Source organism: Perna viridis, chromosome 13, assembly GCF_037379345.1.
Source record: "Perna viridis isolate PV_CMFRI_1.1 ecotype Kerala chromosome 13, ASM3737934v1, whole genome shotgun sequence".
Classification (NCBI taxonomy): Eukaryota; Metazoa; Mollusca; class Bivalvia; order Mytilida; family Mytilidae; genus Perna; species Perna viridis.
The window spans coordinates 34239247-34299870 of NC_142457.1; the positions used below are offsets into that span (position 1 = coordinate 34239247).

The 60624-nt window shown below is 33.5% G+C and overlaps 1 long non-coding RNA gene across 12 annotated transcripts; it reads left to right on the top strand.

The window, feature by feature from the left end:
- Positions 1–20029: 20029 nt before the first annotated feature.
- Positions 20030–46119, top strand: LOC148600576 (uncharacterized). 12 transcript variants are annotated; one of them, XR_015918263.1, is made up of 6 exons: positions 20053–20203; positions 20762–20829; positions 35573–35675; positions 40656–40793; positions 41509–41811; positions 43545–45471. It is a non-coding gene; the product is annotated as an uncharacterized LOC148600576 (long non-coding RNA). The 12 variants fall into 12 exon arrangements; XR_015918265.1 differs by having other exon boundaries at positions 20054–20203; positions 20762–20800; XR_015918262.1 differs by lacking the exon at positions 35573–35675 and having other exon boundaries at positions 20030–20203; positions 20762–21550.
- The last annotated feature ends 14505 nt before the right edge of the window (positions 46120–60624 follow it).

A 60624-nucleotide genomic window follows, 5' to 3' on the forward strand; every position in this document is an offset into this window, starting at 1 on the left:
CGTGCAGGTCCGGGTGTTAAAAGAATAGGCCTGCAACAGCGCTAAGCTTGTCGTATAAGGCGACTAAATGGTGCTCAGAAACCTAGCCGGGGGCTAGGTGCTCTGCCCACAGAGCAACTGGGATGTGTGCCCCAGGTGGTGGAATGGGGTACCCCTGGCGTGTTACATGCTGGGGTTGTCAGGCTATAATACGGAAAAGCTGACTGCAAACCATAGTGGTGCACCGTGTTTGGAAAGATGCCACGTTCCTCGCACGTTAAAGAACCCTGCTGTGGTATTCGATAGGAGTAGGAAGCTTTGCACTCCGCCACAGGAGGCTAAATTGCCCGACCTTACCCATCCCCCCTTTTTCCAGTGGCAATCAAAATTTGTCGACCCTATCATCCTTGTGACCCATCCTTTCTTTTTTTCATTTCATGTTCATTTTATCATCCATTTCATGTTCATCGTCTGAATATAGCTGAAATATTGCTGCTGGGACGTTAAACCCCAACAAACAATAAACAAAAACAAATTTTCGAGTTTTTAAAGGATGATTAGTGTTATATAGAATTAAAAGTCGATTTTGCGCGTACAATTTTGTTTTGTTTTGTTTTTTTTTATATTTGCTGTGAAAATTAATACTGTTTTACACTAGTGTGAAAGAACTTTAATTCGTAGATACAAATTTTCGTGAATTAGGGAAGAAACACAAATTTGTGGATTCTTGAATTCGTGGTCTTGTGGTTTTCAGTATACACTTCAACGGAAACTTTCTTTTCTTTGGAACCAAATTTCATGGTTTGGCCTACCCACGAAAAACCACGAAAATTGGTACCCCACGAACAGTAGTACTCTCATAGTATTTCATAACTGGTAGTTGTAGGATATGGTGTGTCTTTTCTTTCTAATTTATTGTTTACACCATCAAAGTTAATACAGTTTTACACTATTACATAACTGGTAGTTGAAGGATATGGTGTGTCTTTTCTCTCTGATTTATTGATGCATGTATTGTGTGTCTTTTCTCTCTGGTTTATTGATACATGTATTGTGTGTCTTTTCTCTCTGGTTTATTGATATATGTATGGTGTGTCTTTTCTCTCTGGTTTATTGATACATGTATGGTATGTCTTTTCTCTCTGATTTATTGTTTATGTCTTACCTTTTACTTTACACCCACATCAATCATTTTAACTGCAAATTCAAGATTTTGTACAGTTATTCCATATTTCCATTTAAAAAAAAAAAAATTATAAAAACTTTATGTAATTTGAAATGGGTATTTGGGAGAAATTCACTATAAAACTCGACGGCCACCCACATTTTCTAGAACTGTAAAAAATGGGCGATGAACTGTTTAGTATTATATTTGAAGAGGGGTCCCCCATAGGACTTTTTTTTGGTCACTTTGAAATTTTGTTACATTGACATTAAACACATTTTCAGACATTTTTTTCCATAGAATTAGTCGCTGATGAATGGCACGTGAAGGGGACATCTAGTCACGTGATTTAATCAACCTGACATGATTCTGAGAGATGTCGACATGTGGGATCAAAAGGATTTTCCCACTTCTCACACATCTTTTACACGAATGAAGGAGTTTCTTGTTACCATATCTTCCGAAATGATCGCTTTGATAGGTACACGATTCCGCTTGAAGTGCTCCACAAATTGGATAACGGCTATCTTTTTTTTTCGATGCATGCCCCACGGTGGTCCCTAGAGTACGATATTTTTCATCTGAAAAGAAATTGCTCCAAGTTTTCAGGCCCTTTCAGATGGCGCCTGGGTCTTCTGAATGAAAGGCTTTGATTTCCCCGATAGGAATTTCGCCTAAATATAGCAAATTTAATAGATGTATTTGTCTTTCTTTGACGAATTTCTCCTCGACATTATGTTAAATGTAAATTTAACCCACCACCCAAATCAATTGTACACCAAACTGTATGTCATTGAAACTTACAGATTTATGTTTTGCAAATTTATGTGGCCATGACCTATCATACTTTTGCAAATCTGGCCTATCCTGAAAAAGTTTTTTTTTTAGTTTTTTTCATATGTTTTATAAAATGTCATTCCTTGATCTCGGTCTCTTCTGGTCCTATGACTCGGAGTGATCACAATCGTTGTTGCTTTCGGAGGTTTTAACCAGGATTGCCTTCTCTAATTTTCACGCTAGTCAATTTAGTTAAAAATTTTACCAGCACGTAACGGAGGAATGTCATCATTTTAAAAGTGTTTATCCCTAGATATTTTCGAGTTTTCCGTAGCAAGCTCATCATAAATCATTTTGAGTAAAGGGTTTCGTTTTCGGCAGACCTGACTTTAAAACATGCAGGCCTCCCTCTTGACGAGTTTCTTATGCGTCAAAGTTTGATCTGCGGATTTTTCACTACTGAAAGAGATTTTGTAGTTAAGGATAAAGATTCAAAATGTTTGGGAACCCGTCTTCGCCGTTTTCGTCAATAATCACCTCTGAATCTGACATTTAGTAAGAAAAAAAATGACGACATACTGGTGCAAATCGAAAACAATAGTAAATCTACCCCAAGTAACGGGGTGTTTGATGGAGTAACGCTTCTTGAGGAACATTTAGATATTCACGTCACCTGTACCGAGCGTTTACACTAAAACTTAATGTTTCTCATTTCCAAATTTTCCAATAGGTTCTTTCAAGGATCTTCATTCACTCTATCATTTCACTGTCCCGACGTAAAAAGAGTAAAACCCATTGATATCAAACACAATGATATATTCTATATATTGGAAATAATTTTGACTAAATCAAAATCAACTCAATAGGTTTTATCTAAACTTCTTCCTAGTATCTAAATCCGTAACTTCTCACTAGTATCTAAACCCGTAACTTCTCACTAGTATTAACCGTTATTAGAAACTTCTCACTGAGTATTAACCCTTAACAGAAACTTCTCACTGAGTATTAACCCTTAATAGAAACTTCTCACTGAGTATAAACCCTTAATAGAAACTTCTCACTGAGTATTAACCCTTAACAGAAACTTCTCACTGAGTATTAACCCTTAATAGAAACTTCTCACTGAGTATTAACCCTTAACAGAAACTTCTCACTGAGTATTAACCCTTAATAGAAACTTCTCACTGAGTATAAACCCTTAATAGAAACTTCTCACTGAGTATTAACCCTTAACAGAAACTTCTCACTGAGTATAAACCCTTAATAGAAACTTCTCACTGAGTATAAACCCTTAATGGAAACTTCTCAATGAGTATAAACCCTTAATAGAAACTTCTCACTGAGTATAAACCCTTAATAGAAACTTCTCACTGAGTATTAACCCCTAACAGAAACTTCTTACTGAGTATTAACCCTTAACAGAAACTTCTCACTGAGTATTAACACTTAATAAAAACTTCTCACTAGTATAAACCCTTAATAGAAACTTTTCACTGAGTATTAACCCCTAACAGAAACTTCTCACTGAGTATTAACCCTTAACAAAAACTTCTCACTGAGTATAAACCCTTAATAGAAACTTCTCACTGAGTATTAACCCTTAACAGAAACTTCTCCCTGAGTATAAACCATTAATAGAAACTTCTCACTGAGTATAAACCCTTAATAGAAACTTCTCACTGAGTATAAACCCTTAACAGAAACTTCTCACTGAGTATTAACCCTTAATAGAAACTTCTCACTGAGTATAAACCCTTAATAGAAACTTCTCACTGAGTATTAACCCCTAACAGAAACTTCTCACTGAGTATTAACCCTTAACAGAAACTTCTCACTGAGTATTAACACTTAATAAAAACTTCTCACTAGTATAAACCCTTAATAGAAACTTCTCACTGAGTATAAACCCTTAATAGAAACTTCTCACTGAGTATAAACCCTTAATAGAAACTTCTCACTGAGTATTAAACCTTAATAGAAACTTCTCACTGAGTATAAACCCTTAATAGAAACTTCTCACTGAGTATTAACCCTCAATAGAAACTTCTCACTGAGTATAAACCCTTAATAGAAATTCTCACTAGTATTAACCCTTAACAGAAACTTCTCACTGAGTATTAACCCTTAATAGAAACTTCTCACTGAGTATAAACCCTTAATAGAAATTTCTCACTAGTGTTAACCCTTAATAGAAACTTCTCACTGAGTATTAACCCTTAACAGAGACTTCTCACTGAGTATCAACCCTTAATAGAAACTTCTCACTAGTATTAACCCTTAATAGAAACTTCTCACTGAGTATTAACCCTTAATAGAAACTTCTCACTGAGTATAAACCCTTAATAGAAACTTCTCACTAGTATTAACCCTTAATAGAAACTTCTCACTGAGTATAAACCCGTAATAGAAACTTCTCACTAGTATTAACTCTTAATAGAAACTTCTCACTGAGTATTAACCCTTAATAGAAACTTCTCACTAGTATTAACCCTTAATAGAAACTTCTCACTGAGTATTAACCCTTAATAGAAACTTCTCACAGAGTATAAACCCGTAATAGAAACTTCTCACTAGTATTAGCCCTTAACAGAAACTTCTCACTGAGTATTAACCCTTAATAGAAACTTCTCACTGAGTATTAACCCTTAATAGAACTTTCTCACTAGTATTAACCCTTAATAAAAACTTCTCACTAGTATAAACCTCAACAGAAACTTCTCACTGAGTATTAACCCTTATTAGAAACTTACCACTGAGTATTTAACCCTTAACAGAAACTTCTCACTGAGTATTAACCCTTAACAGAAACTTCTCACTGAGTATTAACCCTTAATAGAAACTCCTCACTGAGTATTAACCCTTAACAGAAACTTCTCACTGAGTATTAACCCTTAATAGAAACTCCTCACTGAGTATATACTCTTCATAGAAACTCCTCTCTGAATATAAACCCTTAATAGAAACTCCCCACTGAATATAAACCCTTAATAGAAACTTCTCACCGAGTATTTAAACCCTTAATAGAAACTTCCCACTGAATAGAAACCCTTAAAAAAACTTCTCACTGAGTATAAACCCTTAATAGAAACTTCTCACTGAGAATAAACCCTTCATAGAAACTTATCACTGAGTATAAACCCTTTATAGAATATTCTCACTGAGTATAAACCCTTAATAGAATATTCTCACTGAATATAAACCCTTAATAGAAAGTTCTCACTGAGTATAAACCCTTGATATAAACTTTTCACTGAGTATAAACCCTTTGTAGAAACTTTTCACTGAGTATAAACCCTTAATAAAATATTCTCACTGAGTATAACCCTTAATAGAAACTTCTCATTGAGTATTAACCCTTAATAGAAACTTCCCACTGAGTATAAACCCGTAATAGAAACTTCTCACTGAGTATTAACCCTTAATAGAAATTTCCCACTGAGTATAAACCCTTAATAGAAACTTCTCACCGAGTATTTAAACCCTTAATAGAAACTTTCCACTGAGTATAAACCCTTAATAGAAACTCCCCACTGAGTATAAACCCTTAAAAAAAGGTCTCACTGAGTATTAACCCTTAATAGAAATTTCCCACTGAGTATAAACCCTTAATAGAAACTTCCCACTGAGTATGCTCAATGAGTTATTCAACAGAACATTTATTGAAACAAAAGTATCATATGCAACTCTTTTTTAACTTAACCCTTATAAGATACAATTAACTTGATGGTACTTAGACGATGAATAGAGGCTACTTGACGAGCGAACGGAAGTACCGATAGGGATCGTCTGTTTTGTTATGTGGAATGACTACAATTACAGTATAAATAATGCAGGTTTCCGAACGAAAGTACCGATAGGGATCGTCTGTTTTGTTATGTAGAATGACTACAATGACAGTATAAATAATGCACAAACTAAGGTTTAACTCATTTATATTTATGATTAAAATAAATGGATGCCTTTACATACGGGGCCTTTTATTTATGACACAATTAACATTAATGATTTCATACGTACCTTTTCGTTCGGTTATGAAGAAACACGTATCGCTGGTATTATGACAAGGTGGGAGGGGGGTAACTTTTAAAATGTGATTTTTTTTTTCTAAAAGCTTCACATCATTTAAACATAATAAGACACATTAAAAAGTACTGAATAATATTTTGCTATAGAATTGAATATTGAATATTGAATTTAAGATATAGACTTCGTTGCCGTGACTTGTCTCAAGCATATTGCGCAAGCATATTTAAGTCATTCTCGCTCAGGATGTAATGCGCATTTTAAACGTTAATAACTGATGGTTTTGACAGGGGTATGTCGTAAAATTTTGTCTTAGTATGGTGATCAAGTGCATGTATACCACCCTCCACTGCAATCAATATGTGTTATGTTATACTGAATACTGAATATCATTAAGTTCGTCATCAGATAAATTAGGAAACGGTCAATGATTTCCATTCATAAATATCTAATAGTTACTGGAATCTTGAGAAAGATACAGAAAGGACAATCTTCAGCAGTGATGAGCGTGAATTCATTGACCAACAACGAACAATTTAACATAACGAAGTACTCCTACTTCGCTTAATAATTTTGTTTGTATGTACCTTCCCCGAGGCTCGAGGGATGTGGAATTCGTGAAAAATTAAGATTTTATGCAAATAAAATTATTCTTTCCAATTTTGGGGAAATGGGGTGTTCGCCCGGCATGCCCCTCCTTTGATCCGCGCCTGAATGCAATACCTCACACGTGGTGTTTTTAGACTCAATAATCTGCATGGATATGTATATTCAGATACATGACTTTTGTATGATAATCATAACTTTATTATACACTAAGGTACTAGTATTGAAAATATGATTAGCGTGCTAAAATTACGTGCATTTTTGATTTAGTTACATGTATGCAGACACTTTGCATTCAGAAAGATCGAGGTTTTAAAACAGGAATTTTGAATTATTTTAGGACAACATGTAAATTGTACATGCAGGCAGATAAGAATTTAGACTAATAAACATGTAAATGTGGTACTTGTAGGAAAGTAGCAACTGTAAATGAAACTTGTATATAAAGAAAAAAATTAAGTGAAAAAGCGTTGTGAAATCAAATGACATAACATAAAATAGTTTTTTTGCTTTTGAAAACGTCATTGGACATTCATTTTATTTTAGGAAGATCTAGCTAGTTGCGCATTTATTAGTCGTTCTTTAAATTATAATTTGTGTTGTTTGAACATACAGGAACAATATCAGTACCATAGTTCAGTTCCAATCTTATTGTTGAAATATATACATTAGGCACACATTAATTTAAATACAATATTCCAAGTCTCGAGATATGATGTGGAGCGATTGACTTGTTATTAAACGTTTAAAAAGTGACACAAGTTAGTTGACTTTTAGTGCATTGTTTTTCTGCACAGTCATTAAAAGGGATGATATATCCCGTGCTTCATAAAATTGTGCTTTCTTCCAAATTTTAACATAACCAATTAACTACAATTTTTTTCTTCAAAATATGACACTTACTAATATCCTTAACATTAAAGTTTTAAAAATTATATCGCAGTTGTGGAACCTGAAGGGGGTTTGGGTTTGGACCCCCCTTTTTCTTGAAAAATGCTAATTTCATGCAAAATTACGACAAAAACGAGTTATTAATATATGCTTGTAATTTGTATCCTACTTTTTATCCGATCCGCCCTCCTTTTGTTATCTTTGGACCCGCCTTTGCTGTCGCATTTATCTACTTATAGGAAGTACTTCACAGAGATGGAGATTCAAAATATTGTGTTGATATATCGTAGATCACCAAAAAAGATATGAACTTTGAAATAAATATGAATTGTTCCACGATTTTCATCTGTACTAATTATAAATAATTTCTCCTGTCCTTCACGGTCTGTCGCCTTAGATAATATTAGGGTGAGTTTCGTTAAGTTACATTCGTTCACGGCGAGTTCCGTCAAATTATTGGAAAGCTTTAACGCATGACTCTCGCCAAAAGATCATTACTAAATACTATTTTTCTTTAGAAGTATCACTCAATATAACGTAATACATTTTATATGACAATTTAGACAATGTCGATCGCTTTGCGAGACTTTCGTCTAAGCTCCGTGACCGCAGGATCGAAAAGAGAACGAATTAATGATGATTGAGTTTTTTTACGGTCTTGACTATGCTTATGGATCTCCACGACCGCCCCTTCTGGGGAGTCTGTTGGTAGATATATGTTAATAGTTGGCGGTAGAGGGACCCTGCTTTCAGAATACCTGACCAAAGAACTCTGTCACAGTATGTCCTACTAGCGGGTAGGCTTCTGTGTTGACATTCTGGCCTACTCCAAGACCCCACGTGGGTCCGAGAGCATTCCACCACGTGAACGTGTAGAGTGTGCAGAACGAATTGAGCGAGTAAGGATTTTTGTTAACGTTCTTGACTACCCTATCAGGTCTTGCAACTTGCGGAATTGAAACGGCTTTAATATGTCCAAATCACATGACTTAACCATATGAGATCAGTTAATTAACGTCAAAGGGTTGTTTACAGTTTATCGACTATACCAATGTATTGAAAATAGTGGGTTTACCCCCCTGCCAAATAACCTAGTCCAAATTATCGTGTGCAAACAATACAATACTAAATATATACCAACTGAAATACAAATGCACATACTTGAACAGTGGCATCGAATCAACCATGTACATCATAATGTTTCCTGTATTTACCTTAAAATCGTAAATTATTCTTTTCAATGACAGCATAAAGATTGAAATGTATATAAATCTCTCGTGATGATCAATTTAAGTGTTTACTTAACAGATTAAAGGCATTCAACTGATGTATTTTGCTGATAAAAGCGTCATATAATTTGTCTAAATTTGATCGGTATTATTGAATGTCACTGGGTATTTGGTCTATATAGTTATCTTATGTGTTGTGTGTCTGGTTTGTGGAGTCATGTTCATAGAGTTTGTTTAATTATTTCATTCATGCATATTATTCATATAATCATTCATGGTCATAAATCATATATATCTGGACAAGACTATAATACTAGAGACCTTTTCATTCATATACAGATATACGGAACGGACTATACTATACTATATATGACAGTTATTTACTACGTTTACGCTTCGCGCGTTTAACCTGTTGCATTATGTACTATTTAAAGAAATATTACTACTAAATTATGTTTGGTCCAGATTCAGTGTCACAAATAAAGACAAATTACTAGCTATGTAGAAATTATTATTCTAATTCATGATATTTTATAGTAATTCGAATACAGTTTTATCAGTAACATTTTGGATAAATTTTCGGATAAATTCACACTAGATAAAGATTTTACATTTTATAATGGAAAGTTTAGTCAAGTACATTTATACTTTTGAATCTAAGTTCCGAATATTTTGAGCATAGATTTCAGGTTTTGTTCCTGGAGAAAATATAGTATTTTATACTTAGATCTATGTGTTATTAATGAATTGTATTTATTTACAATTGATGATTATTGTTTTTCAGAATATAATAAAATATTAAAAGTTGGACGGCTCATTTTCTTATAGCAGTGGCCATATTTTTCTAGATTAGTTCGTGGGGTGAATTTCACTGCGACATTTGGAGGTTCCACCGAGATGGTCCAACGACATACAACGTTTCCTTAAATTTTGCTGTACTTGCAGTATACCAGTTTTATATTCCAGTCGTAACATCGTAAAATGTTCCGGAACGACTAATATGACAACGACGATTTCGCTTCCGTTATAAACAGGATTTGCGAATCTGAGGAGCCAGTAACGGGCTATAGTGGTGTATTACTACGATGTGTCAATGTAATTATGTTCGACTGAGGACGATTACAAATTTGTGACAAAGGTATACAAGAATTTAAATGGTTTTCGTAATGAGCATACCTTATATAACATATATTTTCATTTCGTTCATTTGAAATGTGTGTTTATGTGGAAAAGTAATATTTCCGACAACATATTTATTATCAAAAGTATATTGATATCTGTGAAGGTGTGATAAGTGTTCATTTACAACTGAACCGTTATCGACCAATTATACATATAGGAAAGTGACAACGTTCTGTCTCATTGATACATAAATCAGTTTTATTACATTCATCTTCATTTTTTGCCAATGACAGATAGAGTTATCTCCCATTGACTCATGCATGTGTATTGCACGTTACAACCAGGATGATTTTGGAAAAAGAGAAATTAAAGTAAGATATCTTGAAGATTGATACCTTATCCAAGGGTCAAAATTGTGTTTGAGGCTACACAGGTTACCAGGCAAAATTAGCATTTTTTTTATCCTCATGGATTACATTGACAGGCATACTTGTTGAACTCTTCTCGGGAACGAAATTTGTTGATTACAAAAATTAAATAAAACTAGAAAAATAAATTAAGGAAAGCTCACTTAATGATATCTAGCTCCACTCTATTAAAACCATAAGATCCTTTAGATTGACAGAAAGGAAGTGCACGATGATGTAATAAACAATTTGTAAATTTCCATTTAAATCCATTCAACTCCATTCTACAAATTGGAAAGAATTAAATTCGATATTAAATCTGATACATGTATATTACTCCTTTTAAAGTGTTTTGGCTTAATATTCAGTTATTTATTTAAATTTATTGTCAAATGAACCTAAAATACCAGATATGGTTCAGTTGGGCTAATGATTCAGATTTTTAAAAAAAAATACCAATATTTTAGTCTTCATTTAAGATCACGTTAATGACGTCATAGAATTATCTTACGTGAAAATGCGAGGTAAGAGTGCATGTATAGCCCATGGCGATATACTTCGCGGTCATAAGCGATCTTTTCTCGACCGTCGCCTCATGAGAGGTATGTATGTACGACACATTGACAATATTTAGACTAGCTGTCGTTTAATTTCACAAGAAAACTTTTACTGTTACGAGTTTTTTTTTTTTCAACATATTCGGGTTATTAATTTCTGATGAACTAACACAGGTATTACATATCAATGGGCGAATTACAGAATAATGCATGTATCAGTAGAAAGGTGTGAGAAGATTTATAGAAATTGGATGTCGGTCGTAGAAAGTGGAAAAGCATGGATTTGAAGTCATTCAAATATCCATTCATCAACGATACCCAAGATATGCACAAAAAATATTTTCTTTCTTGGAATTTGTTATAGTTTTAACGCATATATTAGTTCTAGTTGGTTTAATTCTTCGTTTGTAAAAAAAATCAGTAAACTTCATATTTCAGTAAATTTAATCATATCGAGAAATAAGCTTTAAATTCCCTTTAAACATCCTAGCCCCCTTTTCCACTAAAAATGGTACAATGCTTATAGTTAGTTTTAGATATGATATACAGATTCTTTTGCAAGAACACGAAATATATATTGTACAAGCACTTGTTGTACTAAAACCCTATATTGAACGAGCCAATATAGATATTCAGTGCAATTTGAACGATGACAAAATTGTCGAGTTTATCTTATTTTATTACAAAATTATATATTTAGTTCCATGATGTACCTTTTGGAGGTTCGACCAGCCATACAAATTGGTTTAACAGCCTATTCACTGGAAAATATCTGTACTATGTAAGGAACATTGTTGCTAACTGTACTATGTAAGGAACATTGTTGCTAACTGTACTATGTAAGGAACATTGTTGCTATCTGTACTATGTAAGGAACATTGTTGCTAACTTCATTTCTCTGGTTTATCCTTGATTCTTGACTTTTTTACTATTTGATATCTTCATTGTCGATTTATGACTTTTAGTTCGGTAAATTTGTTATTACTTTTATTCAGCTAACTCACAAAAGTCGTAAGTAACTCTTGTTTCTACTTTTCTTCTTTTTTGCTCTCTTTTGTGTTGTCATTTTGTTCGACTGTTCTTTTCTTCAATTGAAATACTTTTCTTCTGTATTTTGTAATGAACACGGAGAAAATTAAGTCTACGAACTATTAAACTAAAACATATAATGACGAGTAACTTTCTGGATAGATTAAGTGTACATTCCATTTATGCAATTCGGCAAAATCTGATGGACAATTTGAAGGGTCATGCGGTCTTCTTTTTTTCAAATGTAAGTGTAATTTAAACCAAGAGAGACTATATCCCCGCATCATTTTCAACATGGAGTGACCCCTGTTTTAACGGGTAAACCTTGTAAACACTGGACTTACAGACTTAAAGATAACGTGCTACTTCATCTTCATTCAACTATTTGTAACAGACTCGGTTAATAAAGATAACCATTCAGGTTCTTGTTTTTATTCAGCATACATATATAACATAGTTCTGAAACAATAAATATGACGAAATTAAATTTAAAGACAATCATTAAGGTGATTCACGTAGTATTCGATTGCTTGATCACAATTACAATGAGTAATCAATCACAATAAGTAATATAATAAAGAACCCAATACACACCACAATAGAATGTTCTTAAGTTCAAAAGGTCACATGTACTTTTAACTTAACAAACAGTTATAAAAAATATGCAAAACTACTTGTAATCTAACATTCACTATAGTTCAATATTTGATTAATGTGTATATATATATATATAATTTTGGTAAAAATGATAAAGGACAAATGAAACATATTCCTTTAAAATAATACAATAATCAATATTGTAGCAATAAAAACAAATGACGTCAGAATTCGAATACACATTCAAGGAAAGTTATCTTGGATATTTCCTGAACAGTTAAAGAAAATACATATACAAATAGCTAGCGATTATCATTTGTGGAATGAGCTATATTATGCTCGAGTGAACCAGACAATCAGTTTAGTTAAAACATCTCAGCATATCTGAAACCAATACACAATAGGTCAATACTTGTTCCCGTGAAATCTGAAACCAATACACAATAGGTCAATACTTGTTCCCGCGAAATCAATAATCAACTATACAAGTATTATAATCAATATCTGTGTCGATTCGACGATATGTTATGATTCACATCGGTTACTCAAGCAAATACACTATGTAAAATGAAATAGATTTATTGTGCAACTACCTTGTGCATTATTTGCACCGCACATATGCACATTTGGTACTTCACAATTACAGAATCAAAAGGATCAGAAAACACCTGAATGTGTTATAAAAACGTAGCGGTAATATGTAAATATGAAATGATCTTACATGTAACACTCATACTCCGCTCTTGTTAACATTCGAGGATCGTGCAAATAGAAATCTGCGTAGAAATAAATAAAATGTCCCTTATTCCGTTAATCATACAATTAGAGTGTTAAAAAAAGTGAAAATAACTTACAAGGTCATTATGTCTGTAATGGGTTTTAACTGTTCATCAATTCATGAAAATAAAAACTGGCAAGAATTGTAGAATACAACTTGTATCAATCACATCGACCCCGAGCACCACTCTCAATTTAAAACCAAAAATTGCGCAAAATCATGACGGAATTTCCAATAACCAATCAAAACCAAAGATCAGTAATTACGTGTACTTTTCAAAATAGTCTATTTCAAATAAGGCTTTACTAATGCTTTATTTTATTAATTTACCAAATACAACAATATAAGAATTTTACAATACAAAGTAAATACACATATAACATAATATATGGGTAAAATTCGACACTACTACATATTTGAGGCTGACCTCTTAAAATTTTATAGCTATGTGTCTCTGGTGTACGTCGAGATAGGGGGCATGACCTAACCCAGTGAGAGTATACTCATCTCCGCTCTACTGATACACTGTTATCTGTTCACCTTTAATTCTCGATTTTATAGTAACTGTCCACTTAAAAAAAATTGATTTCATTGATACATGTTTTTGTCTTTGGTGTTAATCATTGATTCGATAAATTGTGTGTTTTTTCATAGGTCCGTCCCTATGAATCCGACCCTGTCAAAGACTGATTTATAAATAGTATCATGATAACTGTACGATTCGGACTGATACTGAGATCAATGATTTATATTTAATTTGTATCACTAAGTACACACTGTCAAAGAAGAAACGTCTTTATAAGGAAACGTTTCCAGACATGTTCAATCATTATAGCAGAATATCTCCGTTGAAAGACAGTAAGCTAGCACAATGTTATGAATCTCAATGTCAAGCTCAGACCAATGAGGAACGTTTTCCAAAATATCATTGATATCGATCGGATAGAATTTGCTCAACAGCAATTTGAAAAAAAGGCTGAAATCGCAATTATTTGTCATGTATTCATGACGTCGCCAAAGTATTTGACGCTGATAACGTCGTTTTGTTGAGGCTTTGTGGCAACGTCAGCAACGTTCAAAATTTGAAATTGGCACCAAAAGGGTTAAATTCTATTCATTTGTGATATATATTTTAGGATATGTAGACACGTTTTGAGGTTGACATAGATTTAGTTTATTGTATTGTACTTATGATGTTAAGCTAAAGACACGGCATAATCATTATATAATTATGAAAGGATTATTTAGGTTCGTTTCGACAAGGTAAGTCAGTTGTTACTATTGGTTTTAACGCCATTTCTCGCACATGCCCCTTAGGATGAATTTATAAATTTTATAGTTTTGATCGCGAGGATTACCGAGCTATTCAAACTATAAAATTTATTTCCCGAGAGTGAGAAATTTTATAATCAACAAGCTTTGAGTGAAGATTATGCTTCTCTAATGCCCTAAAAACGTCAAAAATACCCAAAAATGAAATGTGCGCGAAACGTTATGATTCCGATTGGTAGAAGACATGCTGACGTCACACAAACGCAAACATTCCAACCAAAAGAAACCAGACGATTTCAAAGGTTTTTTCACTTCAAATCTTCCCGTGTCCCTTCATTATTTTTATTTAAGGTAAGAAAACACCAAAATTATCTCATTTAACTGAAATATAACTACAATGGCAATCGATTTCTAAGCCAGTCGATCCCTGAGAACAAAAAAGTCAATAGTGACGAGAACACCGGTCAAGCGGTATGAAAAATGAAGCAAAATTAGAGAATGATGCTTTTTGTTGCCATAAGTATACAGAACCAAGTCGATAAGATAACCATAAACGCTCCCTTCGGGAGCTTGTTAGAATAATCGAGGTTAGGTAAAATACCCTGTTCGAGGTAATGGACAAAACAGTCATGTGATCTAGTAATATGAACAGGCCATATAAAAGCAAGTGATTAGCATTGACATTTTTCATTCCTACGTAGATGTACTTACAAGACAGTTTGAGTGGGGAAACGCTCCTAAGCCCGTGTGGGGTCTGGGAGTAGGCCTGAGCGTCTACACAGCAGTCCAGCCGCTAGTAGGACATACTCTGACAGAGTTCTTCGGTCTGATATCCAGAAGGCTGGGCTCCGGTCGCCACCAACACTAGTTGGTTCCCCTAACCCACTAACATAAACCTTGAGAGACCTGTATTTGGTATTCAAGGTCGTTAAAACGCCCGTCATCATTTACAATTGTCACTTTCGCTTAGACCGTCGAACGGTAAATTCGTACTTGCTTAAACTATTGAAAGCATAAAATCGTAGATTTAAAAAAGTTTACATTAGATTGGGCTTTATGAACTGCTGCATGGTTTGCCGAGACCTCAAAACACACTACTGCAGTGCGTGTTGCTGGTCACAACATTCCATGTAGTCGGTGGCAATAGCTAGATTTGCAAAACTGTTACAAAGGTTTTCGGCGACCACATTTCACACTACCGCAGTGTGACTTGCTGGTCATACCATTCCTTGTAATAGTTATTGCTGTTGTGACAAGTCATAGGGTTATGTAATAGGTACAGCGGTTAGCAGCGACCTCTTATCGCACTACAGCAGTGTGACTTGCATGCTGGTCATACAATACCGTATTTCATAATCTAGTTTATTTTGAAATATGTTGTATTTTGGTTGTCACGTTTGTTATTTGGAAAATCATTTAATAATATTGGCTGAACCAGGGGGAAGGCCTCCCTTAGAAAATTGTTATTTTAAAAAATTGTTAAAAATTTTTTCAAGGTACCCTCAGAATGCAGGATTTGAGGTTTAATATTACAAAATTTTCTTGGTGGGGGGGGGGGGGGCATGCCACTAGCAAAATCAGATCACTACGTGAGCCTTTCCGGTATTCTTGTCAAGAAATTTGTTTGTTCTCCCCTTACCTAAAACTCTGGATCCTCCACTGAATAAAATTAACTTCACTGTTCTTAAGAAATGCAGGTATACTGGTACGAACCTAGGGTATATATCGTATGTGTATATATAAGCGACTTCGTGCGATACACGTAACACATTGTTGAAACGGCTGCGAATTACATTTTCATACACATTAAGCATATATTTCATAAAATGTTTGAAAGTTGAAAATGGCAAAATATTAATTCAAGTTATTTAACGTCACCACAAGGATCCTCTAACTGAAGTCTACACTACATGTATTATAAATAAAAGTACTTCCTTCAATAAAAGATGTCTTAATTTTTTTCGGCTGTTGACGTGAACACGTGTGCAACAGTCCTGTCATTTATAGCTATAATGAAATCTATCTAACCCCTAATACTATATAACATGTCTAAACGAAACCCTGAATAATCCAAGATGCATGTCTATACAAAACCCTTAATAATCCAAAACCTACCTTAACAAAACCCTGAGAGATCATCTCAACCGTATCTCAACATATCTAAACCGTGAATAAACCAGAAACTTGTCAATACCACGAATAATTCTAAAACATGTTAAAACCAATCTCGAGTAATCTAAATAGATGTCTAAACTGAACACTGAATATTAAAAAACATGCCTTGACCGAACCCTGAATATTCTAAAACATGCCTTGACCGAACCCTGAATATTCTAAAACATGCTTTGACCAAAACCTGAATAAACCAAACACCTATCTATACTCTATAAACAAACTTGAATAATCTAAAAGCCTATCAACATCATGACACGTATCATCCTAAAAATACATGTATGTCAAAACCAAAACATGCATTATCACAGAACCTGTCTCAACCAATTCCTGGATAATTCAAAACCCTGTCTTAAAAGAGCCCTGATACATTTCAAAAACTTGTCTAAACCAAACTCTGAATAATACCAAAACCTGACTAAACGTTCCTTGAGTATTCCAAGCAATAATATCAATTTAAATGTTGTTTTGGACCTTGAATGATTCAAAACCTGTCTAAACCAAACCCTGAATGATACAAAACGTGTCTAAACCAGGCATTGTAAAGGTTTCCCTTTATTAATTTAAATGTATTTTTTACCTTGGTAAACGGACACTTGTCTGAACAGATCAAATTTTAAAGTGGGAAAGGGGTTCAGACAGGTACCTATTAATTTGTTCGTTAATACATTTTTAACAATAAAGCACGAATTTGCACTCACTGTAGTGCTAGTTACGTGTACATGTCTACCCTAGTCATACAGGTAACTGTAGTTACGTGTACATGTCTACCCTAGTCATACAGGTAACTGTAGTTATGTGTACATGTTAACACTAGTCATACAGGTAACTGTAGTTACGTGTACATGTTTACCCTAGTCATACAAGTAAATGTAGTTGATGTAGGACATCAATAAGAAGACGCCATTTTAAATTTCGGACTTTTTATATGAAATCTTGATTTTTTACAAAATCTACTTCTTGAATTATTTTTGCATCAGTTTTTTTTCGGCAATTAATATTATCTACAAATCATCTTAACCTGTAATCCTGCAGAGGTTATGATGTTGAAATTACATTATAAATAAAACGAGAGCAAATGCCCCTTTCAAACAATTTTCAAAGGTTGAAAATCATATATATATATTATACAATTTACATGTATCTCTGTACTCTGCACATGTGTATAGGTCATCATAAAAGATAAAAGATATTTTGGTATTTCTGAACATTCAATTGAATTATAAATATCCGAGTATCATACATCGTCTGGTAATACACATTTGCCAAGTCCAAACAAAACGACTGGTTCCGAAAACAAGATTTAAGCTAGAGAAATCAAGTCCACCTTCACTGAAAACTCAACTGCTAAATATAAATTAACATCTCTGTGTATTTTTTATTGACGGAAACTGACTGACACAGCTCAGTGTATTCTCTATTGACATAAACTGACAGTGACACAACTCTGTGTATTCTCTATTGACAGAAACTGATTCAACTCTGTGTATTCTCTTCTGACAAAAACTGACACCGCTCGGTGATTCTCTATTGACAGAAACTGCATTGAGTTCTGTAACAGTGGCGGATATAGAGAAATAAATCTAAAAAGGGGACCAAGGGGGCATATAATACAAACACTGCATTGAGTTCTCTAACAGTGGCGGATATAGTGAAATAAATCCAAAAGGGGACCAAGGGGGCATATAATACAAACACTACATTGAGTTCTCTAACAGTGGCAGATATAGTGAAATAAATCCAAAAGGGGGACCAATGGTGCATATAATACAAACACTGCATTGAATTCTCTAACAGTGGTGGATATAGAGAAATAAATCAAAAAAGGGGACCAAGGAGGCATGTAATCCTGTCAATTTTTTAAGCGGCTTGGATATGTATGGATTGAGACCCAATTTCTGAAAACATTTCGCTCTAAACCCTCCATACAAGTTTTCAAGAAAAGTTGTCAAATTCACCTGTGAGAAAAAAGAAGAGAAAAAGGAAGAAACCGTGCAACAAAACAAAAGCGAAAATAAAACAAAACAAAAAAGCAAGAGGTCCCCAACACTTCGTCTTCGGGGACTTAAATATTACATAAATTCATCCCACATGTCCTTGGGACCATCAATTTACTTTTATTCACAAAATATTATTAAATCATTTTGGGTCAATATTTGAGTTGCTATGCGTATTCTCAGACAAGTCCTCTGGCTATTTAATGCTGTTAATGCTATGTTCAGTTTTTCGTCTCCCTCCTTCTCGAAAAAACTTGGCATAGTATAATATACAATTACGGCCCTCTTAGAAGGTGAATATCCAAAATTGTCAATCCGATCAAGTTGATTGTTGGGGTTTAACGTCCGAGCAGCAATATTTCAGCTATATTCAGACGAGTCAACCCAAACAAGGGTGATTTCCCAGAGGACTTTAGCCCGAGGGGAATAACCGTAGCGAGGTTTGTGAGGTTAACAATTTTAGATATTCACCGAATTAGAGTGCCTTAATTGTTTCTTTATACCGAACAAACAAAGGACTGACAAAAAAATGCATGGTTTCAAATGTGCAAGGCCATCCTTAAAAAATGGTTTGTTTGCTGTGTAGTGACTGAAAATTTTGAAAGTTATTTTCCTGCTCTTGTATTTTGGGGAGTTATTCACCGGTGTATAATAGGGTTATTTAATGATGGCATGAATTTTTTTGGGGTTATTCAACCTTTCTTCCAATTAAAACAAAAAATATCAAAATTAATCACATGATTATATTTCATCCAAAAGAATTAATCCTTTGTTATGAAAGGTATAATGAACAGCATTAAATAGCAAGTGTCTGAGAATACACATAACAACTCAAATATGGACACAGAACGATTTAATAATATTTTTGTGATAAAAAATCCCGGTTCCAAGGGCCTGTGAGTAATTCCCATATGCTAGGGGGTGTAAGGTAGCGACTGTAGCATGAGAACTCCCTCATATCAAATTTCTTTCATACCATTATAGACTTGTATTCAAGGCCGTAGCTAGGGGGTGCCAGGGGCGGATTCAGGCGGGGGCATGGCGGGCGTGCGGCCCCCCTAAAATTTGCAAAGCATTAGTTGAGAGAGGAAGATTTAGGCGGTTTTAGGTTGAAACTTTAATTTCTCGCTAATTTTACCACAAAAGATATCTACATTACACCCAATCTAGAAAAATATTTCAAAAATTTAACCTAAAAAATTGAATTTGCGCCCCCTTATCCAAAATCCTGGATCTACCCTTGTGTGCAACGGGTGCGATCGCACCGCCCCTTTTGAAAAAAAACCTTGATTACATCTTAGCCTGTAATTAAAGAGAAATCATACCAGACAATCAAGTAAATTGCTTATCAGTGATCAGTTCCCATCCACCATTCAGAAAAGTTGGCTACGGCCATGATATTTAAAAGGTAGCTAGTGAAAAATGATTATCTTTCATCTTTTTCCATTTAACAAAGATTTAACAATGTTGAAAATACCACTGAAAGGTCAACCAGCCGTATTTGCTACCAGGAAGGAAAAAAGATAACAACAGAGCGTTTTCCAAAGAAGTTAATTTGGTACTTATTGGGAATATCACCGGGACAATACTAGACAGAAAAGAGTAAGATCTATTTTCCATTTAGATTCTACTTCACATGGTACTACTTCAGTTCTTTGTACTATCCACTACGATCCATAATCGAATATATTTGATAAATTACTGTTAAAATTGTGTCAAGGTTTTTGTGTTGATTAGTCTTTGACTATCAAACAATTGCTATCGCTTAGAGTTAGATATAATTTTTTTTTTATTTCTTAATGTAACTTGTCTTGTATAACCATTTCCTTATATACCCGTGCAGTCATTACACTGGTTACGATAACGTAACCCTCCATCCATATACGTTCTCGTGAGGGTAACTATTCCGGCTCATTACTTGCATTATCAGTAATAAGGACTTCGCGGGATATTTTCATAAAAAAAAACAAAAAACAAAAAAAAAAAACGGCAGCTAGTTAATTTTTAACCCAACATTTACAATTATTTATCTATCTTGTCATCATATAACATGGACTGAATTTTCGAGATAGGTTCAGCCTCGTATTGGATTTTCCAAATATGGTCTTCATTTCCTTATATGGAATATTACGTTAAAATTTAAACATTGTGTACATGTAGTAAATCAAAGAAGGAGATCGCAGTAAAGGAGGTGAAACGGTAATATGAACTGAATATATCACTGACAGGTGAAGAATTTAACAACATATATTATTTTATTTAACAGATATGCTTTGTGTATACATGCATGTGATTGTGAATGGCCTGGATTATTTTGTATGTTCAAAGAGGGGGTAAAGGAAAAGAAGTTAATTAAAAAAAAACTGATAATTCCAGCTATTCCAAATTCATTCTAAGTTTTATTATGTCAGGAACACTTTGTTGTGCTTTGTAGAACAAAATTATTCTGATAGGCAAAATTTCAAATTCAATGAAAAGAGAATGTATCGCAGGGTTCACAAGATGTTATTTTTTAATGGGGCTGCACAGACCTGTAATTTGCTTACCCTGTTAAAAGATTTTGAGCCTCACCCTATAATTTACTTGCCCCACCATAACAAGATCACCATTATATGGGAAGAGTCATAATGAAGCAAACTATAAGACAAGAAAATAAAAATAACATTTATTTGCATTTAAATAAATGAAAAACTTCAATTAAGTATCTCCAAGAGTACTAAGAACATGGACTAATGGTTGATTTGTCCCATTCTAGAATGTCAACCTGTGTTGGTCCCTGTGTTAGGGGCTATTGTGAAACTTTCTTAATGATCAGAATAGTAACAATAAATTAATTGATATCTAGATTCTGTTTCAGCTTGAACAAGATCAGAAGATTTTTGTATCCCCACTGAACCTCTTGATTTCATTAAGAGTTTTGTTACCATGGAATAAAGTGGTCTAAATGAGGTTTGAAACTTCTGCTCTAATTGTTTCGACATACAATTTATGCACAGCTTTTTTAAAACCAACTGTGTGGTATAACAGAACTTCTATCCCCGTTATGTAGTATTTTGCTGTGGAGTATCTGCATCCCTCATCGCTTCTACTAACCAAGCTCTAACCTGTAAAAATGATATTCTATATTGTAGTAAAAGTGTATTATAATATATACATGTAATTAGATATCATTGAAATGGAAACATCTGGGTGCCCACATATGAATTTCTCAGTTAATTAAAAAAATATTTAATTTGACCTTGAGGTGAAGGTTCAAGGTCAAGGGTCACCAAATATGATACACAACACATTGTCTTTGGTTGATCTACCCACATACTAAATATCAAAAGTCTTCATCGAACGATAACAAGATTGACCCTAAGGTCAAATGTGACCAACTATAGTACACGATCCATTAATTGTGATTTGTTCATCTATTTCCATGCTCAATATCATAAGCCTGCATTGAAAGAAAAAAAAGTAAGTTTCCCGGACACTAATTTCTCACCAATAAGTCATAAATTTGACCTTGAGGTCAAAGTTCAGGTCACCCACCATCGTTTTTTTTAATGATATACCGACAAGCCAAATACCATAGAAACCTATAATATTAATTAACATCGATAGACAAAAATGACACAGCTGATACAGATGGACGAACAGAGTAATCACTTATGTGGACTGCCTCGTTTCACATGAAATACTGTGAGCAAAGGCCATGGGCCGCAATCAGACTATTTCCCATAATGCACATTAAATGAAAAAAAATGTCGTATCTTGATCATCCCGTTTCTATATGTTAATAGATACGTAATTTCTTATTGTCCCTGTTATAGGTTTCAGGTCTGTCATGTTGGTCGAGGAGATCGTATTGGTTCCGAGGTATCGCCGAGGGCCAATACGGCTGTCGAGACCAATATGATTGACCGAAACCTACATGTATAACAGGGCCAAAATGAAATTACATATTAATTGACAATTTTAATAACCAACTCAACTAGATGATTTGTAGAACAGATGTTTTTGCGTTTTACCAAGAACATGTATGTTTATTTGCATTGCTTAGTCTTAAACATCATTTTTGTGCAAAGTAGAGGATTTTTTTGGGTGTTTCTGCAGCTTTTAATCCTGTTGATCAAATTCTGAAATCACATTTTAGATATACAAATGTGCAATTCAAGTTATAGTATGCTCTTTTGTTTTGGACATAACAGTAGGGTTGCCTGTTATAATAAATTATTTGTTCGCATATCATAATTATGTTGATTAAGTTCATAACAACACACTGCTACATACGGATGAAATCAGTTCTAACCTCCCACAAAACTGTCCTAGAACTGTCAGAAGAACAGTTCTATGACAGATTTAGAACAGTTCTCGTACCATTCTAGAGCCAGCTCTTCTGTCTTGACTTGATTAAGGATCGGATTAGTGTTCAGTTATTTTGTTGTTACGCTTACTCAACTGTGTAAGTCGAATTTAAAATATAAACAAATTTCTGCGTTAATTTTACCGTAAATATTTCATGATTTAACAACTATCCCGATATCAAGGATAATATGTAGAAGTCTCGAAAGCACGGGGGGAAAAATACTTCTTTGGTAATTATGTCCTAGTCATTGAAAGCTAGAAAATAGCGTCGAAAATTTTACAAACCAAACTTTGCCGAATCTTGTGAAGAGACAAACAAAATTAAAAAATGAAGAAAGTCTACAGAACATTTCTGTTTATTGATCTGTGATGCAACTGAAGATACTTGTGTATCAGATATTGCTGTCTAAAATAAAAAAGAGAGGGTGGACAGGGGAGTCTTTCATCCCCTCTTCCCTTACCCTAGACCATTGCTTCCCGATCCCTTTTATTAGCTTTCTGTATCTTGCATTCCCCGTTCCCCGTCCCATCAACAACCGCTCCCCGTCCCCGCCATTTTAATCACAGATTTCCGCCCACTTAACCCCCGTATACGTATTGATCCTGTCTCCCTCACAGAAAAAAAAAAGAACCTCCGTATAGAAAGTCTGATTATTATATTCAACAACGTTCGACAACAACGTTACTTGAATTTTCATTAACCTACCTTTTATTTTACACCAATATCAATCTATTTTTATAATATCGTTTTCGTTTTCAGTCAGAATCGCAACGCAATATACTAGGTATACCTCTAGTACGAAAATACAATTTTATGTATTCAAATATGGTGTTTTCTTCATACGTCTGTTATTTTCCCGCCAAGTATGAGTTTGATATGCGAAATATTAAAAAATCGAGAACCGCGGACCCAGAATTTTTAAAATTAGAATATTAAAATTATACAAATTTAAAATTCAATTAAAATTCGAATTGGTTGATTGGATAAAGCATAGTCAAATACAATTTACAGAAAATTGATATTTGCGTAATCCAATACATGTATTGACAAAAAACACCGTGCACCCCCCCCCCCCCACTCATCAACTTCATGGTGATCTTAGGTACCTTTATATCTACTTACCGAATCAATTTGTCACCAAAGAATATTCTCGGATTCTTTTCCTGTATAAGTCTATAATTGTACCCCTCTGGGTCAAAAAGCCAAGATTGTTGTGACTCAATTGTTTGAGATTCTTAGCCTTCCTAGGATAGAGTGTGAATAAACTAAAAAAATGTTAAAAATATTACACCTACCCATAGAAAACTGGTCTCAGTATCAAACAAAATTCTCATTCACAGCAGAATTTAGTCATTCATAATTAAGATAATGATGTACCTAACATATCTGATCAATTCAGGCGCTTATATTTTCCTTTTCGGGTGACATTACTATAAGATCGGAAAAATGGGAATTTTCTACTATATCACCCGATATTGTATTTTTTTTTCAAAATACCGTAGTTTAAACAAGCTTTTGTGTGATACGGTTCATTAAAATCATGTCTTAGATTCAAAATGAGCCCAAGTAATAAATATTTGAACTTTTCTAAATCAAGGTAGGTGGAAAATTGCAACCCTTACCCATGATAAAAAATGCCTCAACATGAGCTAAAATGTTAATTTTTGGTATATAAACGGTGCACAATAGACATGTTGGGGACTATTGTTTTAATTATCGATGTATTCAACATATTCTCTCATTTCAGGGGACGGCGTATTTCTCAGTTTTAATGTGATGATAAGGAGTTTTTCATAAAAAAAGGGATAATTTTTAGAATTTCATATTTTCTTTAATTTCACCTATAATTGGCAATTTCTTTCAAAAACCGTACTTCAAACAAAACAAGCTTTTGTATACTCAAGTACAATTATATAGTGCCTTAGCTTTCTAACTAGCCCAAGTAATAAATATTTGAAGTTTTGGTGCACCTGGTCCATGCTCCCAGTTTTTAGTGGAGTCCGAGTTGCTCATTTACTTTTGTTACTTTGTATGTATGATTTTAGTTACTTTATGTTCTTTGTTGTGTATGTCTGTTTTCCATGTCTGGTCTTTGTCCCTGGATTACATTCTTTTGATTACCGCTATAACCTTGGTTCCCTTTATTACTCTTTCATAAAAAAGGTGAATTTTCGGATTGTCATATTTTCTTCCATTTCAACGTTAATTGGCATTTTTCACAAGTACCCTACTTCAAACAAAGTTTTGCATATACAAACACCTATATGTAGCATCTAAGCTATCATATGAGCCAAGGCATCGCATACTTTAATGTATCACAAGCCATAAAGGGGAAAGAATGGTACCCCATACCTACTAAATGTCTGTGAAAAACCCAGAATTCATATGTGGTAAATTTGCATTTTTTTTTAAATGGTGTTGGAGACATGTATGCCAATCATTCATCGTAGCTGCGTCTTTGAAACCTAATATGTATAAAAAATAATCATAGCAAACAAAATCAAATCATTTAAAACTGATATTTTAAACAAAAAATATACAGTTTACGTGTTAAAATGTGTGATAATCGTTTTATTTTTAAATTTCCCTTTTGTTTAAATATTTTGTCGTCATCGGGACAATAAAAGTATAATTTGGCTTGAAAATGTGATTGATACAAGAAGATCTCCATAATAAACGCCAGACAGACATTGCGTGCAGTTCCTGTATACTATAAACGATAATTTTCTTTCATATTGGGGCAGATTTTAGTGAGTATGGGTACCATTCTTTCGCTCAAATGGCATGGAATACGTTTAATTGTGCATTGCCTTGGCTGATTAGAAAGGTAAGATGCTACATAAATGTGTCTGAATAAACAAATGCTTGTTTGAAGTAGGGTACTTGAAAACATTGCCCATTACAGGCGAAATGGAAGAAAATATTAAAATCCGAAAATTCCCAATTTTATGAAAAACTCATAATTGTCATCTTGAAACTGAAAATAACTCGCCTGAAATGAAAAGATACGTTGAATACATCGATAATACCATACTTGAATAATTAAAATATGATATAATGAACATGGCATGTCAAAATGGTGGGCCTTGGGGTGATATAGGACTCTCGGGTTGATATACCACATGTCGGTGATACAGATCATTTTGATCTGTAATATTTAGTTTGCATCATTCAGGCATCCTAAATATTTAGCATGATATCGCAACTTATAATGTACATGATACAAACCGAGAGATGAGTTTATAGTTTCAGCTGCTTATAAAAAAGACCTAAGTCTACGATGTCCTAGGCGGATCCAGAGGATACATGTATAGTAGCGGCCTCTCCCATAAATGCTCGAAGATTTCTCCCTTTGAGTCCGCCACTGGTTTAATAGCGGCCATTGAACCATACGTTCTAGATTTACATAATTTTGACTCATGATTACGGAGGAGTCATTTAATTTATCGTAAACGATTTCAATAAAAAATGTGCTTTCTCCTTTAATAACTGCATTATTATTAGTTCGACCACTGACCTGTACCTTTATTTCCAGTCAGTTTCCCCTCCTTTGTGGGTGTCATGAACATCTCAAATCGTTTAACAGATTGAGCGCTGGATCTTTTAAGCTAAGGATGCATACGTAAAATGTATGTAGCAGGCGACTACTTCAATGCTTCTTTAAGTGTCAACTAGACTTACATGTGTAGTGTTATTTAGTACATGTACTCATAAAGTTTGTGTTTGTTTGTTGAATTTTGTTTTTTTTAATTTTTTTTAATTATAGATTTAGTAAAAAAAAAGCCATTTGGTCAGATATACATTGTTGGAAAGAGGTCTGATTCTTCATTAACATACATGTAAGGTTGATTTTATCTAAACTTAGCTAATTAGTTAGGCTAGCTCGATCCGGTTTGATCTGAGAAGGCCTAGAGTGTACACTTATATTGTTCATGGATTGGTGATTTCGTTTCTATTGGTCTGATGTATTTTCTTTGCTTGGATTTGGCTATATCTATTACGGTAATTAATAGTATTTACATTTGTTAAGTTTTTGTCCAAAGGGCAAGTTGAGAGTAGATATATTCTGTTTTTTATATTTTGTACTGAAGTCGACCAAAATATTATTCTGCTGAAAGTCACCCTTTAAGAAGTACATGTATACTAGTATATATAACGTTTGTTTAGAAGTCAAATGATATATTGCGGTTCTTTTGAAAGCTAGTTGAAAATGACCGGCGCAATTGAACATTAACGTTTTAATGTCGGTTGGGTCGTCTCTCTGAACGAGAAATCCGGTCAATTACATTTCATTGAGGCCGTAAAGCAAAGAAAATGTTTAGTGTTGCTGGTAGTGGTGCTTCAAATTATGTTGAAAGGAGAGGCCGAGCAGTTTTCTGTTGAAAAATGAAGCTGCAGGTGCATAAGTTAAAGTCGGATGCTCGGAATTTCGAGTCGGAGGCTCGGATGTCGGAGTCAGAGGTTACTGATCGGATTCGCACGATGGCAGTTATTTCGATATGGAGTATGGCGCGTTGAGGCAGTCGCAGTTGCAGAAGTTGAATCAACAAGAGAAGAAGATGATATTGGAGAAATAGTTGAAAATGAGAAAAGAGGTTGGGATGAGGGAGAAAGAATAGAAGAAGGATGAAAGAAAAGAAAAAATGTGAAAAACTTTCTAGATTAGTTTCTGGTAACATTAATTATAAGAAACATGTTAAGGTTAAAGACCAGGGTCCGGTTTCATAAAACTTCTCAAATTGAGATTTTCCTGAAATCCTTAAGCTTCCCCAAATCAAATTTGACCAATCAACATTTGGAACTGGTGATTTGAGGAATAACACAGGACAGAAGAAATTTTCAACTTGAGATTTTGTTTAAACGAAACCCAGGCCAGGATGTTAATATAAAAAAGTAAGGAAAAAAAGTAATAATATTAAAGTATAGCTTCAAGTAGAGTTAGAAAGATTCTAGATTTATACAGTTCCACGGAATCAGTTAGTTGTTGTGGTAGTTCTGATACGAATGATTCTGATGTATCTTGTAAAACTTTAATGAAACGCAAATATAGACGTAGAAAGAAGTCTGGTATTTTTTTTTTTTATAATCCGTATGATTAGGTTGTGATTTAAATATGCTGGGTCTAAGATAATTTTTTATGATTTAGAATTAAATTTATTTCCGGGTACTGGAAATTTTATTCTGAGCAAAGATTACTGGGAAAGAGAGAAACGACCGAACATAGTTATCAGAGTAAATTACACAGAACTTCATGAAAGAAAGGGTTTGAAGAAAAAAACAAAAACAAAAACAAAACAAAACAAAAACAGCATGTCCATATAATAAGGCAAACAGAGAAAATTAAGATTTGTGAAAAATCAAATTTGGTTTTTTAAATTAGAATGTCAAGTGAGAATGTAAAAAGGACGACGTATTGTATTTTTCCTCGGCGTTTCAGCGAAAAAAGTGTGTTCATGAAATGTCGCAGTTTGGTAAATTTAGAGGTATAGATCGGTTCCTCTATCACATGTGTGCAATTTGTTGGATGAAGGACAGGAACCGATCCTCACATCCTTGCAGCATGTTCGTGAATTGTCCACATCGAAATAAATGACTAGAGTCAGTGTTCGATGTATATACGCCGAGCAAAAGGCTTTTGAATGCAATCCTATGGCATTTCGTCAAGTCAATAATCTAAACCACTAAAGGACGAGGCCGGTTTCTTTCAACCGAAACTCATCTGAAACCATACAAGATCGAATATAGTTGTGATATTAGGTATAGACGTAGTGTGGTGTACTTCCTAAATTTGAAACAATTTTTTATACGGAATACGCTTTCGTGCATGCTCAATCGACGTACATGAATATTGTACGTTCATTACTTTACTTAATTAAACGACATTCACAACTTTTGTTAGGTGCCAAACTGTCCAGACATAGAAAGGTGTAGAACGTGTCAAAATAAACCTTCCCCCTTTTATGTGTAAACATCTGCGCACGAAGCCGGACCCGTCCCCTTTAATGTGTAAACTGGTATGACTGGTAAACCCTTACCCATTGTTTTGAGTAAAATATTGACTTATCTAATCGCAGCGACAGTTGGGTGAATCAGTTAAATTCCTTACAAATAAATGGGGATTTAGAGAACTTGAGTTCATGCGCATACGTGCGTGTAACATTTGACTGAGACGACACCCGGTGTAGAAATATACTGGGACTTTGTTGTTGAGATCTTAAAGTTTCCTTTTAAAAAGCGAAATTGAATTACATGTCCTTATCTCAGGTTGAAGCAATTTCCAGAGTTTGATAGATGAAGGTAGGAAATAGCCCGCATAATAAAGACTGGTTCTAGTGTTTATATTTAATAAATTGTCCGTCTGTCGAGTATTATTTTCGTGTCTACTACCGACACGGTTGGGCACTAAATTAACAAGATATTGTGGAGCTGTATTGTTGACCATTTTATGAAAATATAATAATTTGTGTCTCTTACGTCTGTCTGTCAGTTTTTCCGATCTAGTTTCGTCATAGAGTTTTAGAATGCTGGTTAATTTTGTTCCACCTGTTACAATACGAGCAGCGTCTAATTGTACATTTTCAATTTTATCAATAAAAGTTTGGTTTTGATTATCCCTGGTTACATCTGCATATTCCAAAATCGGACGTATAAAAACAAGTTTAATTTTACAAGACTAAATCTATCTAGAACTGATTTTAATTTTCTGAGAATGCTGATTCTTTTGTACAATTTGTCAATTATGTAATTGCAATGGTGTATCCATTTACTATCACTCGATATATAAACACCTAGGTGCTTGTGATTTTCAACAGATGCAATTTCGTGACCGTTCATTTCTAGTGAATGGTGAATAGGTTTATTTACTTTACGAGACACAATCATCGTTTCAGTTTTTTGAGGATTGAATTTCACTAGCCAATCTTGAGACCATTTATAAATTTTTGAGATATCACTATTTAAAGTTTCAGCCGCGCTAATAGGATTATCAACAATGACATATAGGCTTGTGTCACCAGCAAATAGTTTGATTGTTGCTTGAATTTCGTCAACAATGTCGTTGATAAATATTAGGAACAACAAGGGTTCAAGAATAGACCCTTGTGGTACTCCAGCATTTATATAAACAACCAATCCGAATGTGACCCATTTAAAACAACCCTTTAAGCCCTACCCTATAAATAGTTACGAAACCATTCTAATATACTACCCGATTTCCCTGATTTTGTACGCTTGAATAATAGACCTTTGTGCCAAACTCTGTCGAAGGCTTTTTATTATAACACAAAAGACAACTCTTATTTCTTTTCCAGCGTCAAGAGCTTTTCCGAAGATCATTTGATCTGTTTATTAATTGGTTCACAGCAGAATCCCCTTTCGTAAGTCCAGACTGATGTTCGGATAGGAGTTGGTTTTGCCTTAAATGATTATAAACGTGTTTGTATACGCAGCGTTCCATACATTTCGACATAATACACACAAGGGAAATTGGTCTGTAGTTTTTTTACGTCATTGGGTTTACCAGTTTTAAATATAGGAGTGACATGCGCTGAGATAGAAAGATAGAGTTTTGTAAAGATTTATTAAACAGTTTGCAGAGAGGTTTGCTTAGTATGTGTGAGGCTTCCTTCAATAATCTAGGATTAATTGAATCGGGACCAGATGTTATTGTACAGTTTAAAATACTAAGTACGTCTTCTATTTCAGTTTCATTTAGAGATAGTTGTGAAAGTGTAACTTGGACCTGAGTATTGGGCAAATTCGCGTTGGTTTCATCTGTTAGACTGTGCTGAGAAAAATAAATTGAATTCTTTAGCCTTATCAGTATCATTAAAAATAAGGTGATCTCCTTTTAACAAAGGAGGAATGCTGTTATCTTGTTTTGTTTTCAAACCACTAAAACTTTTAATAATTGTCCACCAGTTACTACTACACGAGTTACTGTTAGAAATGTTGTTAATAAGAGACTGTTTATATTCTTCTTTGGACGTTTTTAACCCGTTGAGTAACTTTGTTTCTAATTTTCCTAAATTTTTCCCAATCTGAAGCATTGTTATATTTTTTTGCGTGTCTATGTATACGATTTTTTTTCCTGACCGATCTCTTAATTTCATTTGACAACCAGGGTGGTTGAGAATCACGTATTGTTACAACTTTATTGGATATATTTTTATCTGCAGCATCTAGTATAGCTGGTGTGAGATTTTCAGTGATTTGATCGATATTTTCATTAATGTAATAAAATACTAGTTGACATCCCGGAGATAATTTCTATAAGAATCATAATCTGCACGATCGTATAGCCTTATTTTACGTTTAAATGTTCTACAATTATTTTCGGTAAATTTAGAAATGCCATAATAGGACAATGAAAACGAATTTGTTCCGTTAGAGAAGGACCGACTCTGCTATACGCAATTGCGTTCATGTTGTTTCTCATTATTAAGTCTAGAATAGAGGAAGAGTTTTCTGTAAAATGTGTTGGTTCATCAATTAATTGATTTGAAGAGAACTGATTCAAAAGTTGCTTAATTTTTGAGTTATGATTACAGTTTAACTGGTTTTCATTGAAATCACCAGTGATGACGATATAATTATTATTCGTATTTAAGGCCGAATCAATGCTATGTTAGAGTTTTGACCAAGTGTCTTGTGAACTATTTGGGGGTATGTAAAATGTTCCAAATAAAATCTGTTTACCATTCAAATGAAGTTCAATCCATAATCCTTCTAGTCCGTCAATTTTAGATCACTTCTACGGCGTTAATATTATTTTTAACATATACAATAACTACAATAACACCTCCACCTGCCTTAGCAGGTCCTCGATTGAGCCGGAATGGGCTGTGATAATTTTTAATTTTAACAGAATCATCTGATTGGTTACTATTTAAACAGGACTCAATGAACGCTAAAATATCGGAATCATTATATTCTTCCTCAGTAATATCAAGTTTTTGATAAATACTTTACACGTTAAGATGTACGAACTAGAGAGATGATCGAAATAATTTGTTAAAATTAGAGACATCATCAGAATTTTCCGAGCTTACACTGGATATAGTGTCATTTAAAGGTCCGGGGTTAGGTTCAATTCCAGACAATATAAGAAGAATGAGAACGACGATTAACATAAAAAATATGGATAATTTAGGCCTATCCTTACATGGGGACTTATTAGTAATAGGCACTGAAGATGGACTGAGAAATTCAGTAAAGTTTTGTTTGTTAGTTAACACGGAGTTGATCAAAACGCTAAAAGTAACGGCACGTTTTTTATCTTTAGAAAGGACTATTAAGTTGATACAACAAACTTCAAAGAATGATAATCGTTTTTTTTTCTTAGAAAACGTGACAAAAAAAAGAAACACTCTTACTCGGTATTGATCAATACCGATACCCATTCAATCTAAGTCACACCGGGTGAGTTGAACGGAATGGAGTAAGAGCAGACCGGGCAACAACAATATGTGCATAAATAAATGCATTTCATCTTGAGTAACATATAAACAGAAAAACTGAAAATCAAATAAATGGTGAACAAGGCAAATAAAAAAAAATATATACATTTATAAATAAAGATAATGTAAACAAAAATAAGGCAACGGGAGTTGACATGTGATTGAATCTAAGAGGATTAATTTCCATATATAAGAAATTCTACAGGTGTGAAATGACGTATTGAACAAATAGTCCAGATGGTTACGCATCAGTGATGAAAATTACTATCAGAGCTGGGGTATAGTAAACTTTGAATGAAATGAATAGACACGAATGTACCTTCCATTTTCTATGCATCACCATACCACGGGAGAAAATATTCACATATATGATTGTGTATATTTTATAAAATGATTACACAGGCAAAATAGTTGTTGTTGTTGACATACATACGCATACTAAAGTAAAATATGCGATTATTGTTTAAGAACCGTGTACAGTATGTATGTTAAAAAAATAAGGAATAAATGACTCAGGATGTCAAACTTATTTTAACAAAATACTGTGACAAAAAAATAGTAGTAAGACTACTGATGAATATTTGTAGTATTTCAATGGATGCATCTTACTTACCGGCGTATGTAAAACAAATATAAGCTTGAACATGAACTGAAAAATGTTGTACCAAGCTTATAGCATACATGTGGTTGTCTTTCTTTTATTACATTGTATGATAAAATGCACAGTTCGGATAAACGCATCCTAAACCTTTTAATATGCATTTAAATTCAGTTGAGTGTCCGTTTGACCTTCTTTTCGTCTCCCCATTTCATAAACAAAACTTTGTACAGTTGTTAACAGCAAAAATACAATACGTGCAAGTTCTATTTTGAGCTAGATAAAAATTTAGTTTTCGAGTTAGCAACTCACCAATTTGATAACCTACTTGAAAGCATTATTGGGCGTAATTCCGTGATAACTTACAGGAAATTTCGCAGAATGATAGGGTAGAATGCTAGAAAGCCCCCTTTTAACTTTTCTTGCCGATTCAACCATAACATGTGAACGATTACGAGCGAAGAAGTCCCAGTTTGGAGGTTGCTCACATTTTTGTATAGCTTATAAAAGGGCAACTGCGGAGTGAATTTGCGTCTAAAAAACACTCACACGATACATAGAAAACAACCGCTTAATGCCTCATCTGCGTCTAGATGTTGTATGAAGGACTTCAACAATGAAAAAAACATTAACACCCTAAAACCAGACCAAAAAGCCCCATATGACGTGCACATAAGCAGAATTCCTGATAAAATAAAAATCAAGTTTACTCTCTTGCTGCCCACTGGCCATGGAGTGAAACCTTTGGCGAAGCCTCGGGATAACCAGCTGATAGCACCAGGCTTTCAGGTAGAGACAACTGCTAATCTTGAATTAATCGACCGCTGCAAAATTACGTCATTGACGCAGCGCATGTCTGGATTAGTAAAATTGTTTATTGCAAGTGTATTTTAATGGAGTTTGTTTTTTTTTCTTTCTCAACGGGCCACATCAAGTTTTAAAGTCTTAGTCTCTTTGCGTTTATCGGTGTCCTCATCGTCGTCGTCGTAAGACATTAGCGCCTCCCATACCTCTGAGTCAAATTAAACCTGGGACTAATAAAACAGTTTCTTATTGCCAGATTAAACTTTTTTCAGAAAAGAGTGAATTGGCATGAGGAAATGAAACTTTGCTTAGGAACCTATCATTTACGTGTAACTTCCGGTATGGAAGGGGGCTTAGTTTTTTCTTTGGTTGTTAAATTTATTCCGATCCTGACTTTGGAGAAAAGATAATTTGGTAAGGAATAGTTAAAAATAAGTAATGTGAATAAAAAAAGAAATAAAATAATTCGGTTACATCATTTGCATAAAAAAACGTACATATTATTGCGCTGTGCGTGCAATAAAAAAAATCCAATTCAAAATAAAAGTCATCCTGAAAGGTTAATGGTTAACTCTTCTTAAACCATTAAAGCAATTTGAACAAAACTGTACACCATTGATGTATGATAGATGATTATTACGTAGATCCTTTACAACGATTGTTCATTTTGTATGGATTCGTCAAATTAGTACCGAGTCCACACTCTGCTCAATCGGGCATCCTCTAGTTTATGTAATTAGTACTGTGTCTACACTCTGCTCAATCGGACATCCTCTAGTTTATGTCATTAGTACTGTGTCCACACTCTGCTCAATCGGATATCCACTAGTATATGTAATTAGTATTGTGTCAACACACTGCTCAATCGGACATCCTCTAGTTTATGTAATTAGTACTGTGTCCACACTCTGCTCAATCGGAGATCCTCTAGTTTATGTAATTAGTACTGTTTTCACACTCTGCTCAATCGGGCATCCTCTAGTTTATGTACTACGTCTTAGAGATAATAATAAAGAATATAATGATAAAGTTATTTGTGAATTGTTAGAATTTATTGCACCAATAGGGTTTGAAGGATCAATCTTGTACCCAATCATACGGGTGTTATAGAGTTTTGAAGAGGTAGTGTGGAAGTATTTATACAAAGAAGCCTCCTATGGTACTTTACGTAGTCTGCATAAAAACTGCACGAAAATCAATAGTTAATGATGGAAGTTATCATTTGTTAAAACATTTGTTATAAACTTGTCTACATCAATGGACAATACTATTTCGATTGGTTGTGATTTCATTTCGTCTCGATTTCCTTCGATTCATTTAGATTTATTTCGTTTCAATTTGTTTCGTTTCGACTTCGTTTCGCGTTTTACAAGAACTCAACTTGAAAAAAACTCCTTGATCCCCTTACCAGGCTTGATAACGACGTGCTAGATTAGTTATTTAGTTTTGTAGTGTTCTTAAGTAGAACCGCAATTGTCTTGATATGTAAGTGTTTTCCAATGTAAAAGTTCAATAAGTGCAGTGAGGTTCTACGGCAGACGATAATTTCAACAATTTACATAGAGTATGATAGACTCGGTTACTCTGACCTATATAACAAGGCAATCATGGTCATATTTACAGTAATTGTGAAATGTAGGTCTTTTGGAAGAACTCCATAAATGCCATTGCTTTGTTGTTTTCACTTTTTCAGGTGCCTGTAAGCCATCGTTTAACTTTATGTAAATAATACCACTTATAAAGGTGAACTAATCTTGTAGCATGTACCAGGAAGTAAAAAGATAACAACGGGGCGTTTTCCGAAAACTGACGTTCAAAGAAGTCAACTAAGTGCCAATATTTGGGAATACCGGACAGTTAAGAGTATGATCTATTCTCATTTGAGCTTTACTTGAATTCATTGTACCATCCTCCATTTTTCGTACAAAATTTGGTGAATTTCTGCTCAAACTATGTCAAGGTTCAAATTATTAAAAAAACTTTTTGTGTTGGTTATAGTCTTTGACAGAGATGTATAATATACATATTGTATACTTAAGTCTGTCTTTAATTATCATTTGTTTGTCATCGCTTAATACAACGTGGGTAGATAAATATTTCATTTTTAGTGCAGCTCGGCGTATATAAACATTACATCACATTCACAGTCGTTACAGTTTATATATATTTATAACTAATGATGCATTATCATTGTACTGCATTTGGACATATAAATTTGAAATAATTTTCTACATTACAATTTGTAGGCTATAAATATTTATTTATCTACAGACAGTTATTTGTTTTATTCTAATCAGTTTTGAAAAAAGAAAAGATTGAAAATATGAGTTATCTTGCTTTGCTTGAAAAACAATCCAAATAAACTTGATTCAAACTAAATGATAAATAAGGATATTTACTGTATTTGATAATAATACGTCCATTGTGTCTTTTTATACCATATTATATACTTCATACAAAAATAAAACAGAATAATAAGAGATTTGCCAAGCGCAGCATGGAACGACAACAATCAGATGCCGATTCAAGGACTGGCATGCCGGACGTACACCTCCACCCTATATCTGTAAGACAAAAAAATTTCATTCAATAGCATCGCATAATACAATGTGGATGGATAAATATTCCATTTTTTAAGTGCAGCTCAGTGTATATAAGCATTAGATCGCATTTATACACAGTCGTTACAGTTCATATATATTTCTAACTAATGATGCATTATCATTATACTGCATTTGGACATATAAATTTCTTCATTACAATTTGTGGGCTATAAATATTTATTTATCTACAGTTTTTTTATTATTCTAATCAGTTTTGAAAAAAGATAAAGTTGAAAATATGAGTTATCTTTCTTTGCTTGAAAAGAACCAAATAAACTAAATGACAAATAAGGGTCTTTACTGAAGCTGATAATAATACGTCCAATGTGTCTTTATATCCCATATTATATACTTCATACAAAAATAAAACAGAATAATAAGAGATTTGCCAAGCGCAGCATGGAACGACAACAATCAGATTCCGATCCAAGGACTGGCATGCTGGATGTACACCCCCACCCTATATCTGTAAGACAAAAAAATTTTACCACAAGTTTCACCCAATATTATTTTTTGCCTTGCTTTGCATGGCATTTAATTCAATTAATGCCCCCCTAAACTCAAATCCTGGATCCGCCCCTGACAATATCTAGACATCTGTTCGCTTGAAGCACAATCTTTGCTTCTATCAAAAGCCAAATATTGACTCCGGGGTCAAAATATCATAGCGAAATTTATACCTCCATTATGATAATTAGCCTTCCCCCAGTATGATATTTAACCCTTGCGATATTTTGACCCCCAATCACAAGTTGAATAAAATAGAGGGGTAAATATCATAAGGGGTTAATTTATTGCATCACAGGAAGGGGTTAAAATATTGCGACAGGGGGGTTAAATATCAAAATAGGAGGTTAATTTATTGCAGCGCGGGGTTAAAATATAGCAATAAGTTTAAGCTATCGCAGCAGGGGGGTTAAAATATCACAGCAGGGGGCTCATATATAGCAGCAGGGGGTTAATTTATTGCAGCAAGGGGTTAATATATTTTTTAAAGAGACCTGTATTTTCTCTTGATATAACTGAATTAACAGTTATATTATGATACACCAGTATTACAATGTAGTATCTGTTTTTTCTTGCATGTAACAGATTATCTCAAAATGCAAATACATAGCTTGGCTAAGTGCTGAATGATAAAACCTGCAACTTGGTGAACTTTGGACAAGTGTGGGCACATAATTTGGTTTTGACACGCTTCAACATGGGAGCTTATTTGAATAAGATTCAGATGATATTTTTTAAAGTTTTTACAAATTGTTCCTAAGGAAATGGTAGAGGGTCAGATAGTTTTTGGAGGTTTTTGCCCCACCATTTTTTTGAATCAAGGGCTGAAAGGCAGATATTTTAATCCCTTGATGCGATAAATTATCCCTTCTGCTGCGATATTTTAACCCCCTGCTGCTATATATTAGCCCCCTGTTGTGATATTTTAACCCCCTGATGCGATTAATTAACCCCCTGTTATGATAACCTACCCTCCTGCTGCGATATTTTAACCCCCTTTCTGTGATAGATTAACCTCCCTCTATGGGTGTAAAAATATCATAAGGGGTATGTTAAAATAACCCAGAGAGTCAGTATTTTATACGATATATTGACACCGGGGTTAACATCAGATGATATTTTATCCCAGGGGTCAATATTTTGCGGGGGTCATAATATCATATGACACCGGTTATTACCAATATTGTATTTTGATAGTAACTGTTCATTGATAGAATTAATTGCCTGTGACTTGGAGCAAGTCAGGAAGACCATGTTAGTTTTTAACAAATTTAAACATATGGATTTGCAGTTCCATTGATACATCTTGGTTAGAAACAATATCCGCACAGAGAATTTCTGCTTTTAGGGTGTTTTTCAATACCTTAATCTTGGAACCTTATGACTCCGATTCTACTTTTTTTTGGGTGTGACCCTGATATTGGGGTGGGGGGATAGTTTCCATTTCAAACATAGCTCTAACTACGTAGGAAACAAATCAAGGTCCCTTTTTTCCATAATATGATGAAGTTTTAACCCCTTTTTTGATCTTATAATTGACAAAAGCTTGTAATGATCCCTTCAAAAGGCAGAAAACAGCTTCCCCTAAATAAACTTATCTTAATTTTTTGGAGACCCATTCTTGTGGTAACCGAGAATTTTAAGACGGCCTTCTTTTCCTGTCTCCCTTTACCCTCATAAATGGCCGACCCCTTATAACTTGGAAACAATAAGAGATATATGTTTCAGAAAACTGATTGTAAAAATGCAGATTGGCTTTATCATGAGGAATCCTTTGCAAAACTTTTTAAATCGTAAAATACTTTAAAATCAATTAGGTTTTTTATTGTTTTGTTTTTGTTTTTGTTTTTTTGTTTTTATTTTTGTTTTTGTTTTGTTTTTTTCAGGCATGGCCTACTTTAGCCCCAGTACTACATTCTGCAGTTCGCCATACCCCACACCCACCTATTTTAAGAAATAGGTTTGAGATTGGAGATTTTTATGATTTTATTATGCAAATAAAAATAATTAGGGAACCATTAGCTGTATAATTGGATTGAACCGGCTTCACTTAAAAATGTGTCAGCTGTGTATTTCAGGAAACTGAGTTCAAAAAGGGCACAATTCCCACACAATTTCATATTAGTATTTATTCACAACTACAAATTGTCTCTTTAATACAAACAACATTTCTTTTAACTCTGGTCAGTAGTATGACAGGAGTTGTTATGAAAAAGAAAAGAATATATAAGGTACTTTTGTAAACCAAGTTCAAAGTATCATTCCATGTTTGAGAGAACAAATCTTCCTTGTATAAAATGAATTGTGTCCTAACTAGTACCTCTCTTTGAAATATATTTAGTAATTTGCCTGGAATTTCAAAAACAACCTAACTGGGATGAGGAGCTCTAAGAGTGGGACGAGGGGCGCAGTGCTGGACTAGCGCTGTTTATTATTTAGATGATATTGAGCCTATTTTGTTACATTGGTTCATCCTAATCTTGGGTCAGATTGTCCTTTAATGTATTGAGAGGAGATATAGCTCATGACACACAAAGTGAAATAAGTTTCTGTATATCAGATTTCAATCCTTATAAGTAGAACTATTTCTCGTAATTGTAGGTTGGTTTTTTGTGTACCTTACTTAAGTAAATACTTCTGGACACTGTGATTGTGCTAATGTACGAAATCTTTTAGTTATTCCTGCCAATCCTGGCTTTGACATTAGAATACTACTTTTAAAAAAATGTATTATGTATTAGAAAGCCATAATATTATATTTTTCTTTAAATTTGTGTGCCATTAGTAGAAGGACAGGGAGAGACACTTTACAATATTGGTTAATTTCAATATTTCCCTAAATTAATGGAGTAATATGCAACGAACGTCTTCAAAAACAAAAGCAGACAATTTTTATACATCATTTTCTAATGATGAAAAAAAATCAACTTTTAATATTAAAAATACAATTTCTAATATTGAAAATGCGTACAAGTGACACAGTGATAATGAAATTTAGATTTTTAGTATTAAAAATTTATATTCTAATACACATGTATTGGAAAATGGTTTTCGAATATTAGAAAATTATTTTTTTTTTCAAATTAGAAATCGGATTTCTAATATTAGAAAATGATTTTATATATTAAAAGATCATTTTTGAATATTAGAAAATGGATTTTTAATATTAAAAATGATTGTAGAATTTTTTTATATTAAAAATCATATTCTGAAATTAGAAATCGATTTTTTGATATTAGAAATTGATTTTTTAATTTTAGAAATTGGATTTTTAATATTAAAAATTCATTTTCTTCAGTTAAAAAATCAATTTCTCTTGTTAAAAAAAGTTTTTATTTTTGATAATAGTAATTTCATGTTTAATAGAAAATCAGTTTCGACATATACATATCAGATTTTATTTTGATGTCTAAATGTGTCGATAAAATATGCAAACTTATAAAATGTTGTATGACAATTGAAAAAAAGTGGCAAAAGATAATGATTTGGAAAACAATATTCAGAGGTAAGAGTAAAGGAAAAGGGTTTTGTTCTCTATTGATAGATCAATGGATACGGCAATATTCGTTTTTTTAGAAGAACTAAATTAATTTTTTTTTTTATAATAAAACAAAATACTATCAGTATCTGATGAAAAAATATGAAAAATTGAATAAGTTGAAAATATTCTGTATTATTTAGAAAAAAAGTTATATAGTGAATATATGACAGTGTGTGTTCCATTTTTTGCCAGGTCATTGATACAAGAAAGGTGTGTAACTCGACCACTCCACGTGAATGAACACAGATTGTACTTGCCAGGTCATTGATATAAGGAAGGTGTATAACTCGACCACTCAAGGTGAATGAACACAGATTGTACTTACATAAGGTAATATATCATCTGTATTGATGTGGCACGTGGATGGAATCAGGGTAATACATTTTTTGTAAATAGTTGGTTGTCACGCAACAATCTTTGGATCATCTTGTAAATAGCAATGAAATTTAATTGTTCATACAAACAGGTTTGTTATTTATTATTCTCATGTTGATAACAAGCTTGCATTTAGTTTAATACAAATAATATCCTGCCATTTTTTTCAATTATGCCTGTTTGAAATAACTTTTAACTCTTAAACTATGTTTACTTCAGTCATTATATAAAAAAATATCGTTTGGTTGACAGAAATTTAGGAAGTTTTTGACTAAAGAGAAAAAGGCCAAATTTTGGGTCAGTTGTCGATGAGACAGACATTTTGGAAGTTGTTGATTTATGTAGGAGTAAGGGTCAAATTTAGGTTTCTGTCAGATATGTTGGAAATCTATATGGTAAAGACTGTTGCCTTATTCAATTTATCATTTTTTTTTCTATTATTTTTTTTTAATTAAAAAAATGTCCCTGGTACTTTTATCTATTGAAAAAAAAAATTCAAACAACCTATTTACCATTCCATTTTTTTTTGTTGAAATATTTTATTCAACTGTCATACTTTTATCGATATTGATGTTTTTTTTTCTCTCTCCTTTTAATGAAAAAAAATGAACTTCTATTTCACTGCTTCTTGTCGCGTTTCCTATTTTTTTTATACTTTTCTTGTCACCAGTTGTAAATGAAAATATAAATGAAATCAAAGCCACCAGAAAAATCCTGGAATCAAATAAAAGAAAACTTGGTGAATTATTGGAACAGGAAGAACTCATTAAGAACCATGCATCAAATTTCGAAACATTCATTGCAACAAAACAAATGGAGAGAGAAGTTCAAGAATCAGAAGAAATCTTACACAAATTATCTGAAAAAGGAGCCATGGATAATACAGACATAGAAACGAATAAAAACATCACAGCAGACGACACAATTTTTGGAATAAAAACTCTGTGTGACATAAACAAATTCAGATTTAAAGGTAAATAAAATATGTTTAATTTATAATGATTTAATTTATCAGAAATCTTTAATAACAATATCAGAAATTTTTCTTTTTTTTTTGTAAGAAGTTTTTGTCACAAACATGTTTTAATTTACTGACTTAGTTAATAATCTTTAATAACAGAACTTTTACTTTTTTATTCACATAAATGTAATAATTAACTTGATTAAAATCTTTTAAAAATTATACAAAATTTGTTTATTTAGTATAATGAATGATTGTTTGGAAATTATTATATATTTCTTTGTAAATTAGTGTTGGTCTTCATCAAGTTTGTCAAATACATGTATCTAGATTTGTCATCAGTGAAAATCTTTTCACTTCATTGTTTTTGTTTATAGTTGTATTTATCATTTTCATGTTTCTAACTTTGATTTTTTTCTTAAAATTTGAAATTCCTATAATTGTTTTACAAATATTTCTTACATGTACAACATCAAATGGTGTAAACAAATAGTTATTACTTATTTTAGTCATGAATATCATGATTACATGTACATGTATGTATTCTGTTAAATTATGACTAAAAAAAAACAAAAACATACTTTCAAAAATGTAAAAAGAAACTGTAGAAGTAGTAATGTAAATACATGTACTATACATGTATTTTATTTTTATCCATGATTTGAATTGTTTTACCAGACATTTCAACCTCAACTCCTGCATCATGTGATTCTTTGTACATGTACATGTAAGTCTGTTGCTTTGACTGTAAAATTATTTTAAATACATTTCTTATGTACATGTATAAATCTTTCTGAATTTTTTTTTCTTGAGGTGTAAAATATTTTTGAATACTGACTTAACTGGAAATTATCTTCACTTATTTTAAATACAATGAGATATTGTCAATACTTGCCAGGTTTATAGTACATTATGTACATGTAAATTACTTCAATACATACATGTACATGTCATGTTCACGTGGAATTGTTTACATTATTTGTTTATCTTTTTTGTCACTTGTAAATATATATATGTGTGTATTGTTTTCTGTTATGTCATGTTCATGTACTTGCAAAATGGGATAGACAAATTATGAAATGGGGGAAAGTGGGGTGGGGGGTGGGGGGTTCCCATTGTGATTTTGGCTAGTATTTGCTCATTGAAGCCCAAATATAGAAATTAGAAATTTCAATCAAATGGGGGGAGGGGCGGGGCCCAATCCCCTGAATCTGCCACTGTGCTTAGGCCAAAATGAAAGTATGTGTGTTTACCGTCACGTTTATTTTGTTTTGTTTTTGTTTTTGTTTTTGTTTTTGTTTTTTTTTTTTTTTGGGGGGGGGGGTGTACAATTGCTGACAGTGCTGGCACTGGAGGCCACCATTGTTGTTTAACACGATAAATACCAGTACCGGTGACGGAAAAGAATTTCCAGAATTTCAGAAAATTGCCAATAAAAAAGTTAGGGTCACAGCAATAAAATGATGGTCGATTGGATGACTGTAAACATACATTTTTTGGCCTTAGGTTAACACTTAAATTTTATAATCATCTTAAATTAGTTCAGATCTAATGAAGGTTAATTTAATAGGAAAACTCAAGTGAAATGATGAACAAGGCCAGTGAAGCTTTTTACTGTGATGAATACACCTAGTTAGTATTTTTCTACCGGTAGTAACACTTTTTAAGGCCTTGCCATTTCAAATTACATTGTACATGTACATGTATTTTAATGGTTGAATGATTTGGAATTTTTCTCATGATAGACTAAGACAATGTTAATTTATCAAGAAGAACAAGGCTCAGTGGAAGTGGATTTTAAACACTTGGTGAATTTGGATTTTTCAATGTGGACGAGGCCATCATGATTGATCATGATCGATGTGGACATTAACACAAACCTTCTATTTAGAAGTTGTGACACATTTCAATATAGCCTGTGGAATATGAATGCATCATAAGGACGCAGTCAACATGGACATTTTAAACATTGGATATTTTCTAGAGACTTTAACAATTCATGGAGTCTTCTATTATGTGCTCAGCCAATATTTTTTTTTTTGATGAACAATGTCTAGTGAGAATTTATTTATATATATGTTGAACTTACATGTAGCTATCTAAGGTTTTTTCATATATACATGTATAATCCATTGTGTCTTCAGCTATCCACATATCTTGAAAAGCTGTAGATACAAGTACAGTACAGGTGTTTAGTGATCATGGTGTTTGTTCGTCCTTCAACTCCCCTGAAACCCCTGAATGGAATTTGATGGAACTTTCACATATTCTTTATACATGTATTATGATGCCATTGTGCATTTCCTATTTTTTTTCCTAACTGAATGACGTTTGGGGTTACCTGATGCGAAATTTATCTGGATAAGTGGTGGGGGAGAAGGGCTTTCCTAATCTGCAACTTCTATGATATCGCTGAATTGAATTTGATGTTACTTCCGCAGATTATTCATTACTTGATGTTATTTTGAATCTCCTATTTAGTTTTTGCATCTGAATTGTTTAATCATTGAAGGGGTATCCTAGATGTATATGGTTTTTTGGGTAGGAAAGCGGCAGGAGGATATCACCAAGTGAGGTTTGCTTACAGGTTTTTTTTTTAGTACATGTAAAGAATTGTTATTTTCTTATTGAGATATCTCTCTTAGAATTATGCAATGTATGTATCGAGTGTCAGTCTCTGTAAGAATTTGGCAGTTGTTGAACCATGGTATGAAAAAACCAACAGTTTTGCTAGTGTAATTTGACTACATGTATTTGCTCTAAATTCTAAGAAAAAAAGTAAAAATTTTTCATATCATTTTGATAACACGAGGTATAATCACATTGAAATGCACATAAAATGAAGAATTCAAGGGCAGCAAATTCTGTCAAAAATTTCATTTTTCTAACATTCTCTTGAAAAAATTTCTGGACAAATCCAGAGATGCAAAGATCAAATTATGGTATGATATAGAGAAAGTATCCTAGCATAAATTAAATTGTCAGATTGGTGGGGTTTTTACAACCATTTTGCCTGATTCTTACAAAAACTTACACTTATATATTAAGTTCAAAAAGAGATACAATCCATTAATTTAAATTCTACATGTAAGTAATTTTTAAGTACATTGTAATGGACATTGTAGTTCTAAGGGAGACAATCCATTTTGCTTCCAAATCATGTCAATGCTATCCATCAGTCATCATTAGTAGGAGTTGATGATTGTAACAAACAAAACTTTTAATCAAGATTTTATCATTTTGGGGACTTACATGTAGTTGTTTTATTTTTTATTGTTTTTTTTTATTTGATTTTTTTGTTTTGTTTTTGTAGACTTTATTACAATATTATAACAACATTTACCACTTGATTTTTTGTAAGTAATTTTAGTGCAAAAGAAATTTAAGTTTTAAAGTTGATATGACAATTACTTAATTATACCTCTATTTTGGTGTATCAATTAAGTTTTCTTCCAATTCATTATTACTGTGAAACATTTTAAATCAAGCCATTGTACTCCACAATAATCATAAATGAGATGAGTTATTGCTCCAGAATTTTCCAAGTATCCAGAAATTTACTTACCAGGGTACAATTGTTGAATTAAAGAAAATCTGATAATTTTTTGTGTAATTGTCTTTTAATTTTGTACAAATAGAAGATGTAAAAATATAAATATGTATTCTACAAAACTCTCATTTTGTTTGTCTTCAGGGGCTAGTTGTAATTTCTTCCCTTGTCAACAAGTTTGAGTGATCATAGGACCACTTTTAAGGATTGGTTGTTTTTTTACTTCTCTGTATCTGCCAAAATAGCAGAAAATACAGATATTAAGGCAATGGTTCAAGGTAAGGCTTGCCTTATCTCTTGGAAACCAGTAATTGATTTAATGATGGATGGTACTTCCATGAGCTAGCACATTGAATAGATTGGTGTGAACATAGAATAAAGTATTCAGCTGCTTCTTAATTACTGTCCGTAACTGTTTCCTCAATTATTGTACAAAATGGCGATAAAACAATGACCAGCCGGTTGACCCTATTTTTTTCAGGATGTGACAATAAACACACATTTTTTTTTTGGCTTATTTCTAGGAAACCAGTGAATGATTTAATGATGGATGGTAATTCCACGACCTAGCACATTGAACTGTTTAGTGTGACGATAGGATCATGTATAAAGCTGTTTCTTACTTACTGCCCAGTACACCAACTGGAAGTTTGGGCAACAACAAAGACATGCCACTTTTGCCTGTCTTTGGCCACTTCCTGTAGGCTTTCCCATGAGTGGTTAATCTTGTGCATTTCCAACACAATGGTATGATGCCACATTATCTCTGCTTGGGTTTCACACAGATAATTAACTGTTATCAATCAATAAATAAATCGATCAGTCAATCTCTTCCCACTGACACCATAAATAAAGCATTCACAAAATTTATACAAATTACAGAAATGAACAAACAAAAAACATATTAAGATTCTAACAGGTGTGGATCCAGATAGGTTAAAACAAATCTGCAGTCCTATAATGGTGTCACTTTGTCGTCAGTTTCGTCACTGTCGTCGTAGATATTTCATGTTGATGACTTGAGTATAAGTATATAGACCTTAAGGAAATTAAATCACAAATGAAAGTCCAGTATTGATTTTGGGGTTTTTAACTTGAACTGATTGTGAATGAGGGGCCAGAAACAAATCTTTTACTGTTTTGCAGATAATAGCTTGAGTAAAGATGAATGGATCTTACAAAATGTACATCAAGGTGGCATACCCCATCTCAAAAGAAAGGCTGGGATTGACTATGGGGGTTATGCTTATTTAGGAATAAATGGCCAAAAAGAGACATAGCTAATTTAGGTCAAGTTCTCTTCCTGTCTCAACTGTCTAATTGCATTAAAAATTGAAATCTGTAGCAAGCTTTGAACTTGACCCAACTCTTCATGGTTTAACCTCAGCAGTCTCCACAAGCTTAGCCCTGCTAAGCATTTCATTTGTTAAATATTTAATTAAGGCTCAGACAATTTTCTAATTGGGGGTGGAGGGGGGGCTCAAATTTTATGTTGAGTTGGATTTTTTTTGCCCACATGCAAAAATAATTTATTTTTTCAGCAACAGCCAGAGTTAAAAGTCTTATTTGAATTATAACTCACATTGTTTAGGGATGGTGGCAATATTGAATCATATTTTTTAATCGTATGACGGAGAACAAAATTTTGGCATAAATTTGGAATAAACTTATTTTTCTTTTTATAACAAACCAAGCCAGACTCCCCCAACTTTCTCATTTTGCAGTCCCCTGATTGTAACCTTATTCCTGCATGCACATCTATATATAATGCCTTACTTTCCTACGAAGTTTTATCAAAATCAGTCAAGCGGTTTAGGAGAAGTTGCCCTTCTGAGATTTTATTATTGCAGCACTTGAGTTCAATTATCTCCCCTTGGAATCTCCTGGCAGTAATTATATTACTTCATGCACATCTAAACATGTTGCAAACCTTTCTATAAAGTTTCATCAAAATCCCTTTCATTGTTAGAGAAGATGCACTTATGATTTATAAACATGAAACATACTCGATTTGGATTATCTCCCTTTGTAGTCTCCCTGACAGTAACCATATTTCTTCATGTACATCTTCATATGATGCCAGCTTCCTACAAAGTAGGGTGGTTTGATTTTATAACGAGTTAAAAATAAAAAATAATTCCAGAGTTGTAGTCATATACGACTATCCACCGGGAGGCGCTGAAAAATTTGGTTATATATCACCAGAAATTAATACACAATAACTCTCAATAATTTTTGGGTGAAGCGAGGAGCTAGTGCCTCTGAGGTTTGTAAGTAGAAAAGCTGAGGACCTCTGATTGCCCTTGCGATCAACCCTTGATTGAAATGGTACCTTATGACTCACCGATACCAATATCTCAGGCTGATAACAAAGACAATATTAAAAATTGGGGTGCATTAGTAAAAACATTTTTTGTGGTGGATTTTGATTTTTATTCTCCAAATTATTAATTTCAGCCCCCCATCCCCTCCTTCCTCCTTTCAGTAAAATATGGTCAGTGCTGCCTCAACTGGATATTGTGTGGGACTTCACTTTACATTGGCTTGTAATGTAAAGCCTCAAATAACAATCTGATAAAAAATAAAATTAAAGAGAAGCTAAAAAATATTGGTCTAAGGGAGATAATAAAAAAAAATAATTAAAAACTTGATTTGAAACAAAAAGCGCAACTCAAAATTTAGATATTTGATAAAGTGAATTCTGTCTAAATCAGACACTTTGTTGAAGATCTTTATATCAGTGTAAATGTAGATTTTGGAACCTTAGAAAACCAACAACCTATACAAGTCTTAGAGGAGCCAATTTAAATTTGAAGGATGTAGGTTTAGACAAGTTTCACAGTATGTAATTCATACAAAACAACATACATAGATAAATAAATATAGTGACTTTCCTTTGTTAGTTCAGTCTGTGCTTTTCGTCATTAGCCCAAAACCTGAGGCTAGTAAAGATTGATTCGGGTTAGTGAAAAGTCTGAGAATTTAAGTTGCATTCTTATAAAACAATTACTGCAATTGACTGTTTGGACCAACAGCTGAAAGTTTTGATGATACAGACTGTAACAGTTAGTAAATAACACAGTTTTTGTGTAAAACGTGGATTAAAATGTCAATTTTCATATCAAATAGCATAAACCCTACAAATCTGGAGAGCATAAATCACCTTCAATTTACTCTGATAAAAAAGATACTTGAACATCAGAAGTTTATCATGATGATCCCAACTGGTTATACTCCACCCAAAAAGAGGGTCAGGGTAGTTAGTAGAAAGGAAGGGTCTAGATACATTCTGGAGCACTCAAGAAGTCAGGCTGGTTTGTACAAATGACAGTCTAAATCCATTCTCCAAGATGAAGGCAAAAAATATTTGTGGTAGGTCCTCAGTTGCTGAATCCATAGATGATGATGAAATGCCATCATCTCAAACAGCCCCAAGTACATAGTACTGGAAGATGATATTTACTCAGTCAAGATGAACATGGAACAATTGAGATGAAAGCAGACTACGAGTTCTTCCGACACATACTTCTATGCCACTGGAGAGACACCAGACCTGAAAATAGAACCGAAAAAAATGTTGTACATACAAGCACAAAATATGCAACTATTTATCTCATGGATTTTATTTTCAAACCAAACCTGTCCTAACAGACAGAAAGACTGATACCCAGACCACTTTATACACTTGACTAATTAACCTGAGGTTAATAAACTACCTCCAACCTAACACGTAACAGACAGACATGAAACCACAATATACATGTAAACTTTAGGCTTGACTAATCAAACAGTTAGACTGGCACCTTGACAACGTTATACACTTGACTAATTAATCAGAGGTATATAAAAACTACATCCCAAGCAAACATGACAGACAGACAGACAGACAGACATGAAATCACTATATACACTTCAGGCTATACTAATCAGACAGTTAGACTGACACCTTGACCACTTTATACACTTGACTAAGTAACCAGAGGTATAAAAACTACCTACAAGCCTAACATACTACAGACAAGAGATCACTTTATACATTTGACTAATTTACCACATATATATAGAAAATACCCAAAAACCTAACAGACAAACAGACTGACATGACATCACTTTATACACCTGACTAATTTACCAAAGGTAGAACAAAAAACTACCTCCAAACCAATAAAGCTACAGACAGACTGACATAACATCAATATATACACCTGGCTAATTTACCAAAGGTAAAAAAAAAACTACCTCCAAATCAACATGCTACAGACAGACAGACACGAGATCACTTAATACACTTGACTAATTTACCAGAAGTATAAAAAACTAGCTCCAAACCCAATATGCTACAGACAGCCAGACAAAAGGTTACTTTACACACTTGACTAATTTACCACAGGTATATAAAATACCTAAAAACCTAACAGACTGACAGACAGACAGACAGACAGACATGAGATCTATTAATACACTTGACTAATTTACCAGAAGTATAAAATACCTACCACCAAACCTAACATGCTACAGACAGACAGACAGAGAGACAGAAAGGAGATCACTTAATACACTTGACTTATTTACCAGAAGTATAAAAAAACTACCTCCAAACCTAACATGCTACAGACAGACAGACACGAGATCACTTAATACACTTAACTAATTTACCAGAGGTATAAAAAAACTAGCTCCAAACATAACATGCTACAGACAGACAGATACAAGATCACTTTATACACTTGACTAATTTACCACAGGTATATAAAATACCTAAAATAAAAACCTAACTGACAGACAGACACAAAGACAGACTGACACTTTATACACCTGGCTAATTTACCAGAGGTATAAGAAAACTACCTCCAAATCAACATGCTACAGACAGACAGACACAAGATCACTTAATACACTTGACTAATTTACCTGAGGTATAAAAAACTAACTCAAAACCTAATATGCTACAGACAGCCAGACAAGAGATCACTTTATACACTTGACTAATTTACCACAGGTATATAAAATACCTAAAAACCTAACAGACAGACTGACATGACATCACTTTATTCACTTAACTAATTTACTAGAGGTATGAAAAACTACCTCAAAACCTATCAAGGTACAGACAGACAGACACGAGATCACTTTAAACACTTGACTAATTTACCAGAGGTATAAAAAAACTAGTTTCAAACCTAACATGCTAAAGACAGACTGACATGAAATCATTTTATACACTTGACTAATTTACCACAAGTATACAAAATATCTAAAAACCTAACAGACAGACAAGACTAACATGACATCACTACATTCACTTGACTATCAAGTAGAGGTAAACAAACACTGCCAAAACTAATGTGTGACAGACAGACAGACATGAGATCACTATATACACTTTACTAATCAACCCAAGATATAACAGCTACCTCCAAACCTAACGTGTGACAAACAGACTGAATCACTAATCTGTTCAGTATTGAAATTATTGCCATATTCAACTCCGGGGATACCAATCCATAAAAAATAAACACATTTTTCTGAAATTTGCACCAAAAATAGATCTTATTTACTGAACATTTTCACCAGAAGTTTCACTCCATAATTTGTTTTGCCTAGCTTTGCGCGACATTAAATTCAATTAATGCCCACCCCCTTAAACTCAAATCCTGGATCCGCCCCTGATTAATGACATTTTCAGAGGCATAAATCCAAGGAGGGTCAAAAATCCCTTCTAAATACAATTTTCTTACAGCAAAAGGTAATAAAATACATAGAAAACTGATTTCAACAAAAATAAGTTAAGATATTATAACAAATACCTCAAAAATCAGAAAATTAAATTTATACTGTAAAGGGAGGTAATTCTGCAGTACATGTACAGTTTATTCAAGATGACTCTTTATGATTGCATGTTTTATTGATTTTTTCATAAAATAAATAGGAAATTCATGTATTTTCTTAATTTCAGATCTGACCAAACAACATACAGACTTGTGTACTTTAAAATCCTCCACAATGTGGAATCAGAATAGAGGTTTTTTTTAGTGTGTTTCTTCCAATGTTTTTTGCTGTCATGAACTTTACTTCTTTAATAGTATTTGCAACAGATATGTGGGGCAAGGATCAAATATACATGTACAAGGGATTTTTTTTTCATTCTGTAATTTCATGGTCTTGGCTTGATTTAAATGACATCATCTGATAGTTTAACCTAAAAGACAGCCTCTGTTATTTTTAAAGTACATTTAATGTGTCTGGAACACTTTAGAAGCAAGTTTGGGTTCATTCATTTACTTTTAGCTTCTAAAAATGAGTTTTTATATATGTACACCTGTACTAAGTGAAAATGCTCTAATACTGCAGTATCATGTATTAAAACATATTTTTGTCTTAAATCAGATGGAAACCTGACAAGCTGGTGTTTTGTACTTGTGACTTGTGTACTTTAAAATCCTCCACAATGTTGAATCAGAATAGAGTTTTTTTTTAGTGTGTTTCTTCCAATGTTTTTTGCTGTCCTGAACTTTACATCTTTAATAGTATTTGCAACAGATATGTGGGGCAAGGATCAAATATACAAGGGATTTTTTTTCATTCTGTAATTTCATGTGGAAATTTTTATTTGGTCCTGTGGAACAAAGTCAAAATTAAGGACATTTGGCAGTGGTCACTTTTCATATCTATGAGGTCTCTAAAGCATAGAATGGCACTCATTAAGAAATGTTTCTATACATGTTTCCATTATGGTAAAGTTTTATTGAATTTGAAGTGGTGTAAATTTTTTTATATGTCAAAATGGGTCTGTTGAAATGCATTTCAAAATTAATTGTGTTCTGATACATGTACCTATTGGAGAGGTCACATTTTCATATGTTTTGGGGGGTTATTTCTGAGAATTAACGGAATAAAATTGAAATGTGGCTAAAAACAAAAAAAAAAATATTTTCATTTTGTCCATATCTAAATGGGTTTCTATGGAATTTTCAATGTAAATCTCTTAATTGCTTATGGCATCATGGTAAAATTGGGCAAATGAGCTAATTTGGAAAGGTCATTTGGTAAAATAACAGTTTTTGTCAGTTGTTGCAACCTCTTGTAATACATGCACAACTCTGTACTGCATTGGTATGCAATTCTGAAAACAAATTTGAGAGAGAAATGTCTTGAAAATGTAAAAAAAAGCATGATTTCCCATTCTTTTACATATATTTTGGATAAATATGCCACTTAAGCCCCTACCAAGTTGACAAAAAAACAGTTATTTTGGAGCCGGTCTTACAATAAAGAGCCTCAAAGTAGAACAAAACCTGACCTGATATGAAAAAGAAAAATCCAGTTGAGTTCACATGTACCACATAAGCATCAAAACATGCATTTTAAAATATCTGTTCACTATTTTTTTTGGCTGTAGGGATGAAATCTGAGTATAAATGGCATATTTGCCAAAACTGGCAATTTAACAGCCCTGGTCTTGGCTTGATTTAAATGACATCATCTGATAGTTTAACCTAAAAGACAGCCTCTATTATTTTTAAAGTACATTTAATGTGTCTGGAGCACTTTAGAAGCAAGTTTGGGTTCATTCATTTACTTTTAGCTTCTAAAAATGAGTTTTTATATATGTACACCTGTACTAAGTGAAAATGCTCTAATCCTGCAGTATCATGTATTAAAACACATATTTTTGTCTTAAATCAGATGGAAACCTGACTAGCTGGTGTTTTGTACTTCAGAAACATGCAAAGCAATGGAAATAAAGAAAAAACGACAGAGTAAATCTTCAAATATTTGAATTGAGGCCATTTATAGGACACTTCTTTATCCAATCTGCACAAAGTTGAAGTCACAACATACATGTACACCATAGATATAAAGTTTGCATAAATCTTTTTTTTTTTAAACAAATTTCCGTAAAACTTTGCAGTTAGACTAAAAAATTGATGAGCTTTACACAAATGAAGTATTTATTTGAGTTTCAGAACAAGCCGATCTAAAAGGTAAGGGATCACACTTAATCCCCCCCAAGACTTTTCGTTGTATACGAATATAGTGTGTTTCTTCCTAATTTTGTCATAAATGCACTACGAATTAACTGTGTTATCATACCTGTACTGGCAAACTTTATCGCTCACCTAGTCAAACTTGGTCATTTAGTTTCTAGAGCTGGACTCTTGACCTTACTGTACTATTTTCACAAGAATCATTTAATTAATAGAGTAAAAGTATCGAAAATGGTCATACGTGCGAACTTACACGATTTAATCATATTTATTTGTCCCGCAAACCACAGATACGTGAGGACAGGTCCCTATATGAGTGCCCCAGAGGCTCTGATATACAAAAAAAAATGTACATGTAGGGACCTGCCGATACATCGGTAACTAGATGTGCATTGTATTGACCCATATTGTATAGAAAAAGGGAAAAAGCCAAAAAATATGTGAAAAGTCTGTCAGAAAAAAAAGGGGATACGCACCAAGAGGGACATGTCCTCAAATACCTGTGTCATCAACACGATTAAGCAGGTCAAATTTCTCCCAAAACCCAAACTTAAGAAACTTCGAATTTAAACCCATAAATTTGTGTTTCAATCTCATTTCTTTGATAAGATGTATCATGAATCTGACAAAGAGCCCAAAAAGTGTGACTTACGGTGAGTTTTGTGAGACTATTTAAAACTGGACCAAAGCGTTTTAGTATATTTAGCTGATCCTGAGATGCCTTCTTACACAACTTTCCAATATTATGAATATCAAAATTATGCTTTAATATAATCAACTTCTATAATATTTTTTTTACAAAATAGCGGAAGTCAAATGTCTCAATTAAAGCCCGCTCTGGTTACGGGAACAACAAACATATCATGGAACCGGAGTATTCTGGTTTTTGACTTAAACTGGAGTGAACCAGCCCATTTATTGGTATAAATAAATTATCACATTATTCAATATTTCAATATTCTGTCTTCAGTGTAGACACGTTTTGAAAAAAAATGGACTTAGAACAGACACTCCTTGCCTGGAGAGTTTAGCCAATCTCCAGATGCAATAATCCCTTTAAGATTCAGTGCTGGAGATACTTTTTTTTTATTTTAACCACAATTGGTGGTGGTCAAAACAAAAACATATCTTCAGCACTGAATCCCTAAAGGGATAACAGATGCAAGAATTACAGGACAAAAATCATGTTAGGAAACTTATTCAATTTGGCAGATACATGTAAGTCATTTTTAATATTATGTTATGTTATTTGAAATACAATTTAAAGTAACAATGGTTTCCGCAATAGACAACTATTTCTCGAAATATTTGGAACTTGATTAAACCCAAGTGGGTCCAGTATTGTATTAAGATTAAACAAGTACACAGGAAAAAATTGTTCTTTTTACTTATAACTTTCATCAGGAAATAACGCATGGCACGCAATTTCAATTTTCTTTTCGAACCCCACTAAGTTAACAGTATTTGGCCAATTTGGGAAAAAGAACTGCGATCAGGTGACTTGCGTTTCCATAGAAGAGCGTCCTTAAGCTCAAAGGGTAAAAAGCACAGCAACACCGACTGCGTTGGAAAATCCCCCCCAAACAAAACAAAACAAAACAAACCAAACCGAAAAATAGTTAAGAACAAGGAGTGGCATGTATACATATGGACCATCCATTGTTTACAAAGGGACCGTTCATTGTATACACAGGGACTGTTCAATGACACACTGCCTACAAAAATGATGATACTATATAATTTTCAATCTGCCCACTGACTGTCTTAGAATTTGAACTCCCAATGCCCTGCCTTATTTCAGCATTTTACCCCCACCTCCACACACACAAACCCAGATTTCGGCTTTAAAGGAGAGATGTTTATACATGTATGTACATTGTAAATATGCATGGGTGGTACACACATTCACTACCTGTAATATTGGTAATACCATTTCACTATTAATGTAAAAGAAAACTTCTGAACGCTATTAGTGGATTCAGTGGGAGTACATGTATATTACGTCCCAGAAGTTTATCCTGGGGGTGGGGGGATATTCCAATACCATATACTTGAATGAGTTGATCGTGTTAGATTTAGTGGATATTTATTTAAATTATTATTTATTTCATTAATCCTTATACAAGTACATGGAAATAATATACTAGTAATAATTTATTCCATTAACTGTCTCTTCCTTAACTGTAACCCCCAAAAACACTCAATGGGTGTGCTTAGTTGTACTTAGACAGGCTTTTCAGGTTACACACAGGGCGTGTTTGTGCTACTGTTTTAAAGAATTACACTCAGCAATTATCGAAATATTAGTTGCTCTCACTCATGCAGAATAAGGATATGATTATTTATCAAAGAATCAGCTTTGGCCTTTGTCAAACAAACAAAAAAAAATATTATATGATTTCATGAGCGGATCCAGAGATTTCGAAAAACTGGTTCCAGAATAATAGGTACAAGGCTAAGAATTGCTGATCTGAGGTACAAAACATAATAAAAAATGTCAGTAACAACTGTCTATACAATATTATATAATTAGTCGTGAAGGACAGTATCCAATTCCAAAATGAGATATATATATAGTTGACTCGCTGATTAATCTTTATTCTTTTTTTTTATTTTTGCAAAAAAAAATTTAAAAATCTTCCAACAAAAATGGGATTTAAACTTCTGACCCCTACATTCCAAATCTGCCAGAGGTTCAAATATGTACTAATAGTGGTTTTAATAATCATCAAAACAAGTGCTGTCCCTTTGGCAGTTACTGTGCTATGAGTTTGTCCGCTGTATAAATAATGACTGGTAATTATCTTAATGCTATACAAGGATATGTTAATTAATCAGCGTACATTCAAATTGACACACTGTTCAAGTCTTGGTTGGTTGACATTTTTTGGGCGTGTAAATTTCGGGCAGACAAGGAGAGCAATTGGAACTAATTTGCCATTTCCGCTACACTAAAAAATAACCTCAGATGCAAAACGGATAATTTCTTCTTGGAAAAAAAAAATGCTGGAATTGTAGTCATACACGAAAATAATGCTACCCACCAGGTGGTGCTAACAAATTTGGCTAGATATTACAAGAAATAAAGAACAATAACTAAGTGAAGAATGTTGGTCTCAGTATCGTATTAATTTTCCCATAGACTTCTATAGTGAAGTGCATATTTTTAGGATTTTTTAAAAAATATGTAAATTGATTCAATAAAACTTTCACTTATGTAGCATTTCTAAGGACATGTGAAAAAATAATTTCCCGCAAAGAAAATAGGGTGAGTCCACGAAGATTGGACAGAAAAGTGGTCTTGAACTATAAATAGCCATTTTCCCTACTTTCACTTTCGTTTTGCACTCACCAAACCAACCTTTTCAGTGGAACATTTTTATGATATTATGTTAGATTTTCTTTTAAAAAAGTTCTTCATCTTACAGTGTGATGTTTGCTCTAGTTTTTAAGTCATTGTTCATGTCTTTTGACAAAACATTAGTTTGTAGAGAGGCAAAAAGAAAATGCACTATATTTTTATGGCATCCATGTTTTGACGCACACCCGCTCAGGGATATGCAATACGATACTGGTACCTGTTGGGGCGAAGCGAGGAGCTAGGCAAAAACAGTAATGGTAAAAAATATTTTCAGATGTCATATTAATCAAATATAATACACTATAACACCATAAATCATTTGCTTTAAATCTATAAATGGATCCTACTAGACATTAACATCAAAATTAACTTTTGGCGTCTCAAGTGGAGACAACTCTTCAACTAAATTAAAATAAATATAAGTTCCTATGAAAGGTAGCAAAGAAGGTCAAAAGTAACGAAATTGAACCCGTGAACAAAACATTATTTACAAAATACAGTAAATTATGCGTAGTAATAATATGAAATGGGGAAAAGTTAGAATATAACATTTGGAGATTTAGGAAAACAACAAATTATCTGTTGGTGCTTTGTTACTTAGCAAACATGAAAACTGTGCGTTAAAGGCTTTCAATAATAAAGTTCTAACACTTACCTTCCTAATAAATTGTCTAAACTTAGGAAAGCGTTGCAAACAAAACTATAAGTTCATGTTGCGTTATGAGTAAATATGAGTTATCTCCCTTGCTAACCATTTTAAAAGACGCTAATCTATTGTAAAGGTACTCAACAAATGACTCGAATTAAATAACAAAACTTAAAGATTACAAATGAATTCTACATTACCAAACTTCATCACTTTAAACAAAAATAAAATACTTCACAAAAAAGTTGAGGGGCAACTGCCTTTACGACCCTTTTAATTTGCTTCCGAGAATAAGTTACCCAATTGCAAACAAAATAACAAAAATATAATTGAGTTGCACGCATTGCAAAAATGCAACCGAGAAGCCTCTTTAATTAAGTCTTGCACTTAAAAAGGAAAATAAAATTTACTAACCTGAAAATATGCAAAGGTCTGTGAATGAAAATACTTTATTACAACTGGCTGGTTAAACTCCAAATCAGGAATGAAGGGTAACTACACCAAAAGGGGCATTCACAGATTTACCATAGTTGATTATGGTATATGGAAGATAATCCTCGAGGCGCAGCTGAGAGCATTTCTTTTTCATATGCAACTATCGTATAACCAATTTAGCTCATACTTTATTTGCCGAGATATCAATGAAGTTCAATCATAAACATCATCATTAGACCAATTGAAGACTAATTAGAACTCGTGGAAGAAACTGCAAACGGAACTTAGGACAAACCCTATAATTGGTATTCACATGAATGTCAACTCACCAACAATATACAAGACACCAAAAAAAAAAAAATATCTGTTATATGAAAGATGTCAGACAACGTACATGTAAGCTTCGGAAACATTCCTCTGCTTGAACCAGATAGTGACGAATCTACGAATTTTCGTTATATGATATTCCAACCCAAGACTTGTACTTTCAACAGGAAAATTGAAGGAAAAAAATCAAGTTACATATACAAATGTACTTTCAACCGACATAAACCATTTTTGACGGTAGGCCCGGTTCAGCACCACATTATAAAAAAAATTATACAAGGATTTTATAGTTACGTGATACATACACTTAATGTGCAATGCTATTAGAAACAAGTACTTTTTTTCAAACTAGAGGCTCTAGAATGCCTGAATCGCTCACCTGGTCAAAACTAGTCTTTATAACTTTCTAAAGCTGGACGCATGACCTAACCGTACTAATGTCACAAGAATCATTTAATCAACACAGAGCAACTTAGTTAACCGCCCGGTTTTCATATTACAACATAAATCTCTAATTGTCATTTGTTTTCTAGGGCAATAACTCATAAATTGAGCAACAGATCTTTATGACAATTTCAGAAGAGGTCGGTTTTACCATGCTGATCAATTTCCCCCCTAGAAAATTAGACTAAACCCTTTGGTTTTCAAGTTATTTCAACATGTCCTCATTTTTGTTAGTGGCGGCATTTATTTCGGCAGATATTGTTAAGGATATCCTAACAAAGATTCATGCAATGTTTGGTTACAATCTATCCTATGGCTTGAAGTTGTCTAAGAGAAGATTTTTAAAAAATCCATTTCAGTACCCATAACTGATTCATTTTTCAACGGATCTTGCTGAAAATTTCGGCATTCACGTACATGTAGGTAATTCCATCATGCTGAACAATTTTAATCACTGCCAGATTTTAAAATTGAAATGTAAAATTCAGGGAAAAAATCCATTTCAGGACCCATTACTCATTCATTTGTCAACGGATCTTTCTGAATATTTCGGCATAGGTCCACCCCATCATGCTGAACAAGTTATTCCCTACCAGATTTAGCTAAACAAAACTGTTTTTGCGTTTTGGCGTAATTCTACAATATGACCCCTATAGTGTATTTTTAGTAACGATGGCCATATTTTCGCAAAATCAAAAATCCCCACATACAGATTGTTAAACATGTTCTACATAATATTCATGCAGAGTTTTAGTTTAATACATCCAATAGTTAAGAGGAGAAAATTTTCAAAATTGGAAATGTGTAATTCGGAAACAAGATCTATCTCAGGACCCATAACTCATTCATTCGTCAACGAATCTTTCTAACAAAGTCGGCATAGATCAATCGTGATTAACAATGTTACCCCTATATCAGATTTTAGCTAAACACATCTGTTTTTTAGTTATTTGCATAAGTCTACAATTTGACCCCTGTGGTCAATTTTTAGTAACGGCGGCCATTTGTCTGACTTGGGGATATGGAGGAACGGAATTCCAACCTCTCACGTTGTAGGAGTAACTCAATACTTACCCCAGCAATGCTAGAAATGTCTGCCAAGCTATTTTCTGACTTGGGGATATTGAGTAACGGAATTCCAACCTCTTACGTTGTAGGAGTAACTCAATACCTACTCCAGCAATGCCAGATGTTGTCTACCAAGCTATTTTCTGACTTAGGGATATGGAGGAACGGAATTTCAACCTCTCACGTTGTAGGAGTAACTCAATACCTACTCCAGCAATGCTAGAGTTTGTCTGCCAAGCTATTTTCTGACTTGGGGATATGGAGGAAGAGAATTCGGACCTCTTACGTTGAAGGAGCAATTCAATACCTACTTCAGCAATGCTAGAGGTTGTCCGCCAAGCTATATTCTGACATGGGGATATGGAGGAACGGAATTCGGACCTCTTACATTGTAGAGGTAACTAAATACTTACTCCAGCAATGATAGATTTTGTCTGCCAAGCTATTTTTGACATTGGGATATGGAGGAACGGAGTTCGAACCTCTTACGTTGTAGGAGTAACTCAATACCAACTGCGTCGGAACTAGAATTAGTAATTATTCAGCAAAATTACCTTACGTAATGTTCTGAAATATGAGTTATTTTACTGAGGCTTATAGAATTGTCGCACTTTAATTCTTGCTGCAAAATCCTGACATTCTGTTACGCTTATTATAGTATTTGTATGCTGTTTTCTTTTATAACTGCAAGATGCTTGGCTTTAGAGGCATGGACGAACACCGTGATCTATGTACATAACCATTGCTGGAATTCTTTGGACGGGCATCTAAAATCTTTCAGGGTGGTTATAATCAACACAAGGTACAGCCAAAGCATATTACATAATGGGAAGACATGGTCAACCTAACCGTCAATACCAGCCCACATGGAAGGTAGCCGTCAATAATATTCATGAGAGGGTCGCTTTAAATTTGAATTTGAATTAAGTGATTCGTATAATAAAAATATTAATTAGGTATAAGAATAAGTAGATCTTTTTAAATATTGTCATATTTTTTTTTCAAA